This window comes from Lissotriton helveticus, chromosome 10 (genome assembly GCF_964261635.1).
Source record: "Lissotriton helveticus chromosome 10, aLisHel1.1, whole genome shotgun sequence".
NCBI lineage: Eukaryota > Metazoa > Chordata > Amphibia > Caudata > Salamandridae > Lissotriton > Lissotriton helveticus.
Genome location: NC_136071.1, coordinates 343,195,147 through 343,267,235, shown reverse-complemented (window position 1 = coordinate 343,267,235; position 72,089 = coordinate 343,195,147).

The window sequence follows — 72,089 nt, the reverse complement described above, 5'->3', positions numbered from 1 at the left end:
TCACTACAGCTGAATCATTTCAGCCCAAGGAATTTAACCCCCTCCTGTTCCCAGAAAGGGGACCTCGTTTCTTTTAAAATTACACAGGCAGAAGCACAACGTCCACAGGGCTAAAATGGCTTCAAGTTGGAAAAAGAAAACGCCATGGTGGTGTAAGGAGCCTAAAAATTGCTTGTCTTGACACTAAATACAGGTTATAGATAAAGAAGCTTGTATTCATTTGTAATGTGACTTTTCTGTCATTGTTCCCTTTAATTATCAGACAAGGATCATTCAGGCAGCCCTAGAACAAAATTAAAAGTGCTTTCTATTTATATTTGCTGTTCAAAGTATGCACAGATAAGTACTGAAAATACAGTTTAGGCGACTGCTTATTTGTGTACCGCCTGGGACATCAAAATAATGAGCTGGCAACCCTAATCATAAAACTGAAAGTTTGTTGCAAGATCAGCACATTATTTATTTCCACCACCCTCAATCCCTGGTTAATGCCATAATAGCAATAGTTTAACTTGAATCTGAAACCCTTCACCGCTATCAATAACATGCTGAGTTACCTCAAGTGTCTGGGAATGCACCCTGCATTCAGACAACTCTCTCCTCATTCTTGCCCTTCACTTTCATACTAACCCTGCACTCACAGCGATCACAATGCCCTCACATTGATTCCCATGCACTCACAGTATTCACCAGCTCAACCTGCACTCACAGTGATCACTCTGCACTCACAATGCACTTGCGCTGTTCGCCCTGTACCTCACCCCGCAGTCACACGAGCACACAGCTCAAGCTGCACTCATGTGACACTTCACTCACCTGTCACCCACACTGCTCAAGCACAAGTTACTTACCTTCGGTAACGACATATTTGTAAGAAACAGTAGTTAGTATTAGATTCCTTACCCTAGAATACCCCCAGGCGTCAGACTGGATCTGGAAACTTTTGCGTAGCAGTACCCTTGCGCGTCGGTAGGCGTCATCTGCGGCTCCGCGTCCGTCGTCGGCATCGTTGGCGCCGGGATGACGTCGCCGGAGTACTTAGACGTCGCCCTCGCGCTCTGACGTCCGTTCTTATACACAGCCAGAAAACGCAGAGCCATGATAAAAACCAACACTGGTGCCATAAAAACTAGGGCCCTGGAAGGGGATGACCTTAACCCTAGGTATCGGTTCACAGAACGGTGAGGATGGGTGGGGCGGTAAGGAATCTAATACTAACTACTGTTTCTTACAGATATATCGTTACCGAAAGGTAAGTAACTTGTTGTGACGGGGCGGGACTATACCCAGACACCCACAATGAAGAACTCGGTGTTGATAATGTTAAAGACTGGTGGTCAGCTGTTCCCCTTTCTATTTCCGACCAACAGCCGAACTCACCCTGGCCGGACAACTGGACTCGCGCAGGCTCAGAAGAGACGTGGGGAGCCGAAGGCGAAAAGGAACATGGCTCCTTTAACTCTGCCACTGAGGGAGACGAGACTCCACCCACCTGCAACATCGCAGAAGTAAAAGAAGGTGAAACCTGGAAAAGGGCGGACAGCGTTTCCCGAGGAGGAGAAGGCGTACGGAGTTGGAGACTGAGAGCGGAACCGGAGTACGACGGAGAAGAATCCCTGACGAGCCCAGCTGTGGACTACAAGCCAGGAGGCCAACGACCCGGTGACTCGCCCCGCCACGCTCCCGCGGGAGGAGCGTGGCTTGCAAAGGTACGTGGCAAAGTGGCGGGCTGGGTTATTCGTAATAGTTCTGTAAACAAGTGAAACGACTAGTGTATATAGCCTCCTTTACCCTTTTCCCTCACGAGCACTAAAGGCACAGGAACTTACGTATAATATACACTCATTCACTTGGTGTCCCTCACTCCCTGGTCCATTTCTTTCTACGAGGGTCGTCAAATTGACTCCTTGTTATCTTTCTTTCCACGCATGCCTGGAGTTGAGGACCTTGGGCCCCGAGGACCACGAATAACTTCCGGTCTGGAGACCTCTCGAATGCAGCGTGGTAGAAGCACCCTGGAACTTTCATCTTTCCCCAAAGGAGTCAGGACGGAGCCAGACGAGTTTGCTCGAATAAGACAGACTAGTAGAAGGCGAAAAGCTTATCTTAAAATAAAACCGTCTTTAAAAACTCTATTCAACGTGTCAGAGTCGCTCCATCCCACCTCTCCTGTTGCTGATCCCGTACACTTGTGCATCTGAAAGAAACAGGTTAGTATTAGATTCCTTACCTTAGAATAGATACCCCAGCAATACCAACCCCGGTGGTGGGTCTGCGAACCAACGATCACACCAGAAAGTCCTGGAGAACAGAACGGCCGAAAAAGCCATTTCTCCAGACTTGGCTGTCCAGGCAGTAGTGTCTTGCGAACGTGTGCAGCGAGGCCCACGTAGCTGCCTGACAGATGTCCTGCAAGAGGACTCCCCGGCCCAGGGCAGTAGTAGCTGCCGTGGCCCGTGTGGAATGGGCACGAAGCCCCAAAGGAGGCTCCTTTCAAGCCAAAGAGTAACAAGCCTTGATGCACAAGACGACCCATCGAGAAATGGTCCGTTTGTGCACCGCCCGTCCCTTCTTCGCGCCCACGTAACCAACAAAGAGTTGGTCATCCACCCGGAACTGGCGTGTGTGATCCAAATAGAATGAGAGCGCACGTTTTGGGTCCAGACGGTGGAGCCTCTCTTCCTCTTTCGAGGGATGAGGAGGCGGAAAGAAGGTGGGCAAAGTGATGGACTGCCCGATGTGGAAGGCTGTGACTACCTTGGGCAGGAAAGAGGGTCTCGTCCGCAACACAACTTTGTCCGGATGGACTGAAAGGAAAGGAGGCTTAGAGGAAAGGGCCTGGAGCTCACTCACTCTCCTGGCAGAGGTGATGGCAACCAGGAAAGCGGTCTTCAGAGTAAGAAGGTGAAGAGGACAGTTATGAAGTGGCTGAAAGGGAGCGCACATCAGAAAAGTGAGAACAAGGTTCAAGTCCCATTGAGGCATCACGAAAGGAACTGGAGGAAACATATGGGTGATGCCCTTCAAAAACCTATTTACAATGGGGGACTTGATCAAAGAGGGCTGATCAGGTGGCCTTAAGAAGGCGGAAATGGCCGAGTGGTAGCCCTTCAGAGTGCCCAGAGCAGAGCCCTGCTGTGCAAGAGAAAGAAGAAAGAGGAGAACCTCTGAAAGAGGGGCAGAAAGGGGATCCACAGCCTTTGATGTGCACCATGCCACAAACTTATTCCACCTGCAGGCGTATACCGATTTTGTGGAGGGACGCCTGGCTGCCAGAATGACATTACAGACTTCAGGAGGCAAGTCAAATGGCCTCAACTGCCGCCGCTCAATCACCACGCATGTAAGTGGAGACTGGACAGGTTCGGGTGGAGGACCGTCCCCTGCTGCTGCGACAGAAGGTCCTCCTGAAGAGGCAGACAAATCGGGGGATCGACAGACAGGCTGAGTAGCTCGGTCGCGCCGGATCTTCTTCAGCACTCTGGGCAGAAGTGGTATAGGCGGAAAGGCGTACAATAGACCGCAACTCCACTCGCGACGAAAAGAGTCTCCGAGCGAGTGCCGCCTTGGAAATTCCAACGTGCATACCTGATGACATTGCACGTTCCGTGGCGAATAGATCTAACCAAGGCTCTCCCCACTGCTGAAAGAGGCCTTGCGCCACGTCCGAGTTCAGACACCATTCGTGATCCATCATGCACCAACGGCTGAGTTTGTCCGGCCTGGCGTTCAGGGAACCTGCCAGGTGTTGCACCACCAGGGTCACGCCCTGATGTTCCAGCCACTGCCACAGGCGCAGAGCCTCCTGGCATAGGGTCCATGACCCCAACCCACCCTGTTTGTTGCAGTACCACATGGCGGTGGTGTTGTCCGTGAATACCTGCACTACACTCCGCCGGACAGAGGGGAGGAATGCCTTCAGTGCAAGTCGGATCGCCCGCAGCTCCAGAAGGTTGATATGGAGCTGGGACTCCGCCGGAGACCAGAGGCCTCTGATCTCCGCCTCTCCCATGTGGCCTTCCCAACCCTGGAGGGACGCATCCGTCACAACAACGTGCTCCGGTTGGGGTAGGGAGAGGGATCTGCCGCTGACCCAATCGCAGTTTGTGAGCCACCACTGCAACTGTCTTGCAGTGCCCTCCGAGATCAAGACATGGTCGGACAAGTTACCCTGATGCTGGGCCCACTGAAACCTCAGGATAAAGGCTGAAAGATCGGAATCAGAGCCTGAATATCCCGAACCTGCTGTTCGGGAGGATAAACCCGAAACTGCGGTGAGTCTAGAACCGCTCCGATGAAGAGGAGCTTCTGAGAGGGGCACAGGTGTGACTTCGGCATATTGATGGATCACCACAGCAGGTGCAGGAGGTCGGCCGTAGTCTGGAGGTGGCCGCGAACTGTCTGGGGCGAGCCCGCCTTCAACAACCAGTCGTCAAGGTAGGGGGAAGACTGAAATCCCTAACCTGCGCAGATGAGCTGCGACCACCGCCATCACTTTCGTGAACACCCGTGGGGCGCTGGTAAGGCCGAAGGGGAGCACGGTAAACAGAAAGTGCTCGTGGCCTACCGTGAACCGCAGGTAGCGCCGGTGGGCCGGCATACCGGGGATGTGGAAATAAGCGTCCTGCAAGTCCAATGCTACCATCCAGTCTCCTGGGTCCAGGGCAGCTAAGACCTGAGCCAGTGTCAGCATCTTGAACCTCTCCTTCCGGAGGAAGCCGTGAACGTTCCGCAGGTCCAAGATAGGGCGTAGGCCCACTTTGCCCTTCTTGGGAACCAGAAAGTAGTGGGAGTAACAACCACACCCTACTTCTGGCCCAGGAACGCGCTCGATAGCCCCCTTGGCCAAGAGGGCCGTAACTTCCTCTCGCAGAAGATTCAAGTGATCCCCGACATGCGGTGGTACTGCGGTGGCATGGCTGGAGGGACCGCCTTGAAGGGGAGGGAGTAGCCCCTTCGGATGATTTGCAGCACCCACCTGTCCGATGTGATGTCGCGCCAGTGGGAGAGGTGATGGTGAACCCTGCCCCCCACTGGCGTCTCGTGGGCCTGAAAGCTCGGACTAGGAAGGCTTTGAGGCGGATGCTGCGGGGGTGGATGTGGACTGGCCGCGCCGTTGTCCCCGGGCACCGCCATGGCGGTTACCACGTCCTCCACCGCGCTGGATGTTGGTCTGCGGCCTGTGGCTGGCAGGACGTGTGGGGGCGCCCCTTCCTTGGCCACGAAAGGGGCGAAAGGCAGCAGATTGCTGGCGCGGGGCCGACAGGCCCAAGGACTTGGCCGTAGCCCTGGATTCCTTAAAGCGCTCAAGCGCACTGTCTGCCTTGTCGCCAAAGAGGCGACGGCCATCAAACGGCATTTCCATAAGGGTGTTTTGGACATCAGCTGAAAAGTTGGTGGACCTCAGCCAGGCGTGGCGACGAATCGCCAGAGTCGTCGCCATCGCTCTACCTAGCGAGTCCGTGGTATCCAGTCCACATCTTATGGAGTACTGTGCCGCATCTCGACCCTTAGGCGAGTTTAGTCGGGCCTCCTTCGGACATTGTGGCAGCACGTCCGCGACAGTGTCCCACAGCGAGTGGGTATAACGGTCCAAGAGGCACGCGGTGTTAATTGACCGCAATCCCAAACTCAGGGAGGAGAACATCTTTTTGCCATATTGCTCGTACCTCTTGGATTCCCAATCGGGGGGAGCAGTCGGGAATGCAGTCTGGTAGTTAGAGACCTGGATAACCAGGCTCTCGGGGGTGGGTGGACAGGAAGCAAGGGTCGCCCGGAGCCGGGTGGTGGCGTCTGGCCACGTTCCTATCTACAGGGTGACCTGTAGCGGGCCTGGACCAGGTGCCCAGAAGAACGTCAGACAAGGCCTCATTAAACGGCAATAGAGGCTCCGAAGAGCTTGCCTGCGGTTTAAGGACCTCAGTGAGGAGGTTAGTCCTCACGGCCACGACGGGGAGCTCAAGGGATAAGGCCTTGGCGGTCCGCGTCAACACCACACTATAGGCTGCCCACTCCTCCGTAGCCACGGTAGGAGGGGAGACAAAGCCAGTGTCTGGCGAGGTTTCCAGACCACTGGCGTCCCCTAGCTCGCCTGTCCAGTCCTGATAAGGCTGACACTCACGTGCCAGAGGGTCCTCAGACACCTCCCAATCCGCCTCGCCACCCATCTCCTGGTATTCAGGGTCAAAAGATGGGGCCGGATCGTAGAAGTAAAAATCTCCCATCGGCGTCGAATGCGGCGTCGATAGACGCCGCTCCGGCGCCAGAACCGGACCGAGGGGGGAACTGGGGACGGCGTCGACCGTGTTCTGCGCCGGGGGCGACACCCTAGCAGCCGGCGCCGGCGAGGTCGTATGGTCGACCGGCGACGACCTGGATCCGGTGGAGTCCTGCGGCGTCAGGACCGAAGTCACCGATGGCGCCGGGGCCGAAGCACCCGACGGCGCCGGGGCCGAAGCACCCGGCCCGCTTGGGCTCCCAGTGGGGGCCGTGGGACCGGAAGGCGCCGCGGAACCCGACGGAGGAGTGAGCGACCTCATGGCCGAGAGGAAGGCGTCAATCTCCTCCGGCGTCGCGTTCTGCCCAGGGACCGGCGGGTATGGACCAGGCCACGATGCCTGCGGCTCCGACGGAGCCGCGTGGGTGGTGTCACCCGTACCCCCGGCCGCGTCGCGCAAGTGTTGGGGGGAGTCGGAAGAGCGATGTCACCTCTTCGACTTCTTGTGCCTCTTACCTGAGGACTTGGAGCTCGAGGAGTGGTGTCGATCCTCCGAGCCGTGATGACTCCGGCCCCGCGACCGGTCCCTCGACCTCCTCCCAGACCGGGACCTCAAACGGCGCAGGGCTGACTGCCGAAGCTCGAGGCGCTTGCGGGACCGCTCCCGCCTAGCCTTCGACGTCAAGGCCCGGCAGTCGGGGCACGACTTGTCATCGTGGTCAGGCCCCAGGCAATGAAGACACCGGTTGCAGTCGACACATGGTTTAAGCCCGGGCATCCCTCTCGGCATCGTCGGAGTCGTTCGACTTCGAAAAAGAAGATCATAAAGATTAAAGTTTAGTAAAAAAAATTACTAAAGGGTACCACTGTTCCTGGATCGGCGCTTGCTGGTGCGGAAAAAATAGGAACGGACGTCAGCGTGGCGCCAACGACGCCGACTACGGACGCGGAGCCGCAGACGAAGCCTACCGATGCGCAAGGGTACTGCTACGCAAAAGTTTCCAGATCCAATCTGACGCCTGGGGGTATTCTAAGGTAAGGAATCTAATACTAACCTGTTTCTTTCAGATCTGCAATTTCACTCAAGCAAGCCCATCACTAACCATACATTTATTCATCCCACTCTGCACTTACATCCGCACCCAAATTCACATGGTCACCTCACTCACCGTGAAGTCACTCCTCTCACCTCACTCTAACACTGATGCATCGCTCAATGTGCACTCACATGTTCACTCCTGCCACCCACACAGCACAGAGGGATAAGGTGCCTGCTACAAAGTCTGAGTAAACTATGAGTAGTGCTATAAAAAAATAAAAAGTTTGTCAGAAAGGTGCTATAGAGAATGAGGTGCACTGTTGGTGAGTGGTAGTGAGGGAAATCATGGAGAAGGAGGAAATGGGGGAGGGGTGCCAAAAATACTACTGCACTGTAAGCGACCAGTGCTATGGCCATCCCTGACTGAGAGTGTTAGCCCCCCCTGAAGTTTGGGTCTAGTTGTGCACCTGTACACAAGTAAGGGCATGTCGTGCCTCATCAAGTTTTCGTCCTAAAGTACCAAAGTACACATTTACATGCACTGCAATCCTGTCTTTCAGGTGGCTCCTTCATAGATACAGCTCTGTTGTTTTTACCCTGATGACCTGGATTAATTCCCAAGCAGATTCTTGTGAATACCGTTTTTATCATTTCTTTTGATTGTGATTGATGTGGGAGAGTCTATTACTATTTGCAGAGAAATGTGTGTTTCATGCAAGAGCCATAAAAACGCTTTTTTTATATCAAAATGGGGCCTCACAAGTGAGAAATTGGAAGATTTCACAGATATTATGTGCTGTAAATTTAGTGTATGTGGAACAGCCTGAGGATGGCAGTAGCACAAATCCATCCACAGATTGACCGTCTCTGTGGCGAAAAATAGGCACACCGTTCACCTTAATGTTGGGGGTGTTAATATCAATCTATGTCTTGTGTAAAATAAAGCTTCCTTGTAAAAGCAATTTGCACACATTTTATCTTGGAAAATAGTTTTTGAGCTGTGTAAAAAGCCTCTGTCATTTAACCACACCCACTCACAATCCTGCAGTTTACTAAACACTCTTATTGTGGGATATGCGGGTGGCAGTCGAATATGTAGCATACCAGGGTCCAGAAATTTCTGTCAGGTGGTGGGGGGGCCCCGACATCTAAACAAATTCAGCTTGGGGGGGGGGCTCAACCTACAAAAGTTTGAAGACCTCTGTCCTAAGGAAATGGGAGAAACTGCCCAATAAGCATGGGGTATTCACTGACCGCAATGCCAGGCCGGAGGAAGAAAACAACTTCTTTCAGAAAGAATCCAGCTTCTTGGATTCCCTATCCAGAGGGGCAGAAGGGAATGCGCTTTGGGACATAGAGGCCTGCACCAGCAAACTGTAGGGGGTGGGGTGTTGGCTGAGGAACTTACGGTTGCACGGTGCTGGGCGGTGGAAGCTGCAATTGTCCTATTCACAGGAGCCCCTGTGCTAGGTTTGGACCATCTTCTAGAAGGACATCTGTAAGTGCCTCATTAAAGGGCAACAAGGGTTTGGAAGTGGAAGCCCCAGGTTGAAGCACCTCAGTCAGGAGATTAGTTCTGACCTGCACCAAGGGAAGCTCCAGTCCACGGACCTCGGCTTCCCTCTTAACCACCATGGCATAGGATGCCCCCTCCTCCGTAGCCACTGTTGGCTGAGAGAGCATTCCAGTATATGGAGAAGTATCCAGTCCATTTGCCTTTCCACGTTCCCCATACAAGTCCAAATTCTCCTCAGACTTCCTGGGTTTCAAGAGGGTCCCCAGACCCCTTGCAATCCTCTCCTGAGCCTAGCACATCCTCAAAGTGCTCAGGTGACAACATAGAACCTCTGCATTCTGTTGACGCCAGAATCGGCGTCAATCAACGTCGTTCTGGTGATGTTCCGGCTCTGTGTCGTCGGGGATGAGGATGTGGCTTGTGCAACGGATGAGAATCGGTAACGTCGCAGGCACCGACTTCGGGCCAATACTGGGGAATGTCGCTGTAGGAGAGTGGGGTCTGCAGTCCTATGGTCACCCCAGATTTTTGCTTTTTGCTTAACTGGTTTACGACTTTCCCTGGCTGTGGGCCTGCTAATCAGACCCACAGCCTGGCTGTGGGCCTGCTAATCAGACCCACAGCCTAGCTGTTCTCTCTCTAAATTGACAACCATGTACTTTAGGTGCATTTACCAATTGGTACTGGGCCACCTTATCAGTCCCTGTACAGTGTACCTTAGGTATCCAGGGCATAGGTGTACCCAGGGCCTACAAGGGGCTGAAGCATGTATTATGCCACCCCTGGCTGGCCATCTAAAACTGACACAACTGGCTGCAAGACAGCTGGGGCAAGGTGGTGTAATCACCCTTTGCTATAGATATAGTATACCTATGTCTAACCCTAAAATGGACACATATATTCCTATCAGTCACTCCTATGGCAGGCCTTATCAATCCTGAAGGCAGAGTGCTTGGAATTATGTGAGATGGTGCTCTGGCATGAGCTGAGCCCGTCTGCAGCTTGCGGAACCAAGTCGTAATAGCTGTTCCATGATAACGCTATACCATATACTCTTAAGTGCATTATCAATCTCGCGGTTAAATGCTAAACTCTGGTATAACATTATCAAAACATGTCGAGTAAGATGTCATACGAATTGGAATACTACCCCCTCGCCAATTCTGGCGACGGGGGTAGCATTCCACCCTTCTAGAGGGGCACGACATGTATGTAACTGCGAACCCCGGTTTAAGTTAACTCGAGCCTTGGCATCACAAAATGGATGCTGCCACCACAGACACAAGTCTGACCTCCTGCTGCTGGGAGTCCTTCCAGCGAGGGAGGTTTGGACAAAGGGTTTCCTGCCTTGGGAGGTGCTAGCACCACCTCAGACAGGATTTTGTGTATTGGGTAGGACAGGCCTGAAAGGAATGAGACATGCCTGGGGCACACAAGGTGTGCTGTGCATACACCGGTTCAAACCAGTTGCTGGGGCATCCCTGCCCCAGCTCTGGCGCGAAACCGGACAAAGGATAGGGGTGTAGCCACCCCCCTTCCTGGTCCCACCCAGGGGAGGGACCTAGTCAGTAGTGCAGCCCCCTTTAGGAGAATAAAGGTAGGAGCTGGTCCCATTCCAAATTAGATTATCCTGAACAACTTTTACAAGAAGAAACTCTGGACTTCGACGTCCTGCTCCACAGAAGACTGAAGAATCTCCCTTGTGGGCAAGGAGTGTCCACCCTGCAACTGCAGGCACCATCAAGCGTCCAGCGGCTTCACTTTGTCGTCTTCCCTCGGGGATCCAGACTTCAGAGCCCGATGAGACCCGGATTCCCAGACCTCTCCGACCTCAACTCACATCTGCAGCACAGCTGAGACCTGTGGGTGCGACGAGACACGTGGGACCGGCCATCTTGAAAGAATCTGCACTTCGCTTCCAGCACAAATTCCGAGGTAAACTCGACCAAGTGCATTGGGGATTGAGAAGCCCCAGCCCCGAGTAGCTCCTGCACCGAAGATCAGCCCTCCAGCTTCCACGAGATCTGCGTGGGGCCCTTCTGCTTGTTTGCTGCTCGACGTGTTGTCTGGTCACTTGGCGGCTGGCTAGGGGCCTCCTAGACGAGGAACCTTGAAATCTTCACTGCTGGTCTGGTTGCTCCAGACTAGCTCTTGCTCCCTTCCAAAGAGGAGCACCCCGGACTCTCCTAGTCCGCATCAGACGCCTTTTCCACTCACCGCGTGGGTTGCCTTTGCCAAGGCCTCTTGACGCCGAATCCGGAACAGACACAGCCGACAGCAAGAGCCTGCTTGGGACAGCTCGTGCCTCCATCCTGGTCATCGAAGACACCTCCTGGTCCACGTGGCTGCAGAGTCAAGCGTCCACTCTTCACTTGATCGCGACGACGACATCTGGTTCCTTCCTGGTTCCACTCCAGTCACTGGCTAGTGACTGTGAACATTGTCCCCTCTGCTTTCAGGTCTTCAGCATCTCTGAGGGTATACTCAGAAGTGAGTCCCTTGCTCATTGCACCATCAGGATTCAAGCAAGCCGGGCCGAAGAAGGCTGTGATGACAGAAACCGGTCCCCGGAAGCTTGTTTCCTTCCCAGTATAAGAATTGGCTTGGTAGTTTGGTTTGCCCTGTTCCAGTCATGCACTGGGACAGGAACAGACTAATTTGCATATAGCCAGGTTCTGAGCTGGGATGGTGCAGTGAGCTAAAAAACGGTGATGGATTAAAACCATGATCTATTGACTTGGTAAGAGTATTCTGCATCATTCAGAAACTCTGTCCATCACCACCCCCCTTTTTCCAAAATTGGTTTTATCCACACTATGTGTGGGAGGGTATACTCAGACGTGAGTCCCTTGCTCATTGCACCATCAGGATTCAAGCAAGCCGGGCCGAAGAAGGCTGTGATGCCAGAAACCGGTCCCCGGAAGCTTGTTTCCTTCCCAGTATAAGAATTGGCTTGGTAGTTTGGTCTGCCCTGTTCCCATCATGCACTGGGACAGGAACAGACGAATTTGCATATAGCCAGGTTCTGAGCTGGGATGGTGCAGTGAGCTAAAAAACGGTGATGGATTAAAACCATGATCTATTGACTTGGTAAGAGTATTCTGCATCATTCAGAAACTCTGTCCATCACCACCCCCCTTTTTCCAAAATCGGTTTTATCCACACTATGTGTGGGAGGGTATACTCAGACGTGAGTCCCTTGCTCATTGCACCATCAGGATTCAAGCAAGCCGGGCCGAAGAAGGCTGTGATGCCAGAAACCGGTCCTCGGAAGCTTGTTTCCTTCCCAGTATAAGAATTGGCTTGGTAGTTTGGTTTGCCCTGTTCCCATCATGCACTGGGACAGGAACAGACTAATTTGCATATAGCCAGGTTCTGAGCTGGGATGGTGCAGTGAGCTAAAAAACGGTGATGGATTAAAACCATGATCTATTGACTTGGTAAGAGTATTCTGCATCATTCAGAAACTCTGTCCATCACCACCCCCCTTTTTCCAAAAACTTCAGCATCTCTGATCCACCCTTGGATCACACCGGACATCTTCCTCCTGGTCGCCTGCAGCATCTTTTCCTCCAGGCTCCATAGATTTCAACGCCGGAACCCGACACGACTTTGCACCTATGCACCCGCAGCCCGTGGGTGAGGTAACTAGAGCATTTCGGTGCTCAAGGGTAGATTGACTCTCCTAGTGTCCAGTTCCACAGTCGTTTTAGTCCTAACTAGTCAGGATTGCCCGTACTTACCTTTTTCTTGAACTGTACTGTCCATAGACGTTGTTACGCATCTCGCGTGTGAGTTCATACTCTGCACACGCGTTCCGTGGGCCTCCTATTACTTACCTAGAGTTAGGGTAGCGTGGTCCCAACGATCCTACAGCCTCTGGACAGCTCCATTCCTTCTATCGATTTCCTTATACCATTTACTTAGTATATGGTTTGCCCTGCCCCTAGGGCACCATTGTAATTTTGTGCAACTTATCGTATTTTTCCTAAGAGATTGTCATGTGCTTAGCCCTCTGACCTCATAAAGAGTTCAGAGGTGTTTGTTATTAATAAATATACTGTTTATTTTCATAACAACCTGTGTGGTGTCCTTTCATCTGGTATTCAAGGGGTTATATTGTGGTAAAACAGCTGGCTTCACATGCCAAAAGAGTTTAGACTAAGACTGCTTTGTCCATGCTACCATTAGGTCATGGTCTATAAGGTTGACTTACAACCAATCACCATAAGGGTTGTTTGGACTGAAACAAGGTGATCACTAGAACTAGTGAGCATCATATATCAGGCCAACTTCTCACATTGGTGTGCAGCGGTTGGGATTTGAGCTTGCTGTTGTTTTTACCAAATATAATCTTGAAATATCATTTGAAAGATCACATCAGGTACCATAGGTACATATAACAAGCTTAGAAATACTCTGAGTTCTACTGAACCAGCTGTTGTAGTAGAAAGGGCCTAGCACACCCCGACTACAACTCTTAGCAAGGGATCAGTAGGAAAACCCACAGTGTAGGTAGGTGCATCACTTACACCTCACTAGAAAGCATGTCTACCCTTGGAGAGACTTCAGAGACTCCCCTAGTGGTTAGTGACCCTCCACAGGTCCTTTCCAGATATGCAGCTCTCAGTTTCCAGGAGATGAGACAATTGTGTACCTCCAGGAAATTGAAACAGGGTTCTAACGCTACCACTCCTTTTCTGTTAGGTCTCTTAGAGACATATGATGCTAGAAGGGCTTCTAACACAGGCCCCTCTAATCCAGAAGGGAGCATGCCCCCCTTAGAAGGTACACCTGGTGACCCAGACTCTAACCTCCCTGAAGCAGAGAATGAAGCTAGGGAAGAAGGGGATGTATCTGAGGATGAGGCAGAAAATGGGCAACCTTTAGTCAGCAGACTTACAAGGGCCAACTTAGACCTACATAGGGAAGGAACTGGGGGACCCTCAGTGTCATCCACTAGCAGGCCTAACTTTGGGGTTAGGAGAGATAGATCTCCTTCTAGGGACTCCAATAGATCTGTGCACTCTCATGCATCTGCTCAGAGGAGAATGACTTCCCCCTCAGAGGAGAGAGCATGAACCAAAGATGAGGGAGGCTAATCTGAGGATCCAAAGGGAAGAACTTGCCCTTGCCAAAGAGAAGCTTGCCTTTGCTAAATAGCAACAGTTGAGTGGGTTAGCACCCACTGGTGGCAGCAATACCCCTAGGGATAAAGACAGGAGTTTTGATAACAGAAACCGGAGTAAAATAGTGCCCTCCTATAAGACAGGAGATGATATCCACAAGTGGATAACTGCTCTGGAGAGGGCCTGCAAAGTACAGCAGGTACCCCAGAGTCAGTGGGCAGCTATATTGTGGCTCTCCTTTGAAGGTAAAGGTAGAGATAAGCTCCTCACTGTTAGAGATGAGGATGCTAATGATTACCAAGTCTTGAAAACTGCACTGATTGATGGGTTTGGCTTAACAACTGAACAGTACAGGTTAATGTTCAGAGACACCCAGAAAACTCAGGCTCAAGATTGGACTGCCTTTGTTGATTGTGCCACTAAGGCTTTGGAAGGCTGGTTACTGGGAAGTAAAGTTAAGATTACACAGGATTGTATAATTTAATTATGAGAGAGCAAATCTTAAATAATTGTCAGAACCAGTTGTTGCATCAGCACTTGATTGACTCAGATCTGACCTCTCCCCAAGAATTGGGAAAAAAGGCAGACAGATGGGTCAGGAGAAGGGTCAAGCAGCAGAACCAGAACCAGGGTGGTGGCCAGAAGAAAGCAGACCAGAAGGGTAATAATGAGAATAAGCAAAATGACCAGAAGTCTTCAACAGGGCCCCAACAATCTAAGGAGGGTGGGTCCCAGAATTCCCAAAAGAAGAATAATGATGGTCCTAAGAAACCATGGTGCCAATACTGTAAAAGTAAGACTCACTGGTTTAGTGAGTGCACCAAGAAAGGTCAAACTCCTACCACTACTGTCCCTAAGACACCTGCACCCCCTGGTACAGTTAGTAGTGGTAGTGTACCTCCCAAGGCTATAGTTGGGTTAACCCTGGGAACAGAGGTGGATTCTGACTTAGTCAGAATACCTACTCAGGCAGTTCTTGTTTGTACTGGGGACATGGATATGACCCCTACTGTAAGTCCTAGTACTCTGGGCAAATACAGGCAAACGCCTTTAATCAATGGAAAAATGGCTCAGGCCTTCAGGGACACATGTGCCAGTGTCACCATGGTGACACCAACATTTGTGGACCCTGACCAGATCATGCTAGGTTCAAACTACCTAGTGACCAATGCTAGCAATGTCACTACCAATCACAGTACGGCAGTTGTTAATTTCTCCTGGGGAGGGGTAACTGGCCTCAAAAGGGTTGTAGTTAGTTCAGACCTCCCAGTAGATTGTCTTTTGGGCAATGATTTGGAATCCTCACTGTGGTCAGATGTGGAGTACAGGACTCATGTAGAAATGCTAGGTTTCTCCTCACATGTCCTTGCTGTGACCAGGTCACAGGCCAAGAAATGCCCAGCTGAACAAGTGCTGGATCCTGGAAGAATGGACCAGACACTACCCAAGAGGAAGAGCAGTAGGGGTAAGGCTGAGCCTTCCCCCTGCCTCAGGTTGAGGATGAGCCCTCTCAGGAGGCTGACCCAAAGACCCCAGAAGGAACTGTCCTAGAAGAGCTTGAACCTGAACAGGTTGAGTTTCTTGGGACAGGGGGACCTTCCAGGGCAGACTTGAGACAGGCACAGTTAGACTGTTCCTCCCTTGAACCCCTCAGACAGCAGGCTGCTGCTGAGGCTGCAGGGAATGCTACAGGTGCCCACAAAGTATACTGGGATGATGGACTCCTATACTCTGAGGCAAGAGACCACAAGCCTGGTGCTACCAGGAGGCTGGTCATCCCCTTGTCTCTTAGAGGTTTACTTCTCACCTTAGCCCATGAGATTCCCCTTGCAGGTCACTTAGGCCAGAACAAGACTTGGGACAGGCTTGCCCCACACTTTCAATGGCCTCACATGTCTGAAGATACCAAAGAGTTGTGTCGCTCATGTGTGGAAAAGTAAATTTTGCCATGTTCTGTGTCCCTACGTGTCCCCCATCTTATGTTATGAATGCATGATTAATATGCATATGTATCCCCCATGTTCGATTAAAGACGCAATTACAGTTGTGTCCATCCCTAGTATGCCAGTTTCCAGTTCTCGTGAAAGCTACGAGTATTAGGCCTATGTAAAGTTACGTTGCCACGTTTCTCAGTGTGCACGTTATTCCAGTAAAAGTCCCCGTTTCTAGGCCTCAAAAGGGCCCGGACACCAGATTCAGCTCCTGTCTCCTGAACCCTCGCTGAGGAGCGATACAGCCCCCACCTGTATCCTCGACCCTTCACTTACTTCCTGCCTCACAGTGCCCGGTTCAGCCTGGCTCTGCCTACGAGTCTGCCAAGAGTATGTTATGATTCTAGTTATCAGTCCAGCCCTCCTTCTCTGCATTCCTAAGCTACTGAATCGCATCAATAGTTTCCGTCATCGTCTAGCCTTTACGTCTCCATGTAAGAGAAATACTGTATTAATGGTCATTTAATATTCCTCAACACGCACTACATGTAGAATAATGCATGCTCCAGTCTTAGAGTCTGTTAGCCTCTCCTCTCCTGACTTTTAGTTTATATCAACATGTTCTCTAAACATTAGATACTAGATAGGGTTTAGGTACATGTCGCCCTGACTCTCCAGACTTCAGTCTCTACTCCTAGCACAGAGTTCATAGCCCCCAGCTTCTCCTAGTAACACGTCATTGTCAGTTTGCGCGCACCATTAGGTTAGAGGTCCCGGCTCCTTAGGTAGCCCCCTCCATGTTTCCGCCCCATTTATGACATACTCTGTTACGTTTACATCACATGTCTATGTATACGCCTCTTGTTACACCCACTTTCACCCTTATCTTTCGCGACTGCTATTGACCACACCCACTGCTCCGCCTACTGTAATTCACTGTAATGCAATTGTTTTAGTATATATACTTGTGCACTGTTATTAAAGTTGTGCTAGCTAGCCATCCCAGATCTTGTCCGTGCAGGTTGTCCTGTTCCTGTCCTTTATGCTGTATTAAACCTGCAAACTCCTACTACCTCGAATCTTGACTCTTATTTATTGAGCTATCTGTTATTCATATATTCATTCAAAAATAGAGGTATTATTTATTTATTTACCACATAATGGCGCCCGAACAGGGACTTGCCCTTTCCCCACGCGCCGGTGAAGCCACGCCGGCCCCCTGACCCTCTGCAGCCGTGACGGAACCATACCGTGCACGTGCAGATATTTCTGCTTCAAGTATCCCTCAGGCCCACGGAGGAGACGGAGGTGGCGGTCCAGCATCCAGACGAGGCGGTGGAGGAACGCGGCGAGTCCCGACCAGAGCCCAAGCCGAGACTCCAAGGTCCGAGGTATCCGGAGGCCCACCCGTAACAGAAGTCCGAAGTTCGTCCGTCCGGCGTCGAAGCAGTCCAGTCCAGTCCGAGGCCTTCCGTTCTTGCTGCCCGGTGAGTACCGTTGCTGGGGTAGTATCTAGACAGGGTCAATCTAATTGACTCTGGTCCGTGGGTTTTGGTGGTACACAGACCCAAAACGAAGTGTCCACTTCGGTGGATGCGGGTCCTGACGTGTCTCTTTATGAGACCGGTAAGTTTCGTACTGTTTTAGCAGTGCATCTAGTTTCTGTTCTAGTCAGTTCTGTTCTCGAGAAGATTCATGTATTCTGTTTTCAGTATTCCAGGTAGTATTCTGTTCGAACTGTTATTTTAAATGTTCTTCATGTATTTTAATGTCGTGGTATGAAAGTGGTGTAGTTATCGTGTTCATTGGGTATTGTATTGTGTCAGTCATGCCGTTATTTTCTAAATTACGTCAGTTGAAAACTAGAAAAGGTCTGTTAGAAGCAGCAGTTCCTGTCCCGCCTAGGGACAGTCCAGGTCATTTTATGTATCAGAAGCATGGCATAAGTGCCATATTATATCTAGATTTATGGGTAGAGTACACCAAAGAGTTAGAAGAAAAGTATAGATGGCCTGTATCAGGCACATGGGATGCCGAGTGCATCATGCGAGTAGAAGAAGCATTATGGAAAAAGAAAGCCAGACAGTCACAGAAAGATGCCATCGAGTTATGGCGCAAAGAATCCCATAAAAGAACCGAAAAAGAAATCAGAAAGTCAGAATTAAGTAGAGAATCCTTAGAACGAGCCCAAGAAAGGGAACTAATCGAGATAGGTGAACGAGTTAAAATCGAACAGTCAGACAGACAGAGGCATGCCCTCATTAAGGGTATGTATCCTCTTCTTGCCGAGGGCTTGCCAAAAGCGACCCCGGAGGCATCCAGTAATTTTCCGCCACCCTTAGTTCCGATCAAGCTACGTCACAAACCGACCGCAGCTGATATTTTTATTTCGTCCTATTTGGACGACACAGTCCCAGAATATGCAAATCCGCCAGCTCCTGTAAATAATGTAAATCCTGCTCCTCCAGTCACCGGAGTACCTGCTACGGTACCCCCGGTCCAGCCCACATTACAATTTCCCGCCGCGCCAGTACGAAGAGTATCAGTCGACGATTCCAGTTTAGGGGCCGCAGGAGGAGGTCCTCCTGGTACCCCGCCACCACACCAACGAGTAACGTTGGTCGAGTTACATGAATGTGCGTTACAGCGTACGCCCAAATACAAGTCCGTTGCAGATATCCGACGAGCCCTTACTGAATGCCGCTATGATCCAGTTGCAGGTGATGATAGTACAGTTATATATTCCATCCGTGTAAGACGGGTGACCGGGTATTTGGACACCCTACCGAATATGAAAGAAGATCTAGACAGAATATATCGTTTCATCCGTACAGGGGATGATCCAGAAAGTATTGGCGAAGCCATGTCTCAAAGGAAAGCTGAGATCCAGCTCATGTTATTAAAGTTTCTGATTAATTGTTTGATAAGAGAACAAGATTCTCCGACTAAAGATCCGGCCGAAATGAGAATCCTGACAAGGTGGAGTGATAATATAGCCGAGGGTAAGCACAGAACTATCAGTAGTATAGAGAGTACGTACAAGAGAATTCGTAAAGAAATAATAAGGTTACACGAGAAACGCAAAGAAGCACAAGTAAGCGAGAAGGAGAATGACTCTTCTACAGAAGAGGTAGAGGACGAGAATCCCACTAGAATAGCGTACGTAGGTAGAACTAGACTTTCCGACCGACATTCACGTCTAGACTACAAGAAAACTGTTCCTCATCCAGCACCAGAACAAGGTTCTCTAGAACAAGTATTTCAAGCTACCGATCACATTCTGAAATCACGAATCGGTTACAGTGAATTAAGTACTATGCATGAACAAGAACTAGCCCGATCAGCAGTCCGATGGACTACTGATTCTACCACTTTTCCAGATGAAATAGTGGCACAGATGTTTCTGAAACTGCCCCCAGCCGAGCAACGACTGGTGGGTATGTATATGATCCAGCACCTCATTACTCTGTATGAGGGTCAGCACTCTGATCCAGGTCCGTTACACGATGTCCTGAACGAGTTACTCCAGTATAGATGGAAAGGTCTAGGTACCGATTTAATTAGTGTTATTCTAGAACAGCGCCACAAATATAGAACGTTCCTGAACCCGCATTTTGTTCATGTCTCACCCCCAGAAAGTAAACCCTTTTACATAGACAGACAGAATCCGTTACGAGAAGTACACCCAGTTAGGACAACAGATGGTGAAATGCAAAGAGTATTTGTTTACACCCCAGTTACAAAGATGGAACTCTTAGAGATGAAGAAATTAATTCCCTGTCATGACAAAGATCCAGCAGGGTTCCACCGAGAATTAAAAGACATGCTCCGTATGGGAGAATACACGTATCCAGATATAATTAAAATGTTAAAAGTCCTGTTGCCCGCAGGGGTATATGAAAAACTCAAGGAAAAAGAATGGGAGGTGGGAGAGAAAAAGATCGATTGGGCAGTTCTAGAAGCTGAAGATAAGATACGAGTACCAGGTACCGGTCTAGGAGAGAAATGTAAAGAATTACCAGAACTGTTAATACAAGTTTTGCCAAGATTATTAGCCACTAAAAAGGAAAACTGGGATGCAATCTCAGCCTGTAAACAGAAACAAGACGAAGACACTAGTGATTTTTATTCTAGATTTGAGAAATGCTTTAGTATTAACAGTGGCCTCAAGACAAGTAGCGAGTCATACCCTCATCTTTTTGTTACTAAATTAGTCGAGAATTCAAGTCCACAAGTTAAGAATCGAGTTTTGAAAGTCGAAAGTACCTGGCAAGCTAGTACCCCGTCCCAAATGTTACAGATGCTTCAGTACCACCAGAATAGAATCAGAGAAGAGCAAGATCATGAAAGAAAACGTATGAAAGACACGAAAATGAAAGTACTAGTTGCACAATCTGTTCCTCAAGACAGTCAGAAGAGGGGTACGAATCAAGCCAGTCATCCTGCAGTTCCCGTTAAAGGGACCTGCAATTATTGTAAACAGCCAGGTCATTTTATAAACGAGTGTGCAGTTCTGAAACACAACATAGCTACCGGTAAGACTAAAGAAAGACCACGTCCGCCTAGACAAGAACAAGTTTCACAGACTTCTCAGCCACAGAATGCACAACAGACAGTTCCAGCACCGCAGCCTATTGCTGCAACACAGCATGTTACACAGCAGATGTACCAGTATGCTCAGTCCGAGTATCCAGAGTATCAGCCATACTCATGAAACAGCCTAGAGAGGGAGGTAGGCTTGCCTCTCATCGAGATACCTGTAGATCAAGAGGGTCCCTATGTTCACAGTCAAGTATTAGGGAAAGACAGAAAGTTTCTGATTGATACAGGGGCAAGTAGGACCACCATTAGTCACGCCGAAGTTCCAGGGGCTCCGCTCTCAGGCTCTAGAAATGTTTCCCTTGGATTTTCAGGAAAGCCTATTGTAAACGAGATATCTAAGCCAGTTACTCTAGAAGTAGGTCCATTGTCCCGCACTACTGATCTGTTACTTACGAAGTCATGTCCAGAAAATCTGTTAGGTATTAAAACACTGAAAGAATTAGGTGCAGTTATTTGCTGTTCCCCAGAGGGAATACGCTTGTTTCTACGTGACTTCAAGGGTCACTATGTATTACGAGATTTTGATCCGAGATTGTCCAATGTTCCGCAGCATCTATGGGCGCAAGGTCCAACTGATGTAGGTTATATGCAAATCACACCCCATCGTGTGACTCTCAAACCAGGTGTAGTGTTACCACGAATCAGACAGTACAGATTGCCACCTGAGGCTGTAACAGCCTTATCCAAAATTATTGACGAGCTCATGGCTCAAGGAGTAGTTGTAGAAACTGACTCCAATGTATGTAATTCTCCGATCATTCCAGTCATGAAACGTACTGATCCAAATGCACCCCCAGTATATCGATTAGTGATTGACCTTCGAGAACTCAATAAATGTATTATTCCCCAGTACCCAGTTGTCCCAGATATCTCTTCCCTATTGACAGCCATTGATTCCGAAGCCTCATTTTTTACAGTCATAGACCTCAAGAACGCGTTTTTCAGTGTCCCCATTCATCCAGACAGCCAGTTTCTTTTCGGATTTTGTTTAAATGGAAGGAGCTATATGTTCACACGAGCTCCTCAAGGTTTCACAGAAAGTCCTAGTATTTACAGTCAAGCACTTAAGAGACAACTAGACAACATTCACATGCCAACTGACACTGCCCTGCTCCAGTATGTCGATGATCTACTGATCACAGCCCGTTCTGAACGTGCTTGCGAGCGAGCATCCCTTACAGTCTTGTATTTCCTTGCCGAGATGGGGCACAAGGTGTCCCCTTCGAAGCTTCAATTCTGTGTACAGCAAGTGATCTACTTAGGCCACTTACTGTCCAAGAGGGGTAGGCAGTTGACACCAGACCGTATCCAGTTAATAGCGAGTCTTCCTCAGCCCAAGACCCAGAAGGAGGTACGTGCTTTTATCTGCCTTACTTCTTACTGCAGACAATGGATTCCTCAGTATGCATTTCTAGCCAAACCACTGATACAGTTAACGACACAGGAGGCAGACGTATCGACTGTCCTCCCTTGGACATCTGAACATACACTTAGTTTCAATGAGTTAAAGAAAGCTTTATGCCAAGCTCCAGTTCTAGCTACACCGAACTACAGTAAGCCTTTTACACTTTTCGTCACAGAACGTGAAGGTACAGCATTATCTGTTCTCACACAAGATCAAGCAGGACAATACAAGCCCTGTGCTTATTTTTCGAGCACACTAGATCCTGTAGCCCAGGCTCTGCCTGCGTGCCTCAAGTCAGTTGCAGCCACAGCACTAGCTATCAGACAAAGTGATTCCATAGTATTAGGACATTCCTTGACAGTACAAGTTCCACACTCCGTGGAAGTTCTTTTAAACCGAACACAGACTCAGCACTTGACAATTGCACGTTTAACAGGTTATGAATTGACACTGTTCCAGCCACACATAGAAATCAGACGCTGCAACGTTCTAAATCCTGCTACACTGTTACCATCAGTTATTTCGAATCCTGCCACACACGACTGTGTGGAAGTAGTTAACACTATGACTAAGCCAAGACAAGATCTGACAGATATTCCATTACCAGATCCCGACCTGACACTTTATGTGGATGGTTCATGTATGAGAACAAGTACAGGAGAACTAGTAGCCGCGTATGCAGTGACTACTGACACTGAAGTTATAGAAACACACCGTATTGACACCCTGTCTGCTCAAGCAGCAGAGCTAGTTGCTCTGACACAAGCCTGCATTCACGCCAAGAACCTGAAAGTTAATGTTTACACAGATTCACGTTACGCATTCGGAGTTGTACACGACTTCGGAGTGCTCTGGCAGGAGAGAGGTTTCATGACTTCTCATGGAACCAAGATTCAGCATGGTCTCCTTATTCAAGCTCTGTTGGATGCCATACACTTACCGACATCTATTGCTATCATGAAATGCAAAGCACATACGAAAGTTACTGACACTATTTCTCAAGGTAATGATCTAGCAGATCGCACAGCCAAGCTTACAGCACAGACTCCAGACATGCCAGTTAATCCGACACAGACACACACTCCAGATCTGACTACCTGTATGACAGTTAAGGACCCTACTCAAGATGTCATAGATATCCAGTTACATGCTACTCCCGATGAAATCAAGAAATGGTCCGAACAAGGAGGGGTCCAGACAGATCAGGGATGGGTAACGAAGGGAAAAGCCACATGGTTTCTCCCCGACTCTATGGTTCAAGTCATTATCAATACCGCACATAGTCCAGCACATTTAGGAGAAAAAGCTATGTTAGACAGTATCCAGAACATTTGGTTTAACAAGCATTTACGAGCTGCAGCCAAGCAGAAAGTCCGTACCTGTATGATATGTTGCCAGTTCAATCCAGGTAAAAGTGTCCCGGTGGAACAAGGTGGATTCCAGCCCCCTGACCACCCTTTTGAAGTCCTCCAGATGGATTATATTCAGATGGAGCGATGTCGAGGTTTCAAGTATGTCCTTGTAGTTGTATGCGCTTTGTCCAGATGGACAGAAGCATATCCAGTCCCAGATTACACAGCCACGACCACTGCCAAGCAGTTGGTTCGTGAATTCTTCCCCCGTTATGGACTCCCTAGGGTCGTATATTCTGACAACGGCCAGCCATTCTCATCTGAGCTTATGAAACATGTTTCCCTTTTGTTAGGGTACCAGTGGAAGTTCCATTGTGTACGCCATCCTGAAGCAGCCGGTCTCGTAGAGAGACATAATCAGACCCTGAAAATCCGCATCGCCAAAATATGTAAAGAGAAAGGTGTGGACTGGCTAGTAGCTCTGCCAGTCGCTTTGTTTTATATGCGCATGGTCGCACATTCCAGATCAGGTCTGTCCCCGTACGAGGTCGTATTCGGCCGCCCCCCTAATATGTGGGGTACACCTAGACCCCGAAGTATTACAGATGTTTCAAGTAATATGCTGACAGATTACCTAGCTTCCTTGATGTCTGCCCTACACTCTTGTCGTTCACAGGTTGCCGCCGCATTTCCAGACAATACCGAGGTGGCACCGCATGAAATCGTTCCCGGATGCATGGTTCTTGTCCGGAACTTTGATCGTTCAAGTCCGCTGGAGCCCCGCTGGAAGGAACCAAAACAGGTCCTCCTGGCCACCCGTACTGCCGTCAAGCTGGAAGGCAGGAAGGGCTGGGTCCACCTGTCTCATGTGAAAAGATTTTACGGACTAAAGACTGTTTCAAAGAACATTTCCGAGGATTTTAAGGATTGCCAAAGTACTATTCTTAAGGACTGTCCCGCAAAAGACAATGATACAGATTCCTCCCTGTTAGAGAAAACTCCGCAGCAGGAGTATAAGAAAAAATTAAGGTCTAGTAAAATAAGTCAGCCAGTTTGATTGTCTAAGTCCTCCCCTAGGTGAAACGGTTAGACCGGTTTCTGACATGTATATAATAGACCCCCACAGAGAGAGAGTTAGTGAGAACTCTAAAAATTGCACTATTATTTTATGTTTTCTGCTATATCTCAGCCTTATGATTACCTGCACATGTTATGCATTTTATTTGTATTTTCCAGTTTCTCATGTAAATAAGTCTGCTAATGTTACAGTAGAGCACATGTTTAGTGATCTGCCTCCTCATGAACTATCTTATCGTCTTGCTATGCGTAATAATTCCTTTATCCGCATGTTACATTATTCACACCAGACCAGCAATGCCACTAATTGTTGGGTGTGTGGTCGACTCCCCCCTTTCCAGACACCGAAGGGAGTTCTGCCACTCTTTCCTTATCCATTCTCACATAATGGTTCATGTGGAGCATGGTCCACGTTAATGTCATCCTCAACAGATATGTCTTTTCTTAACAGTACATGTTTTCCAGACAAGCAAGGTCTTCCCCACAGAACAGGGTTAGACCTAGAAAATGAAGTTTATAATTTAGGTAATTATTCTTCGAATTTCATGGTCCTGAATGTTCAGTCTGATTCTACTCCAGACTTACCTGATATATCAGTACTACCAGTAAAAGGTGAATTATGTGTCAGAAAGAATGGTTCCGTACATGTAGGCCATAGTGATTGTACTACTATTGTCAAGTATAGTAACAGTAGGAAATCTATTTTCAAAGCTTCACGTCATTCTTATTTTGTTTGTGGTCAGACCGCATATGTTCGTCTGCCCCTCGATTGGGAGGGAACCTGTTACATTGCCTTCCTACTGCCACCAGTTTTCCTAGCCCCACCTGACTATCATAGGAATTCCCACCTAGTACATACTAGACACAAGAGAGACCTTCCGATTGTCGATTATACTGAAACTGCTCTAGAACAATACATAGATATCAATAAAGGTGTCTTCCCCTATTTAGGTACTGTTGTAAATAGTAAACTGATACGTAGATTAACGAGAACCCTTGAAGCAGTAGTGATTGAGACTACTTCTGCTCTAAGTAACTTAACCGAAGAGCAATCCTTTATGAGAATTGTCGTGCTCCAGAATCGTCTCGTCCTTGACGTCATACTGGCCGATAGGGGCGGGGCATGTAGAGTCATCGGATCTAGTTGCTGCATTTTCATTCCTAATAACGCACCGTCTGTTTATTCAGCTATTACCAGACTCCATAATATTGCCCATATGTTACACCAAGATCCAGGCACCTGGACATGGTCCGGTTGGTTCTGGAATATAATTTCCGCCTGGGGATGGAAAGTATTGTCATTTCTGGGTATTGCAGTAGCGATCATATTCAGTTGCTGCCTCTGTATACAATGTGGCCCTGCGATTTGCGGCATTTGTGCTACCTCTCGTATTCCTAGTCCCAAGTCCCGTTCCAAATCCAGTTCCAAGAAAATTCGAGACGAGCAAATGATACTGTATGAAATAATAGATGGTATCATGAATATTGATGTTTCCTGATGGAAACGTAGTGACAAGGAGGAAATGTGGAAAAGTAAATTTTGCCATGTTCTGTGTCCCTACGTGTCCCCCATCTTATGTTATGAATGCATGATTAATATGCATATGTATCCCCCATGTTCGATTAAAGACGCAATTACAGTTGTGTCCATCCCTAGTATGCCAGTTTCCAGTTCTCGTGAAAGCTACGAGTATTAGGCCTATGTAAAGTTACGTTGCCACGTTTCTCAGTGTGCACGTTATTCCAGTAAAAGTCCCCGTTTCTAGGCCTCAAAAGGGCCCGGACACCAGATTCAGCTCCTGTCTCCTGAACCCTCGCTGAGGAGCGATACAGCCCCCACCTGTATCCTCGACCCTTCACTTACTTCCTGCCTCACAGTGCCCGGTTCAGCCTGGCTCTGCCTACGAGTCTGCCAAGAGTATGTTATGATTCTAGTTATCAGTCCAGCCCTCCTTCTCTGCATTCCTAAGCTACTGAATCGCATCAATAGTTTCCGTCATCGTCTAGCCTTTACGTCTCCATGTAAGAGAAATACTGTATTAATGGTCATTTAATATTCCTCAACACGCACTACATGTAGAATAATGCATGCTCCAGTCTTAGAGTCTGTTAGCCTCTCCTCTCCTGACTTTTAGTTTATATCAACATGTTCTCTAAACATTAGATACTAGATAGGGTTTAGGTACATGTCGCCCTGACTCTCCAGACTTCAGTCTCTACTCCTAGCACAGAGTTCATAGCCCCCAGCTTCTCCTAGTAACACGTCATTGTCAGTTTGCGCGCACCATTAGGTTAGAGGTCCCGGCTCCTTAGGTAGCCCCCTCCATGTTTCCGCCCCATTTATGACATACTCTGTTACGTTTACATCACATGTCTATGTATACGCCTCTTGTTACACCCACTTTCACCCTTATCTTTCGCGACTGCTATTGACCACACCCACTGCTCCGCCTACTGTAATTCACTGTAATGCAATTGTTTTAGTATATATACTTGTGCACTGTTATTAAAGTTGTGCTAGCTAGCCATCCCAGATCTTGTCCGTGCAGGTTGTCCTGTTCCTGTCCTTTATGCTGTATTAAACCTGCAAACTCCTACTACCTCGAATCTTGACTCTTATTTATTGAGCTATCTGTTATTCATATATTCATTCAAAAATAGAGGTATTATTTATTTATTTACCACACATGTGTCACCTGTCAAGCCAGTGGCAAATCAGGCGGCACAACAAAGGCCCCCCTTATACCACTACCTGTGGTGGGGGTACCCTTTGAGAGAGTGGGGATAGACATTGTTGGACCAATGGACCCCCCAACAGCATCTGGGCACAGATTTATACTGGTGGTAGTGGATCATGCCACCAGGTATCCAGAAGCTATACCCCTTAGGACCACTACAGCTCATGTTGTGGCCAGGGCCCTGCTTGGAGTTTTCTCCAGAGTGGGGTTTCCTAAGGAGGTTGTCTCTGACAGAGGTGCAAACTTCATGTCAGGATACTTGACTGCTATGTGGAAGGAGTGTGGTGTCAATTATAAATTCACCACACCCTATCACCCACAATGCAATGGGCTTGTTGAGAGATTCAACAAGACCCTCACAGGGATGATAAAAGGGTTACCTGAAAAGCTCAGGCGAAGATGGGACATCCTTTTACCCTGCCTCCTGTTTGCTTACAGAGAGGTCCCACAGAAGGGGGTTGGTTACAGCCCTTTTGAACTTCTGTTTGGGCATCCTGTAAGAGGACCCCTATGTCTTGTGAAGGAAGGATGGGAGTTCTTTCAAACAGCCTAAGCTTGACATAGTGGACTATGTAGTTGGTCTCGGCTCCAGGATGGCAGAGTACATGGAGAAGGCATCCAAAAACCTTGAGGCCAGCCAAGAACTTCAAAAAGCTTGGCATGACCAAAAGGCTGTCCTAACTGTTTATCATGCAGGACAGAAGGTGTGGGTGTTGGAGCCAGTGGCCCCAGCAGCTCTCCAAGACAAGTGGTCTGGACCCCATACCATCATTGAGCAAAAGGGAGAAGTCACCTACCTGGTGGACATGGGAACTCCCAGGAGCCCCCACAGGGTGCTTCATGTAAACAGGCTCAAGGCATTTGTCAACAGGGAGGACATGGGCTTGCTCATGGCCACAGATGAGGGGCAGGAGGAAGAGAGTGACCCTCTCCCAGACCTGCTCACTCAGAACCCTGATGATCGGTCAGTAGATGGTGTAGTCTTTTCTGACAGCCTCTCTGAACATCAACAAGAGGATTGCAAACAGGTTCTTCAATCCTTTAGACAAATGTTCTCACTGACCCCCAGTCAGACAAACTGGTGCACCCATGAGGTGGACACTGGTGACAGTCTGCCTGTCAAGAGTAAAATCTACAGGCAACCTGACCACGTCAGGGACTGCATTAAGAAAGAAGTTCAAAAGATGTTGGAATTGGGAGTCATTGAACCCTCAGAGAGCCCTTGGGCTAGTCCTGTAGTTCTAGTGCCAAAACCTCACACCCAGGATGGTAAGAGAGAGATGAGGTTTTGTGTAGACTACAGGGGTCTCAATGCTGTCACTAAGACAGATGCCCACCCAATACCTAGGGCAGATGAACTGATAGACAAGTTGGCTTCTGCAACTTTCTTAAGTACATTTGACCTAACAGCTGGTTATTGGCAGATCAGGTTAGCTGAGGATGCCAAGGCCAAAACAGCATTTTCTACCCCAGGAGATCATTACCAATTTGTGGTGATGCCCTTTGGTTTGAAAAATGCACCTGCCACTTTTCAAAGGTTGGTGAACCAAGCTCTCACTCGGTTGGATGACTTTTGTGCAGCATATCTAGATGATATTGCTGTCTTTAGCTCCACCTGGGAGGATCACCTGATCCACCTGAGGAAAGTTTTGGAGGCCCTGCAAAAGGCAGGCCTCACTATCAAGGCCCCCAAGTGCCAGATAGGGCAGAGTCAGGTTGTGTACCTATGCCACCTTGTAGGTGGAGGCCAGGTTCAACCCTTGGAGAGCAAGATACAGGCCATAAAGGACTGGGCTCCTCCAACCGCCCAGACACAGGTCAGAGCTTTCTTGGGCCTGTCTGGTTACTATAGGAAGTTTGTCAAAAATGATGGGTCCATTGTGACACCACTTAATGACCTGACAAGCAAGAAAATGCCAAAGAAAGTTCAGTGGACAGTTAGCTGTCAGAAGGCATTCGATGACCTAAAGCAGGCCATGTGTACTGCACCTATTCTCAAGAGTCCTGACTACTCCAAAACCTTCATTGTCCAAACAGATGCATCTGAGTTGGGTGTGGGAGCTGTTCTATCTCAACTGAATATTGATGGTCATGACCAGCCCATTGCTTTTATAAGCAGAAGGCTGACCCCTAGAGAGAAACGTTGGTCAGCTATTGAGAGGGAGGCCTTTGCTGTGGTTTGGGCCCTGAAGAAGTTGAGGCCATACTTGTTTGGAACTCATTTCAAGATTCAGACCGACCATAAGCCCCTCTTATGGCTAAATCAGATTAAGGGTGAAAACCCCAAACTTCTTAGGTGGTCCATTTCCCTACAGGGGATGGACTTTACAGTGGAGCACAGACCAGGGACTGACCATGGCAATGCAGATGGTCTCCAGGTATTTCCACTTAGAACAGGAAGACTCACCTGGTCAAGGTTAGTTTAATGTCCCTAAGGTTGGGGGGGGGTTATGTAGGAGAGTGGGGTCTGCAATCCTATGGTCACCCCAGATTTTTGCTTTTTGCTTCACTGGTTTACGACTTTCCCTGGCTGTGGGCCTGCTAATCAGACCCACAGCCTAGCTGTTCTCTCTCTAGATTGACAACCATGTACTTTAGGTGCATTTACCAATTGGTACTGGGCCACCTTATCAGTCCCTGTACAGTGTACCTTAGGTATCCAGGGCATAGGTGTACCCAGGGCCTACCAGGAGCTGAAGCATGTATTATGCCACCCCTGGCTGGCCATCTAAAACAGACACAACTGGCTGCAAGACAGCTGGGGCAAGGTGGTGTAATCACCCTTTGCTATAGATATAGTATACCTATGTCTAACCCTAAAATGGACACATATATTCCTATCAGTCACTCCTATGGCAGGCCATATCAATCCTGAAGGCAGAGTGCTTGGAATTATGTGAAATGGTGCTCTGGCATGAGCTGAGCCCGTCTGCAGCTTGCAGAACCAAGTCCTAATAGCTGTTCCATGATAACGCTATACCATATACTCTTAAGTGCATTATCAACCAAGCGGTTAAATGCTAAACTCTGGTATAACATTATCAAAACATGTCGAGTAAGGTGTCATACGAATTGGAATACTACCCCCTCGCCAATTCTGGCGACGGGGGTAGCATTCCACCCTTCTAGAGGGGCACGACATGTATGTAACTGCGAACCCCGGTTAAAGTTAACTCGAGCCTTGGAATCACAAAATGGATGCTGCCACCACAGACACAAGTCTGACCTCCTGCTGCTGGGAGTCCTTCCAGTGAGGGAGGCTTGGACAAGGGTTTCCTGCCTTGGGAGGTGCTAGCACCACCCCAGACAGGATTTTGTGTATTGGGTAGGACAGGCCTGAAAGGAATGAGACATGCCTGGGGCACACAAGGTGTCCTGTGCATACACCGGTTCAAACCAGTTGCTGGGGCATCCCTGCCCCAGCTCTGGCGCGAAACCGGACAAAGGATAGGGGGTGTGGCCACCCCCCTTCCTGGTCCCACCCAGGGGAGGGACCTAGTCAGTAGTGCAGCCCCCTTTAGGTGAATAAAGGTAGGAGCTGGTCCCATTCCTAATTAGATTATCCTGAACAACTTTTACAAGAAGAAACTCTGGACTTCGATGTTCTGCTCCACAGAAGACTGAAGAATCTCCCTTGTGGGCAAGGAGTGTCCACCCTGCAACTACAGGCACCATCAAGCGTCCAGCGGCTTCACTTTGTCGTCTTCCCTCGAGGATCCAGACTTCAGAGCCCGACGATACCCGGATTTCCAGACCTCTCCGACCTCAACTCACACCTGCAGCACAGCTGAGACCCGTGGGTGCGACGAGACACGTGGGACCGGCCATCTTGAAAGAACCTGCACTTCGCTTCCAGCACAACTTCCGAGGTAAACTCGACCAAGTGCTTTGGGGATTGAGAAGCCCCAGCCCCGAGCAGCTACTGCATCGAAGATCAGCCCTCCAGCTTCCACGAGATCTGCGTGGGGCCCTTCTGCTTGTTTGCTGCTCGACGCGTTGTCTGGTCACTTGCCGGCTGGCTAGTGGCCTCCTAGAAGAGGAACCTTGAAATCTTCACTGCTGGTCTGGTTGCTCCAGACTGGCCCTTGCTCCCTTCCAAAAGAGGAGCACCCCGGACTCTCCTAGTCCGCATCAGACGCCTTTTCCACTCACCGCGTGGGTTGCCTTTGCCAAGGCCTGTTGACGCCGAATACGGAACAGACACCGCTGACAGTGAGAGCCTGCGTGGGACAGCTCGTGCCTCCATCCTGGTCGTCGAAGACACCTCCTGGTCCACGTGGCTGCAGAGTCAAGCGTCCACTCTTCACTTGATCGCGACGACGACATCTGGTTCCTTCCTGGTTTCACTCCAGTCACTGGCTAGTGACTGTGAACATTGTCCCCTCTGCTTTCAGGTCTTCAGCATCTCTGATCCACCCTTGGATCACACCGGACATCTTCCTCCTGGTCGCCTGCAGCATCTTTTCCTCCAGGCTCCATAGACTTCAACGCCGGAACCCGACACGACTTTGCACCTATGCACCCGCAGCCCGTGTGTGAGGTAACAAGAGCATTTTGGTGCTCAAGGGTAGATTGACTCTCCTAGTTTTCAGTTCCACAGTCGTTTTAGTCCTAACTAGTCAGGATTGTCCGTACTTACCTTTTTCTTGAACTGTACTGTCCATAGACGTTGTTACGCATCTCGCGTGTGAGTTCACACTCTGCACACGCGTTCCGTGGGCCTCCTATTACTTACCTAGAGTTAGGGGAGCGTGGTCCCAACGATCCTACAGCCTCTGGACAGCTCCATTCCTTCTATCGATTTCCTTATACCATTTACTTAGTATATGGTTTGCCGTGCCCCTAGGGCACCATTGTAATTTCGTGCAACTTATCGTATTTTTCCATTTGTCATGTGCTTAGCCCTCTGACCTCATAAAGAGTTCAGAGGTGTTTGTTATTAATAAATATACTGTTTATTTTCATAACAACCTGTGTGGTGTCCTTTCACCTGGTATTCAAGGGGTTATATTGTGGTAAAACAGCTGGCTTCACATGCCAGAAGAGTTTAGCCTAAGACTGCTTTGTCCATGCTACCATTAGGATAGCTGGTCTATAGGGTTGACTTACAACCAATCACCATAAGGGTTGTTTGGACTGATACAAGGTGATCACTAGAACTAGTGAGCATCATATATCAGGCCAACTTCTCACAGTCGCAATGGCACGACCGGCATCTAACCAGATCTGGGATCGGATCCCTCAAGCCGCACCGACATCGTGGCCGGAGCAGACGGCGTTGAACTCAATGGGGCCCTTTCTGATCCCGCGGGGCCCGAAGGCTCACCAGCAGGGTCATTCTACTCAAATACATGGTGCATGGCCTTGTAAAACTCTTTTCTGAACGGGAGTCTCTCCAGCTCCCGGAAAGGGGGGAGGCGCGAAGTAGACTCAGGCTCCGGTGGATGATGAACAGCCGACTGAAACTGAACTCAGACAAGACGGAAGTCCTCATCCTTGGATCATCACCCTCTGCCTGGGATGACTCCTGGTGGCCCCCCGCCCTGGGCAGCGCACCCAAACCTACGGACCACGCACGCAACCTGGGCTTCATCCTGGACTCCTCCCTCTCGATGACCAGACAAGTCAACGCCGTCTCATCATCATGTTTCAACATCCTAAGCATGCTCCGAAAGATCTTCCGATGTATCCCCACCGAAACCAGAAAGACGGTCACCCAGGCTCTCGTCACCAGCCGACTGGACTACGGAAACACCCTCTGCGCCGGAACCACAGCCAAACTACAGAAAAGACTCCAACGCATCCAGAACGCCTCCGCACAACTCATCCTTGACATACCCTGACACAGTCACATCTCCGGACACCTGAGAGACCTGCACTGGCTCCCCGTCAGCAAGAGAATCACGTTCAGACTCCTCACCCACGCACACAAGGCCCTCCACGACCTGGGCCCCAGATACCTCAACAACCGCCTGACCTTCTACACTCCCACCCGCCAGCTACGATCGATCAGCCATGCCCTCGCCGCCGTTCCACGCATCCGAAGAGCCACCAAGGGAGGAAGATCCTTCTCCTACCTGGCAGCCAAGACTTGGAACTCTCTCCCCATCCACCTCCGCCTGACCCAAGACCACCTCTCCTTCAGTAAGCAACTCAAGACCTGGCTGTTCGAGCAGTAGCGGACCCCCCCCAGCGCCTTGAGACCCTCCGGGTGACTAGCGCGCTATACAAATGCCTTGATTGATTGATTGGCTCCGCGGAACCGTGCCTAGAGCATCAGTGCTCCTTACCTCTCTCAACGACGGACGCCAGTTGAGGTGAAGACGAAATCCGCTTGGACTTTTTCTTCTTCTTACACCTCTTCCCCAAGTGTCCCAGGGCCCTTGAATGGGAGGAAGAGGACTTAGGGCTCCGGGAGCGGTGCTACGACCTCCTCCTCTTTGATTGGCACCGTGACCGTCTCGGAGTCTCGCTGGATGGTGTCTACTGTCGGGCCGCGAGTAACTTTATAACCCGCTCCCTCAAGGTCTTAGAAGCCTTCGCCCAACAGTCTGAACATGACTTCGTATCATGGTCACACTCGAGACACCAAAGACTTACGCGGTGTGGATCAGTGACCGTCATTATGGGGGGGGGGGGGAAGTCCTGTATGGCTTGAAACCTGTCTTCCTCGACAACATCCCTTGAAGTAGGTAAAAGTCCAAAATTTCGACAAAAGCTTGAGAAAAAGCCTGCCAAAAAGAGGCAGAGGGGTAGCTCTTCCCCATCGGTGCTTAACTGGCACGGCAAGAAAAGAACTTACATCCCACAGCCATGGTGGCGCCTATATAGGCACCACAACATCATAACGTACACTAATCAGGCCATCATGCGGAGCCGAATAGAGCCACACGACGTCGTGCGCAAGGGGTATTGCTCAGCAAAAGTTTCCGGATCAAGCCTGATGCTGGAAAATTCAAAGGTAAGGAATCTGCAGCTAGAAGTCTCTATCAGATATGTTTGATACCAAACATGAACAGGTTTGGTGCAGCCATTATATAGTTGGACAGCTTGTAATGACTAATGTCCACTATAAATCTTAAAATGGGTGACCACACTTAGAAACCCTGGAGAATCTACTCATGCAGGGGGCACCCTCAATTATAATCAAGCACTTTGCCCTCAGGACTGAAGGGCCTACCATAGGGGTGACTTATAGGTTTTAAATGCAGTGATCTCAGACGTAAGGAAACTTATGCCTTTTGTGAGGGGTACAATCACCATCTCACACAGGCTGCAATGACAGGCCTTGGGTCAGAGTTTAAATGGACTACCATGGGTGGCCCAATATGTGCTGCAGCCCATAAGAGACCCCTGATGTACCTAGACTTCATGTTCTGGACAATACATACTCATTCCCCTTTTTTTCCTCACTTACTGATTTTACTTCCTCCAACCAGACCCGATGTTAATGTGCATCACAAAAAGTTGTACTTTCCAAATCCTTACATTAAACACAACCTTAAAGACAGCAGGACCCATGAAGACTGCAGGCGAGGCAGGAAGATACCACCATTTGCTGTTCTGAAGGCTTGGATATAAAATCTGTTGCAGGTGCTGGACATTTTAGATAATTTTTCCATGGTTGCCAGCTAAAAGGCTACCACCACAAAGCCAGAGACTATCATACTGAACTGAGCATTTGATATGGACATCTATCTGCAAGGTTCTTAACTTTTGAATTCTACCGAGGCGACCAAATAGATCCGTACATTTTTCAGCAGTATCTTTGCGTGCCGGGAACAGCATCATATGACTCCATGATGATGTTGACTCCGTTTATGACGGCAGTGGAGTCATACAAGTCCCCTCCGGCGAGCAGACGTCAGATTCTTCTTTCCCGTGCTGTAATGCAGACCTGGAGAAGCGGTTTCTCGGGCCGTTTTCTAAGGCCTACTTCGATAGTTTGTCGGTTGGAAACAGTGTGCTTGTTCTCATGTCTTCAGGCTTTAAGCCTTGTGGGTCTTGTACTTGACAAATTTCGGTCACAGACCCGCATTCCATTTGTACGTGGGGTTTAGGAGAACCCATCCCAAAAAATTGGGGACCAGGAGGGCATAAGGGTCCAGCCTATATGCTCCCCTGTTAATTCTCAGAAGAATAAGGAATGCGTTTCCTGAAGAAACAAAGGGGAGGAGGCCAGAGAAAAAGGAGCCACTACAAGGGGAGTAGTTTCTTTTTGGAAATGGAGCCCTCACACACCCTTCCGGGTGTCATGCTTCATCGTCGGGCTTGCTCATCGTCAGGCCGGTGCTGCAATGCCAGACGGGCACCCTCAAGGGGGCCCTTTATCTGAGATCTTTTTCCAAAGTGTTGGACAGGCCTCGTAGCCGGGCCGTCACCCCCTACGCACAACAGGGCCCGGACCCCGAATCTCCCTGAATCCCCAGCAAGAGCCACCCCGGCAACCCCCCGAGGTAATCCACAACCCGGCCACGCCGGGACTCCAGCTCCTGAACCCTCCCGTACCGGCTGGCCGGGTCCCCGTCAGCCCCATGGCCCCGGCCCGGCAGCCATCTTTGGACACTACAACACGAGGCCACGTGGCCTCGACTCGACCCCAACCCTGGGCCTGGCCCGACCCCGACATCGAGGCACCAACCTCCACACAGGAGGTAAAGAGACCACTTGGCAGGTCAATGAAAGAAGAAGGCGTCAACGGCTCTCCTCCGCCGGGTGTCGATCACCCCCGGCCTCCCTGGGCGCTGGCTCCAACCCCCTGCTGGGTGTCGGGCCCCCTCATTCCGGACCTCCCGACCTCAAGGCGCGAGGGTCCGGACATCAAAGGGATCCAGACCTATAACTGGGGAAGCCCCAGACCAGGAGGGCAGTTGTATCCTGGAGTCGAGAGACACCGAGAAGAACTCATCCTTGGCGGACTGCTGGCGCTGCCGCAGCCCTGCTCTGTGAACCCTTCGTCTTGGCCTGCTGGCGCTGACGCGGCCCTCTGCAACGTGAGCCATCATCTTGGCCTGCTGGCGCTGCCGCGGCCCTCTGCAACGTGAACCACCACCTTGGCCTGCTGGCGCTGCCGCGGCCCTCTGTAACTTGAACCCTCATCTTGGCCTGCCGGCGCTGCCGCGGCCCTACGCCAATTGAACCATCGCCTCGGCCTGCTGGCGCTGCCGCGGCCCGACCCCGCAGATTCCTAAGCTCGAGGATTGTGAGCTTCCCTCCTGCCACCTCCTGTACCGATCCGGTACCAAGACTGTCCCGCTACCCCCTTTCCCTACAGAGACTAGAATTGAGAGGACCCTCGAGTCCTAAATCTCCTGTACCGCTGATAACCTTGCCGCAAGAACCCTATATAAAGAGTGTTGATCTCATCCTTGTGTGGTGTCTATCTGTGGGGAGGGAAGTGACTTGCCTGTACGATCGCCGGAGACGGCCCTCATCGGAGGCCTCTCCCCCAGTATTCGGCCGACCCTCTGGGTCCCCGTCTAACATTGGTGGGCAGCGGCGCGATCCGAACCTACGCATAATCGTACAGAGGGTCACTCGCCCCACGACACACAACCACCATGACAACAAAAGAGAGCGGAGCAACAGAAAAATTCCAGATGGAAAAGCTGGAAGAATACAACCACAGAGAACTGAAACAATTTTGCATAGAATTAGGCATTTCAACCACAGGACTGAGCACGAAAGAGGACTTCAAACGAGCCCTGGAATCTTGGGCGGAGACGGGTACGACCGTACCCCAAACACGAAGCCACGAGACACCCGAAACAAGCCCCACGCCGACGGAAGAAAGAAGGTCGGGTCTCTCCCCAGAAGAGGTCCGGGAACGGGAAAAAAGCAGGCTCCATGAATTAGAACTGGCACGACTGCGCTTAGATGGAGAGCTCAAATTGGCGGAACAAAAAATAACGTTGGAACACTTACGGCTCCGAGAGGAGCGAGAAGAGAAACAAAGGCAGAGAGAGCTAGAAGAGAAGAAGCTAACCTACGAACATGAGCGCAACCTCAAAGAACTAGAGATTCGGAAGCAGAACAAGGAACTCGGGGTCCCCGAGCGCACGAACACTCCTGCCCCTACAGACCCCAAGGTCCACATACCCAAAGATGTCGTCAGAGAGTACTACAAGAACGATGACATCCAGCAATGGTTCAAAGCGTACGAGGTAGCCATGACCTCCCACCGGATTCCCCGGAGTGACTGGGGAGCCGGGTTATGGGGGAGGTTTGTCAACGAAGGGCGAGACGCCCTGCTGCAACTCCCGGACCATCTGATGACATCCTACGACCACATGAAAGCCGCCCTCCTCACTCGATACGGACTCACACCCGAGATGTACCGCCAGCGGTTCCGCGACTGCAAACGGATCCCGGGTACAACTTGGGTGGAGTACGTGAACTTCTTTAGCCGGGCCTTCGAGGGGTGGATCAAGGGCAGCAACGTGACCACCTACGAACAGCTCTTTGACCTTGTTGTGTGGGAGCACCTTTCTAACAACTGCTTCATCGAACTCAGGCAGCACCTCCTGGACAGTAAACTAACGGAACCTCGGCAACTCGCCGCCGAAGCTGACCGATGGGAAAGCACCCGAGTTGGCCGAAACGGACCCAGCGAAGCGCACAGAACTGCCCAAGGGCCCCATCGCCCCCGTGGGGGAGGAGGCCAGGGTCGGGGTAGGGACACCGGCCCGGTGACTCCCGCCAGCAACACCCCGCCCGGCCGGGGAAACCCCCCGATGCGACCCGGCTTCCGAGCCAACATCACTTGCCACCGATGCCAGCGACCCGGCCACTACGCAAATGATCCCAATTGCCCAAAGAACCCGAACCCTTTACCCCGCCAGGTCGCTGCTGCAGCCCTGGGGGAAGAGCAACCCCCAGAAGACCAAGAAGAGTACGAAACCGACCAGCCTGAGTGGGAACCGGCCGCCATGTCCCTGGTTTGCTTAGGGGAACGAGACCTGATCCCTCGGGCCCCCCTTCCCGCTAACACGCAGAAGTACAGCCAGTGGGTGAACATTAATGGCCGCCGGGCTGAAGCCCTCAGCGATACCGGGGCCAGTGTGACCGCGGTCCGCTGTCATCTGGTGGCCCCGGACCAGATCTTGCCGAATATTCTTTGCCCTGTCCGGTCGGCCGACAACTCAGAAAGTCTATGTCAAATGGCCTACGTCCCCTTCGAATGGGGCGGAGTATCAGGGATGCTGAAAGTGACTGTCCGCGATGATGCCCCCGTGGATTGCCTCCTGGGGAACGATCTCGAAAGCTCTCCCTGGGCAGCAGTCGAACGGAGAGAGCACCTGGGGATGCTGGGCCTCCTCGAATGGGTCTGTGCCACGACCCGGTCCATGACCGCCCGTGCCGTCCCCAGTCCAGAAGAACCCGAGTGGCCGGAGCCTCCTCCCGCGATTGTCCCAGAGGAGGCCACCCCAGAAGCAAGTCCCCCGGCCCAAACCAAAGAAGGACCCGGTCGGCTCCCGGACCTCCCCGACCTGGCCCAGTGGCGTCAAGAGGGGGGTCCCACCCAGGAACAGTTCCAACAAGAACAAAGAACCTGTCCCTCCCTCGAGGGACTCCGGCAGCAAGCCCTTGCCCAGAGCGCAGGGGACACCTCGGGGGCCCACTGGATCTACTGGGACAATGACCTGCTCTACAGTGAGCAAAGGATTGCAGAACTGGGGGCCAGTCGGGTGCTGGTGGTGCCCCTCCGCTTCAGAGATTTCCTCTTGAACTTAGCCCACGATATACCCCTTGCTGGACACCTGGGACAGGACAAAACGTACGACCGCCTGGTGACCCACTTTTACTGGCCCCGCATGCGAAAAGATGTCACCAACCACTGCAAGGCCTGCCCCACCTGCCAGGCCAGCGGAAAAAGTGGCCGAAAAACCAAAGCACCCTTGCAGCCTTTTCCCGTCGTCACCACCCCGTTCGAACGGGTGGGAATAGACATTTTGGGGCCCCTGGACCCCCGAACCGCCCAAGGACACCGGTTCATCCTGGTCCTGGTAGACCACGCCACCCGCTATCCCGAGGCTATCCCTGTTCGAACCGTGACGGCGCCTGTGGTAGGCCGAGCCCTGATGGGGATCTTCTCCCGGGTGGGCTTTCCCCGGGAGGTCGTCAGCGACAGGGGCACGAACTTCATCTCGAAATACATGAAGTCTCTCTGGCAACAGTGCGGGGTCACCTACAAATTCACGACCCCCTATCACCCACAAGGAAATGGATTGGTCGAGCGGTTTAACCGCACTCTCAAAGGAATGATCATGGGCCTAGAAGAGCCCCTCCGTCGCCAGTGGGACGTGCTACTCCCGTGCCTCCTGTTCGCCTACCGAGAGGTCCCTCAAAAGTCCCTAGGCTTCAGCCCATTTGAACTCCTGTACGGGCACCCCGTCCGGGGTCCCCTCAGCCTAGTCAAAGAAGGTTGGGAGCGGCCCCCCCAGAAAACTCCCCCGGATGTATACAAATACCTCTTGGCCCTTCGCAACCAGACCCGGCGATTCAGGGAGATCGCCAAAGTCAACCTTGAAGCCAGTCAGGAAGACATGAAGAAATGGTATGATCAGCACGCCTCCTCCCTCGAGTTCGAGTCGGGACAGCAGGTCTGGGTGATGTCCCCGGTTGAACCCTGTGCCCTACAGGACAAATGGTCCGGACCCTTCAAGGTGATCGAACGCAAGGGGCCCGTCACCTACTTAATCGACATGGAAACTTCCCGGAACCCCCTACGGGTCCTCCACGCCAACAGACTCAAGCCCCATTTTGTACGCTCAGAACTCAGTCTCCTGATGGCTACCGATAATGGGACGGAAGAAGACTCCGAGCCCCTTCCAGACCTGCTGAGGACCCTCGAGCAGGATGGCTCCGTGGAAGGGGTCCGACTCTCCGAGGCCCCGTCCCCGGAGCAACGCCAAGACTGCCAAGCTCTCCTGACACGATTCGCATCCTTGTTCTCTCTCACCCCTGGGGTCACCCCCTGGTGCCTTCACGATGTGGACACCGGGGACAGCCCCCCTATTCGCCACAGGGCGTACCGCGTACCAGATCGGGTGCGCGCCTGCATCCAGACCGAGGTGTCCAAGATGCTGACACTGGGAGTGATCGAACCCTCGGACAGCCCCTGGGCCAGCCCCGTCGTCCTGGTCCCCAAGGCCGCCGCCCCGGGCGTTGCCCCTGAGCTCCGGTTCTGTGTGGACTACCGGGGACTGAATGCCGTTACCAGGACCGACGCTCACCCTATCCCCCGGGCAGATGAGCTAATTGACCGTATGGGGGCCGCCCGCTACCTGAGCATCTTCGATTTAACAGCGGGCTACTGGCAAATCGGCCTCACCCCCAGGGCCCAAGAACGATCCGCCTTCTCTACCCCGGACGGTCACTACCACTTCAGGGTGATGCCATTCGGCATGAAAAACGATCCGGCAACATTTCAACGACTCGTGAACCAGGTACTGGCGGGCCTCGAAGGATTCAGCGCCGCCTACCTGGACGACATCGCTGTGTACAGTCACCACGGGACCGACCACCTCCACCACCTGCGGGAAGTTCTACACGCCCTCCAGCAGGCCGGGCTCACCCTCAAGGCCAGCAAATGTCAGGTGGGTCAAGGGTCCGTGACCTACCTAGGACACCAAGTGGGAAGCGGTCTGGTGGCCCCCTCCAGCTCAAGATCGCTGCCATCCAGGCCTGGCAACCCCCTACAACCCAAACCGAGGTCCGGGCCTTCCTGGGGCTCACCGGGTACTACCAGCGGTTAGTGAAGGACTATGGCAGCATCGTGGGGCCCCTCACGGAGCTCACATCCAAGAAGAGCCCCAAAACGATCAACTGGACTCCGGACTGCCAATCGGCCTTCGAGAAACTGAAGGCCGCCATGTGCACTGCCCCCGTGCTCCAGGCTCCCGACTACGGCCGGGAATTCATCGTACAGACGGACGCCTCCGATCATGGTGTGGGGGCCGTCCTCTCCCAACTCAACACCGAGGGAGTCGATCAGCCAGTGGCATTCATCAGCCGACGCCTGCTGGCCCGGGAACAGCGCTGGAGCACCATCGAGAGGGAGGCCTTCGCCGTAGTGTGGGTCCTCAAGAAGCTCCGGCCCTACCTCTTCGGCACCCCCTTTCGGTGCAGACAGACCACCGACCCCTGCAATGGCTGATGCAGATGCGGGGGGAGAACCCGAAACTGTTGCGCTGGTCCATCTCCTTACAGGGGATGGACTTCACTGTGGAGCATCGTCCAGGCCAGGACCACGCCAACGCAGACGGCCTGTCACGCTTTTTCCGCCTCGGCGAGGAGAGTCCCCAAGAGGATGGCTGACTCTCCCTGCCTTCAGCTGGGGGGGACGCATGTTGGACAGGCCTCGTAGCCGGGCCGTCACCCCCTACGCACAACAGGGCCCGGACCCCGACTCTCCCTGAATCCCCAGCACGAGCCACCCCGGCAACCCCCCGAGGTAATCCACAACCCGGCCACGCCGGGACTCCAGCTCCTGAACCCTCCCGTACCGGCTGGCCGGGTCCCCGTCAGCCCCATGGCCCCGGCCCGGCAGCCATCTTTGGACACTACAACACGAGGCCACGTGGCCTCGACTCGACCCCAACCCTGGGCCTGGCCCGACCCCGACATCGAGGCACCAACCTCCACACAGGAGGTAAAGAGACCACTTGGCAGGTCAATGAAAGAAGAAGGCGTCAACGGCTCTCCTCCGCCGGGTGTCGATCACCCCCGGCCTCCCTGGGCGCTGGCTCCAACCCCCTGCTGGGTGTCGGGGCCCCCTCATTCCGGACCTCCCGACCTCAAGGCGCGAGGGTCCGGACATCAAAGGGATCCAGACCTATAACTGGGGAAGCCCCAGACCAGGAGGGCAGTTGTATCCTGGAGTCGAGAGACACCGAGAAGAACTCATCCTTGGCGGACTGCTGGCGCTGCCGCAGCCCTGCTCTGTAAACCCTTCGTCTTGGCCTGCTGGCGCTGCCGCGGCCCTCTGCAACGTGAACCATCATCTCGGCCTGCTGGCGCTGCCGCGGCCCTCTGCAACGTGAACCATCATCTCGGCCTGCTGGCGCTGCCGCGGCCCTCTGCAACGTGAGCCATCATCTCGGCCTGCTGGCGCTGCCGCGGCCCTCTGCAACGTGAGCCATCATCTTGGCCTGCTGGCGCTGCCGCGGCCCTCTGCAACGTGAACCACCACCTTGGCCTGCTGGCGCTGCCGCGGCCCTCTGTAACTTGAACCCTCATCTTGGCCTGCCGGCGCTGCCGCGGCCCTACGCCAATTGAACCATCGCCTCGGCCTGCTGGCGCTGCCGCGGCCCGACCCCGCAGACTCCTAAGCTCGAGGATTGTGAGCTTCCCTCCTGCCACCTCCTGTACCGATCCGGTACCAAGACTGTCCCGCTACCCCCTTTCCCTACAGAGACTAGAATTGAGAGGACCCTCGAGTCCTAAATCTCCTGTACCGCTGATAACCTTGCCGCAAGAACCCTATATAAAGAGTGTTGATCTCATCCTTGTGTGGTGTCTATCTGTGGGGAGGGAAGTGACTTGCCTGTACGATCGCCGGAGACGGCCCTCATCGGAGGCCTCTCCCCCAGTATTCGGCCGACCCTCTGGGTCCCCGTCTAACACAAAGCTGTAATGGGAAGGGCAAGTTAAGGGCCCTTTGTGTAGATTGAGGAAGTGTAGGTGTTGATGAAGTGACTTCAAAATGGCTAGGCAAGTCTCAAATTAAATTTTAATCCAAGAGTATGCCTGACTTATTATAAATGTGATGTCACCAGTAGGTACAATCATCCCTGGTGACTTATGTCAACATGTTTCATGCCGTCTGTTGGAAAGTAGGATCTGCTTTTATGGCTACCCCCACTTTTTGCTTGATGTAATGCTGTTTCTTACTAATCTGACTGGGATCCTGCTGATCAGGACCCTAGTCTCTGTGCCTTCTCCCCTAAATTGGTTTGCTAAGTACTTGGGTACATCCCAGATTGGACACTGGTGTAACCTTATCAGTCCCTAGTATATGGTATTAAGGTACCCAGGGGATAGGTACACCAAGAGTCCACCATGGGCTGAAGCATGTATTATGCCACCCATGGGAGACCACTGCATTTGCAACTACACGCCTGCCCTTGGAGCCTGCGTAAGCTGGTGCTAGCACCACTTACGAAAGATATAGGTTTACCTATATCTGAGGTCACTGCACTTAAAACCTGTAAGTCACCCCTAGAGCAGGCCTTTCAATCCTGAAGGCAGGGTGCTCGGTTCTAAGTGTGAGGGTGACCCTGCATGAGCAGGCCACCCCTACAACCTACAGTTGTACAGAAGTCCATTCTCCCAGGTTGTGAGACAGCCATGTAACATATTGAGGGGCACCGCCTCATTACGCTATGACCATCTCAAAACTGCCTTTAACGAATGCTATCATGTTTGGCATCTAACATGTTGTATCACACCCCCATACTGTAAACGGTGTGGGAGGTAGGATTACATGCACCGTAAAGCTCCTTTGAGAGGCCCTTGTTTCTCCCGGTACCAGCCTTCCAGACCCCAGACAGCAAGCTAGGGCTGCTGCCGGCTAGAGACACGTTTCTGCCCTCCTGCTGCTGGGCCAAGCTCAGGCAGGGGAAGGCAGAATAATTGGAATCCTGTGACAGGGAGGTGTGACCACTGCCCAGACAGGGTTTAGTGTTTTGGGTCAGGGTTGGGGCGCTTGCCAGCTCCACATAGTCTGCCTACAAGGCACACTTGGTGCCCTCCATGCATAGTCAAGTCCAAACCAGTTCAGAGGAGCTGTTGCGCACCCCCCCCCCCCCTTTGGTGCAAAAGTGGACAAAGGACAGGGAAGTATCCTCCCCCTTGTCCAGTACCTCCTTAGGGAGGGGCTCCTGAATTGTCCCAACCCTTTCCTTAGGGAACTTAAGGGCTTACCTGTGGGTGGGTCCCCAGATTCGTGCTGGGACAAGATTTATTTCAGACACCACTTCTTCGACCGTCTGGGCACTCTGGACTTCGCCCTGGGTATCAAGGCTGCAACCAGGAAGACTCCTGCTGCTCCTAATTTAGTCGCTCTGCTTGTCTGCTGTCATGTCCATACAGGATCCTTCCAAGGTCTGTGGGCATCCATGACACCTGAATGAATCTCCCTTGAAATGAATGAGTCATTTCCCTGCAACTGAAGGCACCACAACTAAGCTGACCGGTCTGCAGTATACCTTGTCAGAGCCGCAGAAACCGTGTGTGAGAAGTTGGCCTGGTATATGGTGTTCACTATTCTAGTGAGCACCTTGCACCAGTCCAAACAGCCCTTATGGTGATGGATGTAATGTCAACCTTATAGACCAGCTATCCTAGTGGTAGCATGGACAAAGCAGTCTTAGGCTAACACTTCAGAGAGCATGTGAAGCCAATTGTTTTACCAATTATAATCCCTTGAATACCAAATGAAAGGACACCACACAAGGTATATATCAAATATATATGTATTTATTACTAACACAACCCCTCTGCACTCTTTATGAGGTCAGAGTTCGAGATAACGCACAAGTTACTGTGTCGTCCCGAAGGTGCTACGGGTTAATCCTCGGGAATGCCGCCTTGTTAATAACCGTACCCCTCAAAATGACGCTCACTAGGAAGTGGTCAGAGAGACCCCGGGCCAGTATATGGGGTTCCAAGTAGTCTCCTAACTGGTCGGTACACGCCAGCAGGTGATCCAATCTAGAGAAGGACCCATGTCTGGCCGAGTAGAACGTATGCTGTCTATGTGAGGTGTGGTGCACACACCCCAAGTCTCACAGTCCCAAGGCCTCTATGAATCCCTGTAACCCATTCTATACCTTAAACTCCTGCCCCCCACCCGATCGATCCAAATCAGCATTCATGACAGCATTCAGGTCTCCCCCCACCAGAAGCGTCCCCAGGGGGAGGTCGGCCGGAAAGGAGCCCAGTCGTGCGAAGGTCGTAGAGTGAAGGCCAGACGGGACAGAACATGAGCTCAGCACAACTGTCCGCCCCCCACCTACCAGCCACTGCCACCATGCATCCCGAGTTATCAGTCCACACGCCAGAGACCAACATGGGGAGGGACTTTGAATCAAAATCTCAAGGCCCCTAGGCCCGGATGTAAACCCAGAGTGGGCAACTCTTTTATACCCAAAGCGGTCAAGTGCTTGACATCTGTTGCCTCGCAGGTTTGTCTCCTGCAGGAGAACCACATTAGGGGAGTGCCGCTTCAGGTGTTACAACACTAAAGTACATTTAATTTTGTTGCCCGAATCATTGACATTCGATGTCCATACTTTAACCTGTGTCTGAGTATCCATTCTGGATTTGGGACCCCCCTCCACGAATGAACCACACTGCTGTGTGGTTTGCCACGACCAACCTCACATGCAAAAGAACGGATATGAAGATGACCAAGATAGAACTTTCCTCAGATACCACCCCCCCATACCCCCCTCCCACAAATTACCCCCAACTCCCCCGCTCCCTTCTGCGCTGCCTGGTGAGCCTCCAACCAACCACGGAGAAAACTTGCAGAGTGCCTGTCGCCCCAATACCACAACTAGAACCATTCAGAAGGAAATGAGGGTCTCCGGGCCTAAGGAAGATGCATACAACTAGTGGCGAATCATGCACCCCCTTTGCTATTCAACCCAGAGCATCCCGCATACTATGGTATACCCCCCCCGATCAGGCCCACCGTCCAACACAGAACCAGGGCTATGTGCGTCCCGATCAATGTCTCTAACCAGGGGCGGGCAAAAAGTCACAGCCATGTTCTCCCCACCTCCGGGGAGCCAAACCAACTGGCCACCCACCCCTCCAGCCCAGAGTCAAAGTTCAATCAGGGCCTTTAACCTGGCACAGCAGTGCCATCGTCATACCAGAGTCACTCCGCCGTCTGTCGTCCGCCGTCACTGGGAACTCGCTCGGCCTCTGGAACCACCTCCCGGCCTCCTCGGTTAATCTGCACGTCTTGCCGTCTCCACTGCCAACCAACCAGTCACCGGCATCCGCCGGCGTGTTGAAGAAGTGGGCCTTCTTTTCCATCCAGGACTTTGAGTCGTGCCGGGAATAACATCATGTACTTCGCACCTTTGTCTCAAAGTGCCTTCTTCACCCCGTCGAAGGAGCGCTGCTGTCGCTGTACCTGTAACGTAAAGTTCCGGAAGAAGCGGATGATGGCGTTGTCCCGATGAAGGTCCCTATGGGTACGTGCCACTTGCAATATGGCATCCCGGTCTCTGAAATTTAGGATACGGGCGATGATCGTGCGTGGGGGGGGGCCCTGTGAGGAAAATGATTATTTATCGTACAGTTATGTCCCATCATACACCCTCTTCCGTCACGTCCCCGAGCCCATCACACGAAAACACGAGTACACGAGAACACGAGCACGAACCGACCAAGCGCTGATCATGCGCCTCATGTAGTCCCACACGCGCTCTCCTTCCCCAAAAAGTCAAACGCTTATCCTTATGGTCAAAGCGATTCCGAGAACCAACTGCCTCACTCAAACCATTTCCCTATAATCAGGCCAATTCCGAGAAATGGGCCCCATTCTGTTAAACCACGACAACCAATTCCGAGAAGAAGAGCCCCCGAATGCTGAAACACGACAAACAGACATCCTGTCACGACCACCTCTCCCTTATCTAAGGAACCAGCCTAGTGTTATTTCTCCACACCTTCGCCTCTCTTGTGCTTCCTCATTCTAAATCATGACGCAGCCTTATCTCCTCTACCATGTCTTCACTCTTTCATGACGCTACCTCCTTTTATGGTCATGACTTCTGTTCTATTGCAACATATGATCCGGGCCTACATGACTTCTGTTTTATGTTAACGTATGATCCGGGCATGCATTGAAGGGAAGCTCCTTCCTCTTTTTCTGTTATAAATACTGTGTGTTCAGATAATAAAGTTAGAGATTCTTCCGATCCTCCTCGGGTGACGGAGCTCTCCCTTAACTCGAGTTACTGAATAAAGACCCTAAATTCGAACCACCACGGACTCTGCTCTTCATACTTTGAACTTATTGATATTGTCTAGAAATTCAGATCAAGGTAAATTACTAAAATATTTACCACAGCAAATTGGCGCCTGAATAGGGACTTTCCTTTCTCCCCACACGCCGGTGATGCGGACCTAGACCGGTCTCTTCAAGACATCGACGGACTTCTCTACGTGCACGCTGCAGGGTGTTCCTGCATGAACTACTTTGTGGCGAAGAGGGGCCAAGCCACGGCCTAGCCATCCATACGAGGCGGTGAGGACGACAGCGGAAGTTCCGACCCAGAGCCCGAAACCTGTGAAGATTGCCGAGTCCGAGGTCGTCTGAAACCCGATCAGTCCCTGTCCACGAGCGCTGCGTAATCAAGTGTCCAGATCTTCAAGGTCTTCAAGTTCTCTGCACCTCGGTGAGTACTGCTGGGAGTGTATAAAGACGGGTTCTGAGTTATTCAGAGCACGGTAAAGATGGGTTCTGAGTTATTCAGAGCACGGTAAAGACGGGTTCTGAGTTATTCAGAGCACGGTAAAGACGGGTTCTGAGTTATTCAGAGCACGGTAAAGACGGGTTCTGAGTTATTCAGAGCACGGTAAAGACGGGCTCTGAGTTATTCAGAGCACGGTAAAGACGGGTTCTAGGTTTCTAGAAAACGGTATGTTTGTATTCTGATACTCAGAATATATCGAGTTTTTCAAGTGTAAAGTTTTATCTGTATCTGATACAATGCCTTTGTTCTCTAAGCTGTGTAAACTGGGTACCCGGAAGGGGTTACTGGAACAGTCTGTACCAGTCCCCCCGAAGAATACTCCTGGTTATTTTATGTACACAAAGAATGGGATTGGTGCCATCTTGTATTTGGATCTTTGGGAAAGCTATACTAAAGATTTAGACATCGCGATCAGATGGCCAAAGAGTGGTACATGGGATTTGAATTGTATCATGGCGGTTGAGAAAAGATGTTGGGAAAAGAAAGCGAGACCTTCAATGTTAGAGAGTGTTGATATATGGCGAAAAGAAGCACATCGAAGGGAACAGAAAGAGCAAGGGAAAGTTGAGAAAGCAAAAAGAATGTCGGAAGAAAGTAAGATGAAAAAGTTACAGGAACAGGATGATGATATTTGTTCTGAACAAAAGAAAAGGGAGGTATCAGCCTCAGTAACGGGTATATATCCTGTCCTCTCACCAAAAACAGGGTCCGAGATTAATTCAGATTCTAGTACCCCTACGGCACCTCCACGCCCTAAGGTTCCTTCTGTACCGACAATTTTATTACTACTTACTTGATGGAGCCTCCTCCTGCTTATACGAATCAGGTAACAGCCAGACGAGTAGTTACTCAGACGGAACCCATCCCTGACACTTCGGGTGGTGTTCTACCTCTGTTAGAATGTGATTACGATCCGACCCCAGGGGAACGTTCACAAGCAGATATTTCCCTTCGCTTACGAGAAGCTCTAGAAGGTATACGAGAGGTACCGAATATCACAAATTGCCTAAACAAAATTTATGAAGCGCCTAGAACAGGAGAAAATTTAGAAACACTACAGGAGGCTATAAAAAATAGATCCATAGCACATAGAAAATGCCTCTCACGATTCATGATCACTTGTTTTATTAGAATGATAGCTAGTGCAGGAAAAAGAGTTCCTGATGATTTACTACAACTAGACCAAGCAGTAGTCGCAGGAAATTACAATAAAATAAAGGAAATAGATCTTTTTATTCCACTCTTCATAATCAAGGTTTCCGATTCCCATCGAAAAGATGCCCCTACCCAGGGAACTGAGAATGAGAGTACGAGCGAGGATAGAGACAAAGGAACTGTTTTTCAGGGTGCAGTACGTTCCCGTATCCCTCGTTCTCAGAATAACGGACAATTCAAACTTAGAACTAAGAAATTGTCAGCCCCCACAGATAGGTTGTTCCAACGAACACAAGAAGCTCTAGATGATTGGATGGACGACGAGCCTCCACTCACCACACAAGAAAAAGAACTCGCTAGATCAAGCACCCATTGGGTATCTCAATACTCCATATATGGCTCTGATATAGTTGCTCAAATGTTTTTATCTATCCCTCTAGCCTCTCAAAGGCTAGCTAGCATCTATATGGTTCAACACCTCATTACAATGTACGAAGATACTGGTTGCCCACCAAAAAGATCACATCCTCTCTTACGAGACTGTTTAGAAGGGAGGTGGGTGGCTAGGGGACAAGAATTCCTTAACATCTTCCTTGAACTACGACAGCGATATATCCAATGTTTTACAGACAGTTATGATACAAATCCCCATCCCTATGACAAAGGACAGTTCCCCCTCCGAGAAGTACACCCCGTTACAGATTCCGCTGGAAAGTTGCAACAAACATTTGTGTACACTCCTTTGACAAAACTAGAAATACTCGAGATGAAGAAAATGGTCCCTTCCCACGAAAAAGACCCTTCGGGTTTCCATAGGGAACTCAAGGACATTCTTCAAATGGGTTCCTTTACTTATAAAGACATTAATATCCTCCTTAAAGTCCTGTTACCTCAAGGAACGTACAACAAGCTAAAGGGAAAAGATTGGGAGATTGAAGGGAAAAAGGTAACATGGGCAGACTTAGAGAAAGAAGATGCCACTCGTAATCCCGGACAAGGTTTGGGACCTCTAGTTCAGGAACTCCCTCGCTGTCTCCCTAAAATACTGTCCCAGTTGCTGACCACTAAGAAAGAAGATTGGGATGCTATCTCTGCATGTAAACAGAAACCAGATGAGGATATAGGGGACTATTATTCCAGGTTAGAGAAATGCTTCCTCATCAACAGCGGCCTCTCCTCCAGTGGAGATGCCTATAGTCGATTATTTGTTTCCAAACTTGTAGAAAATGCCCTGCCCACGATCAAAAATAGAGTACTGAAGGTAGAAAGCACTTGGCAAGCAAGCTCCCCCTCACAAGCACTTCAGATGCTCCAATATCACCAAAATAGAATTAGGGACGAACAAAAACAAGAAAAGAAGAGAACAAAAGATACTAAAATGAAGGTATTAGTAGCACAAACTAATACGATCCAACAGACCCCTAAACAACCCCAAGTATCACAAGAAAAAGTTACTTGTAATTACCGTAAAAAGCCAGGACATTTCGTGCGTGACTGTCCAGTATTACAACATAATATTGCCACTGGGAAGACACAATCTCGTAACTATCCCCCTCGTCCTTCTGCTCCTCCAACTGATGCTAAACTTACCACCCAACTCTATCAGTACCCAGTGTCATCCTATCCTGAATTCCCCACGATCTCATGAAACAGCTGGGAGGAACACGATAATCGTCCACTAATACCGGTCCCGGTTGACCAAGAGGGTCCCTATGTACATGCTAAACTCCTAGGTAAGGAAGCAAAATTTCTGATTGACACCGGGGCTAGTAGGACGACAGTGCAGCACAACGAAGTTCCCAAGGTACCCCTCTCTGGCTCAAATAGTATTTCCTTGGGTTTTTCTGGTACACCTGTCATCAACAAAGTTTCTGAACCAATTTCACTTAAAGTTGGTCCTCTTACAACTTCCACCGATTTAGTGCTTACAAAGTCCTGTCCCGAAAATCTCCTTGGCATCCAGACACTAAAACAACTAGGTGCTATAATATGTTGTTCCCCAGAAGGAGTCCGACTATTCCTCCGAGATTTTAAAGGTCATTTCACCACACGAGAACTAGATGTCAGACTAAGAGACATTCCTGTTACACTATGGGCTACTGATCCAACAGATGTAGGATTCATGGATATTACACCACACTTAGTGACACTGAAAGAAGGCGTTGTCCTACCTCGTATCCGTCAATACAAATTACCTCCAGATGCAGAACAAGCCCTTATTCATATTATCGATGATTTGATAACAAAAGGAGTAGTCAGAGAAGTACCTTCCAACACATGTAACTCACCAGTCCTGCCAGTCAGAAAGAAAACTGATGATGGTGCGCCGCCAGTCTACAGACTCGTGGTTGACTTACGTGAACTCAATAAATGTGTAGTACCACAATACCCTGTGGTCTCGGATATCAGTACTCTGTTAACAGCCATAGATCCTGAGGCTACACATTTCACTGTAATAGACCTGAAGAATGCTTTCTTCAGTGTACCCATCCACCAAGACAGTCAGTACCTATTCTGATTTTCCCTACGAGGTCGTAGCTTCTGTTTCACAAGAGCTCCCCAAGGATATACAGAAAGTCCCAGTATCTACAGTCAGGCACTTAAAAGACAGCTAGATGACATTGTTCTGCCCGCCAACACGACATTGTTACAATATGTCGATGACTTACTGGTCACCGCACGCTCCGAACCAGAATGTGAACAAGCTTCACCGATTGTCCTAATGTTCCTTGCACAACATTGCCACAAGGTGTCACCCTCGAAATTACAATTATGTTTACAGCAGGTGGCCTACCTAGGACACCTGCTGTCAAAGGAGGGTAGGGCACTCACACCTGAAAGAATTCAACTCATTTTTAACATTCCTGTCCCCAAGACACAGAAAGAAGTCCGTGCTTTTATTGGTCTCACGTCTTACTGTAGACAGTGGATTCCCCAGTTTGCATACTTGGCCAAACCCCTGATACAGCTAACAAGCACAACCTCTTCCCCATTGCCATGGACACCTGAGCACACTTTTGCTTTTGACACCCTCAAACAGGCATTATGCTCTGCACCTGTCCTAGCTACACCTGATTATGCCGAACCTTTTGTCCTCTTTGTCACAGAACGGGAAGGTACAGCCTTGTCAGTACTCACACAAACACAAGCTAACAAACACCGTCCCTGTGCTTATTTTTCTAGCACTCTTGACCCTGTTGCACAAGGTTTGCCGGCCTGCCTGAAATCTGTTGCAGCTACAGCTCTAGCAATACGACAAAGTGATTCCATAGTACTAGGACACTCCCTTGAAGTACAAGTTCCACATGCAGTAGAATTGCTTTTGAATAGGACACAGACACAACACCTAACCATAGCTCGCCTCACAGGTTACGAAGTCACTCTGTTCCAACCCCATATTATCATCAAAAGGTGCAATATCCTCAACCCAGCTACGCTACTGCCTACTGTTCCAGTTGACAACCAGGTTCATGACTGCTTAGAGGTGGTCGAACTAGTCACAAAACCCCGGTCTGATCTTACAGATGTCCCTCTAAGTACGCCAGAACACACGCTGTTTGTAGACGGTTCCTGTATGCGTCTCCAATCAGGCGAACTCTCAGCAGCCTATGCTGTCACTACAGAAAACACCGTCCTTCTAGCAGCCAGAATACCCGTACATTCTGCACAAGCAGCAGAACTAATAGCTCTCACCCAAGCATGTGAATGGTCCAAAGGAAAGCGAGTCAACATCTACACCGACTCACAATATGCATTCGGGGTAGTTCATAATTTCGGCATCCTTTGGAAAGAGAGGTTTCCTGACCTCTCATGGAACCAAGATCCAACATGGAGACCTTGTCCTCCAGCTACTAGAGTCAATACACAAACCCACAGAAATAGCCATACTAAAATGTAAAGCACACACCAAAGTTGTAGACTATCACCAGAGGCAATGCTCTGGCTGACGCCACAGCTAAACATGCTGCTCAGACAGAAACACTAAACACCGAAACCACCATTAGTACTATCTGTCCAGTTATCGATCCGACCAAGGATGTAGTAGACATCCAAAATCAAGCCACAGAAACCGAAAAGAGAAAATGGAAAGAGGAGGGAGGTTCACACACAGATCAAGGTTGGGTAACACAGGACAAGTCCAAATGGTTTCTCCATGACCTAATGGTTCCCATAATGATAGAAACTGCTCATGGTCCCGCACATCTAGGAGAGAAAGGAATGTTAGACTGTCTGAATCTGATATGGCACAACAAGCATCTGCGTGCAGCAGCCAAACAAAAAGTACGAACCTGTATGATTTGCTGTCAGTTCAATCCAGGGAAAAGTGTATCCGTTGAACAAGGAGGGTTCCATCCTCCAGATCACCCCTTCGAAGTCCTGCAAATGGACTACATACAGATGGAGAGATGTCGGGGATATAAGTATGTCCTCGTAGTAGTCTGTACCTTAACTCGATGGACTGAAGCATACCCCGTCCCAGACTATGGTGCCCAGATGACTGCCAAGCAATTGGTGAGGGAATTCTTCCCTCGCTACGGGTTGCCAAGAGTCATTTCATTTACTCTGACAACGGACAACCATTCTCCTCTAAATTGATGGAAGCTGTCTCCTTACTGCTAGGATACACCTGGAAGTTTCACTGTGTTAGGCATCCCCAAGCAGCAGGCCTAGTCGAACGACATAACAAGACATTAAAAACAAAATTAGCAAAAATATGCGCTGACAAACAAATAGATTGGGTTACAGCTCTTCCAGTTGCCCTCTTCTATATGAGAATGGTGGCACATTCCCGGACGGGTCTGTCCCCCTATGAAATTACATTTGGGAGGCCTCCGAATATCTGGGGTGTCCCATCTCCTAAAAAGCTAATTGACATTGATGCAAATGTACTGACAGATTACTTGGCTTCTTTGATGTCTACACTACACTCTTGCCGTTCACAGGTGGCTGCAGCCTTCCCAGACAAGACCGCGCCCGATGAGCACCCCCTTCAGCCTTGTCAATGGGTGCTCGTCAGAAATTTTGATCGAACCAGCCCTCTGGAGAAAAGGTGGACGTCCCCCAAGCTGGTGCTGCTGACGACGAGGACCGCCATCAAGGTCGAGGGACGGAAAGGGTGGTTGCACGTGTCGCACTGCAAACCCTTCTACGGACCAACTCCGGACACTGTTGCTGATCCTGAGACCAGAGACACTGAAAAAACAGACTTTAAAGACACTGAAACGACAGACTTTATTTCACCCCTCCCAGAACTTTTACCCCAAGAAGAGTACAAATCGCGGCTGCGATCCTACCCCAAACAGACTTGAGACATTTGCATCTGAATCCGGCCTGCCAGTGGCTATTTAAGCCCAAGACGGACGCTTGGTGAAGCGGTTGCTGGGAAGAGTCTGGTTACTGGTGCATTTTTTTCCTCTCAAAGATTAAGCAGCCGAGATTATGAAGATAAAGACTCATTGTGCAAAACTGTTACATGACAAAGTCCCCCTTTTCCTTTCTATCATGATTCTTATTTTCAGCATCATGGCTTGTCTAGGTTGGTTCCTTCATCTAGCTTTCCCACCGTCTTCCCCAGCGCCCTTGAACAATACTGCTATGCATTCACACGTAGATCTTCCTCCACATCTCATGAACAGAAGAAAAGAGTTCTTCAATAACACATTCATCTCCACACTCCACCAACATCAATTGGTGATTAACAAAACAAATTGTTGGGTCTGTGGTTTAATGCCACATTCTGTGCACGGAGGAATGCCTTTTATTCCTCTCCCTTTTGGCTATGCTGGATCTACCTATGCACTCTCTATGATATTTTCCGCCTCTGTTAGGAACATTCCTGAGACCCCGATCAAAAGCGCTAGTACCTGGAATGAGATAAAAGCAAAAACAGTAAGAGCTGTCGCAAGGATGGTAACTTTCACAGCAACATGGGGACGAGCAGACATTATTGAAAACACCAGTTACTCCCTCTTTAATGACACCACCTCCTTTAGGGAGACATTTTCAGTCCAGAAAAGACAGACAGACCAGGGAGGATGGGCCGTGCCCCACCAGGGCCTATTCTGCGTAAGAGGAAAGGGCAAGGGTCAGAAAATGGGAGATAGTGAATGTAACAAGACCTACACCCTACCTGATCCAAATTTCCCAACGATGGCCACTGCCCCCAACACCTACTTTATCTGTGGACCTCACGCGCGCACTTGGTTACCTCAAGGCTGGTCTGGAAAATGCTACATTGCATTTCTCCTCCCCCCTACCTACACCGCCCCAGCAGATTATCATCTCAGTGACCCCCCGACCGTAATTAATAGACGGCGAAGGGGGGCCATAGATGCTGAAGATACAGCGGGCCAAGAGGCTGGTGATTTCTTTAAAGGAGTCATCCCATTCTGGGGGCCTATGATCAACAGCCGCCACATAAGACAACTGACTCGTGTAGTCCAGGGAGCCATTAACGAAACAGCCGGTGCATTAAGTAACATCACCTCTGAGATGGCTGCCGACAGACTCATGACGTTACAAAACCGTATGGTCCTAGACATCATATTGGCTGACCGTGGTGGTGTATGTGAACTGATCGGGTCCAGCTGCTGTATATTTATCCCAGATAATGCACCCTCGGTGTATGCCGCTATTTCCCGCCTTCATATACTTTCCAGAAAACTAGATGCAGACACTGGTGCCTGGTCCCTGACGGGTTGGCTCTGGAGCCTCCTGTCCTCATGGGGATGGAAGGTGCTTACAGTCCTAGGTCTTGCTCTAGCTATTCTCTTCACTTGCTGCCTCTGTATTCAGTGCGGTCCAGCACTCTGTAGTTTCTGTATCACTACCTGCATTCCCAAAACCCGGACCAGAAAGAAAGAAAGAGAAAGAATCATGTTACAGGAACAAGTAAACGACCTAATGAGTATAGAGGTGGACTAGAAAAAGCAAAGAATTTTAGAAGGGTATATTATGGGACAAGGAGGGAATGAGGAAAATGATTATTTATCGTACAGTTATGTCCCATCATACACCCTCTTCCGTCACGTCCCCGAGCCCATCACACGAAAACACGAGCACACGAGAACACGAGCACGAACCGACCAAGCGCTGATCATGCGCCTCATGTAGTCCCACACGCGCTCTCCTTCCCCAAAAAGTCAAACGCTTATCCTTATGGTCAAAGCGATTCCGAGAACCAACTGCCTCACTCAAACCATTTCCCTATAATCAGGCCAATTCCGAGAAATAGGCCCCATTCTGTTAAACCACGACAACCAATTCCGAGAAGAGCCCCCGAATGCTGAAACACGACAAACAGACATCCTGTCACGACCACCTCTCCCTTATCTAAGGAACCAGCCTAGTGTTATTTCTCCACACCTTCGCCTCTCTTGTGCTTCCTCATTCTAAATCATGACGCAGCCTTATCTCCTCTACCATGTCTTCACTCTTTCATGACGCTACCTCCTTTTATGGTCATGACTTCTGTTCTATTGCAACATATGATCCGGGCCTACATGACTTCTGTTTTATGTTAACGTATGATCCGGGCATGCATTGAAGGGAAGCTCCTTCCTCTTTTTCTGTTATAAATACTGTGTGTTCAGATAATAAAGTTAGAGATTCTTCCGATCCTCCTCAGGTGACGGAGCTCTCCCTTAACTCGAGTTACTGAATAAAGACCCTGAACTCGAACCACCACGGACTCTGCTATTCATACTTTGAACTTATTGATATTGTCTTGAAATTCAGATCAAGGTAAATTACTAAAATATTTACCACAGCAAATTGGCGCCCGAATAGGGACTTTCCTTTCTCCCCACACGCCCGTGATGCGGACCTAGACCGGTCTCTTCAAGACATCGACGGACTTCTCTACGTGCACGCTGCAGGGTGTTCCTGCATGAACTCCTTTGTGTCAAAGAGGGGCCGAGCCACGGCCTAGCCATCCATACGAGGCGGTGAGGACGACAGCGGAAGTTCCGACCCAGAACCCGAAACCTGTAAAGATTGCCGAGTCCGAGGTCGTCTGAAACCCGATCAGTCCCTGTCCACGAGCGCTGCGTAATCAAGTGTCCAGATCTTCAAGGTCTTCAAGTTCTCTGCACCTCGGTGAGTACTGCTGGGAGTGTATAAAGACGGGTTCTGAGTTATTCAGAGCACGGTAAAGACGGGTTCTGAGTTATTCAGAGCACGGTAAAGACGGGTTCTGAGTTATTCAGAGCACGGTAAAGACGGGTTCTGAGTTATTCAGAGCACGGTAAAGACGGGTTCTGAGTTATTCAGAGCACGGTAAAGACGGGCTCTGAGTTATTCAGAGCACGGTAAAGACGGGTTCTAGGTTTCTAGAAAACGGTATGTTTGTATTCTGATACTCCGAATATATCGAGTTTTTCAAGTGTAAAGTTTTATCTGTATCTGATACAATGCCTTTGTTCTCTAAGCTGTGAAAACTGGGTACCCGGAAGGGGTTACTGGAACAGTCTGTACCAGTCCCCCCGAAGAATACTCCTGGTCATTTTATGTACACAAAGAATGGGATTGGTGCCATCTTGTATTTGGATCTTTGGGAAAGCTATACTAAAGATTTAGACATCGCGATCAGATGGCCAAAGAGTGGTACATGGGATTTGAATTGTATCATGGCGGTTGAGCACCATTTTGCAGCATGGATAGAGCGGTACAGAAGGCGCAAGGGGTGAGGCATGTTAACCTAGATAAGAACCCTCGCCATGCAAAGAACAAAGCTAGGGCTCTCTGTAAATGATTGATTATATGTGTTTGCCCTTAACTAGCTAGCACCATTTTTCAGTCAGCACCATTTTTCAGTCTGTATACAGCCTGGTATAGGGCGCGAGAGGCGAGGCACGAGGCGTATTCCCTTTGCAAACCCAGAATATTTTGCTTGTACTAACAACAACAACTTCTAAGCGTTTAAAGAGACAAGTGGTTGTAAGCTCTGCAATAATATCGTGTTGGGATGCAACATTGCTTTTACGCTCTTGGCAAGACTGGGCACGCTGACTACATGGATCTGCAGGGTTGGGCAATCGGATCATGGTGGTTGTCACCGAGTGTATGGTACGGCCATAAGGATAACGAGAGTATCATGGTCCATGTGCCATAAGGTTACAAGTTCTGTCATCATAAAAGAGATCTCTGCTCCATTGTCTGAATGTATGTGACCATTTTGAGGGCAAAAATTGCTTCGTTCAATAAGGCTAAAGATTATAAGGGTACTTAAGACATATATGTGCCCAATGTGGTGAAGTAACATTTACCCGGAGGGGTATTCACCCTGAATGAGTGGGTTAGTGAAGTCGGTCTCTAACCGACATGTCCGTGTAACTTTCTCTTTTTTGTATTTTCCTTACTAGAGCGGTGCTCTATTTTACCTGCGCCACAGCCAGGTGAGGTGGAGCTTTTCTCTCCTGCCAATTAGGTAAGCGTGAGATATGAACCCAAATGAGGTATTAGTGTACATGTAGTTGACACTGGGGATGCACAAAAGAGTTTCAAATCCCACATTTGGTTAAAATAAAGAGAGACTCTCATCCAAATGCTAATGTATGTCTTGTTTGTACTCTGTTTGCTTTTCTATGTACCTGACTTTGATCCTTCTGCTATTCCTGATTTGTGGACTACCAGCAAGGAGAATGACTACACCTAGGATACCCAGGTGATATCTTTTATACACCATTTTTTTATTCACCACTTTTATGAGCAGTAGCGACATCTGGTCCTGATGAAAGCAGCTGACACCTACTATGGTCTATTAGTCTGCAGAAACATGTTGACCTGTTAAAACACATAGTAGCTATTTGTTTAAACTACTATATCGCACTGGTTTTTATTGGTTTGGAAGTAGAGAGGTACCAATTAAACTATTTTTCATCTTTTCTCTCCAATTTTAGTCTTTTCTGGCACTTTATTCCTTTTTTTCACTTAAATTCACGCACTGCTTAACAGTTGTCACACCACGCCCATATACTTTCCAATTCACTGGGACACACACATTGTTCAAATCAAAGAAAATCCTCTTTTGAAATGGTTGTAACATCTACCCTTCTTGGTGTGAAGGATCCCAGATGATGACAAGGGCGGTTCCGGTCGAGAACTGATGGGTATTTTTTCACACATAGAAAGTACCCTTTTGTCACAATTTTTTCACGTATATTTTCTAAATATGTGTTTATATCCAACATTCTCTTTATGTCTTGCACATAGTTAAACAACAGTTTGTCTCTTCGTGACCCACAGCTACTCTGTGTCTTGCTAAATTGTCTTGTTTGGGGGATGTAGCTGTGCTAGGTCGGTAAATATCCCCTTGGACCCTCCTATCACCGTCTTGTTCATGATGCTACATGAAGGACAAAGGTTTCTGTAGCAGATATTAGAGCGACCTCCTTTTGAGACAATAGCGCTATTATACGACTCATTTGGTTGACTCTGCTTTCAAGGTCGAAATAGACAGCCAGATGGAAACATCGAGCTTCCCATGCAGAGGAGTTAACACAACTTTTTTTAATCAAACCACACGCTCCGTTACGGTAATCATGTAAGCGATGCCTGCCAACATTGCACAACAATCTCCATTATTTCAAAGTAAATAACTCCCGTTTCCAGTAAACTGAACATTGTTATGATAGCAGGTGTCGGACTACCTTTCAAAACTCAGTCCAAATTAGGCGCATCTTGTTTACAAGAGCCATGCAATTGTATGTGTCTACAAATTAAGGAGTGATCTGGTGCTATTGTGAAATCCTCGCCATTCACATAGACTTCTTTTCCCTCCCTCAGGCACCTATATGTAAATGGTAATAACCAAGATTCATGGAGATAAGCGCTGCATAAATATCCAAATCTGGCCTATAGCACAGTATTTCATGCAAACCTCAAACTTAAACAGGTTAAAAATTAACGTTATGATACTGTGGATAAGCCATACACCTGAATTGGATCTCCAATGAGTGACCACTTCTAACCATTCTCATAGCGCGCCCTGTGCTCTGATTTGACAGTGAGAGAGTGATCGCACCATAGTTTGTACTGCTAATCATTCTCAGCATACGCTACGAATACGCTTTGACGTTACGCGTCGTATCAAAGCTTCCGTGTGACGTCATGTACGGCGTGCCCCGTACGCGAATGTTTTTAATGGTTTAAAAACATATATTCATGTATTTAATGAACATACTAACAGAAGACAGTCTAGGATAATTATGAAATCATTTTTTTTTACTTTTAAAAATCCTATATTACTTCTATATTGTATGAGTGGAGCTGTGTGGCCCTCCGCCTGGTGCCCTAGACTCCCCCACGCCCAGACCCGGTTCATAAGCACGCGTGATCGTCACTACAAAACCATTAGCACGCATATCGCTTTACCACACATGCTTTTACAACTAGTATGCATTTACCATGCATGATAAACGCATAATCTTAATAATGTTTTTTGTTGACGAACACGCGTTGTAATGGCTTTGGCTTACGTCCTTCAAATTAGTTTCTAGGTATACGTGTGAGCAAGTCTGATAAGATCGGAGGCCAAGGACAAACACCGTGGTGTCTGTGGCAGGAAATCTCAAAGATCACAGAGAAAATATGCGCAGGGTAAAATAAAAGTAACAGGTATAATAAAAATAATGGAGGAAAACTACTAAAAAGGCGGTTGGACCGATTATGTAATCAACGTTTAGCGCCTCAACACTACATTTCAAATAAATATACATACAATATGTTTATTAATATATTACAAAAGTATAGCACCGGATGACAAACACGACCCGGGAAAAGAAAGCGGCAAATTTAATACCTAAAATCAGGAGAAGTTTGCTTGGCGAACTTGAAGAAAAAAAAAAAAGTGCACTTGCAAACAAGGCTGCGCATGCGTAGAGAGTACAACTGATGCAGGTAAAAAAAACGGAAAATTTTACATAATGTCATAGAAATATAGCTCTAAAAATTGCCCCCGGAATTTGCCCCCCGAGACCTAATGAATAAAACGGACTTCTAGTTTTTTCCCCTTTTCCACCGCGTACGCGTACCATACGCCGCGATTTTTTATTAAAAAAAATAAAAACTGACCCTAAAAATCCATGTACGACCCCCTAAACAAGCCTAGAGAGTCAGGATATTTCTACCCTGCCCCCTTTCCTTATTTCTCAACTTTGTTTTACTGTTTTCTTGTGACTCGCTTCTAGCGACGAACAAAATGGCTGCCAACACTTCCTGGTTTGCAGTGTTCACAGACAGTTGACATCCAATCAGCATGCAGCTCGTGCTCGTAATTGTACGGTTTTCGGTACGCGAGTCGGACTCAGTCTCTAGATATCGCTATGATTTTACTTCGGCGAACTGAACTCTACCTCTCTGCCAAATTTGCTATAATTTCGTTCAGCCGTTCGGGCTGTAGCCCTGGCTAAAGGTCCCTATGGAAAATTGCATGGGGAAAACACGTTTTAGGACCCCCTTTTTTCTCAGCCCCCACTTGACGAATCACCCCCAAACTTTCAGGGAAGGAGTGGAACCGAGCAGGCCATTTTCTTGGAGAAATTCACGAAGATTTGTCCACCGACGCCAAAGTTATTCCAAATAGAATGTTGTGGATTTCCTATGGAAAGTAGGTCCTAACTATAACTACCTACTGGCGACCGTCAGTAGGATAGAGATATATATATATATATATATATATATATATATATATATATATCTCTATATACATATATATATATATAGCAAAGGGGGCGAGCCACGACCACGCAACTACGGGTGCCATAGGAGGAACCCACCTAGTGCACCCATGGCAGGAAGTTGCCGCATTTTGAAGCGTGTTAAAATACAGTGAAAACCTCCAAAGGAGGAGAATGAGGCACATATGCAAGGCCCAAGAAAAACGACCCATGGCGTATAGGAGATAGCACCAAAAGACACAACATTGAACATCATGCAACGGTAAGATAATGGCGTCAGTGGATGTAGAGCGCCCAAAGGGAACTCCATGCCCGCCGGCCGCATAGCAGAGCTGTACAATAACATACAAGTACCCCACTTGGAGTAAGGCAGACCCCCAAAAACACCAGGGAAACACATCTTAGGGAAAACCACAGTCAGAGGACAGAACACAACAACCTGTGGAACACCACCACAGTAGGCTTACTGCCAGCCTAAAAACGCATAGAGCAACTGGTGGATGCTAAATAAAAGGGTAACCACCCCAGAACATGTCAAATGGAGACCTGCGAAATACAGACCTATGGGGGAGGGCAAAAGCCCGCAAGGAGGAGCTGAACAGCCGAATCGGCGTGGGCATCAAACAAAAGGACCCCATCAAAAGGTAGGTCAACCAGTCGCTCCCGGATATTCTCCGGGAAGACGCCATCCCACAACGAAGCATGGCGCCCTAGGGCAACCTAGTTAGCCATAGCTCGGCCTAAGGAATCCGCAGTATCCAAGGCCGAGCGGATTGTAAATTCTGCCAAATCACGGTCATCACAGAGAAGATGAAGGAGGTCAATACGAGCGCCCTCAGAGGTGGCTGATAGAAGAGACTCAGCAGAGTCCCAAAGGGCAGAGGTAGCCCGAGCCAAGACACACACTGTATTTAGTGAGCGAAGTGCTGCGCTGGTGGAGGCGAAAATGTTACGACTCCACGACTCAAGCCGTCTGGACTCCCGGAAGGGACTAAGCATCAGCTGAGGCAAGGAAGGGTAAGCAGTTTGCAGAACAAACCCCTTAACGTCTGGGTGAACAAATAAGCAAACTGGATCATGTGGAGCAGGACGGTGGCGGTGCAAGATATAACAAGCCACCGGATCACGGAAGCTGGCCGAGCCTAGGTGCCCAAAAGGGCATCATAAAGAGAAGCTTTGAAGGGCAGAAGCGGCTCTACATTCCCCGAATCGTGGCCGAGGACATCCAGCAGATGGGTCAACAGGCAGGGGACCGAAGGGGGCTGCATACACAGAACACAAGCGGCCAAGGAGAGAACTCTAATGAACGCCGCACCGGCCTCGGTAGCCCTCTGAGGAGGGGACAGCAACTCATTCGTGGGGTGAGGGCTGTAAACTAAGTCGCCCACCCCAAATAGGTTGTCCAATAAACGGAGGATGCGACCAATGACCAAAAGAAGGAAGCCCCATTGAAGAATGAGGGTCTTGTTGGGGCTCCTGAGGAGGCGGGGATTCCGCCGGGGCCACAAATTCCAAGTGGGGGAGAGACAAGGACAGATCCGGCTTAGCCGGACGTTGAGGAGACGCCACACTTCACCCGGAAGTATGCGGAGAGGAGTCAATAATCCAGTGTCGGGCGGCACCAGGACGACTTTGTTTGGCGCCGACCCTGCCTCTGCCCGATCCGGCGTGGACTCTGCCTCGTCCGGCGCCGACTCCACGTCAACCACAATGAGCTCCGCTTCCGAAGAAGGGAACGGTGGTGGACCGGCGCCGACTCAGCCTCAACCACAACAGGCTCTGACTCCCAAGTATGGAATGTAGTCGGAGCCGGGGAGGCAAGTCTTCGGCGCCGGACCGGTGCCAACCCTGCCTCCGGACAGGCAACCGCCTGTCCGGAAGGCCAAGGTGGGCTTGAATCAAAGCTTATAGCACCCACAACCACAAGCGACGCCACAGGGAGCCCCACTAGACTATGTGGCGAGGCAGTGGTGCTATGGGTCGGAGTGGGGGACCCAGCCGTGCCGTGCCCTGAGGATGCCATATCTCCATCATCCCTAGAGGGCAGGGGCTCATTCGGCGCCGGGGGCGAACCCGTAGGCGAGTCCGTCAGAGACCCCTTTGTAGCGGAGGCACTGAGGACGGCCCAGGGAGAGGAGAGGATTCAAGGGAGGCCTGCAGAGTTGCGGCATAAGCCTCCATCTGTCCGAGTCGCCCCATGCCAGGATAAGCGGATAGGGGAGGGGCAACTCCCGGGGGCGCACGTCCGAAGATTCCGGGAACTAGTGCCGACAACAGAAGAAAGTGAGGTCTAGGACCTCAGTGGCATGCGCCGTGACTTACCAGAGTGAGGCGAACAACGCATCTGGGAACCAGATCGCGTCCGACGGCGCAAATGGAATCCACTGCCCGAGGGACCTGCTGCCGAGGAGGTCAGGGGCCGAAACGACTCAAACGGGACAGGTGAGCCAAAAGCAGCTCATCCTGCGCCCCCACCGGGACTTTGGCTTGAGGTGTTGGCAGGCGTCGCAATCCGTAGAGTCGTGGTGTTCGCCCAGACACCACATACAGATAAGGTGTGGGTCCATTGCAGGCATTTGCAGCAAACAGGAGGTACACGTTTTAAAGCCCGAAGGAATAGCACACTGTTCCAGAAGCGAAGCATCAAAAAGGGGCCTGAAAACAGGCCAGAGGAACCGCTTACTACAGATCCGCGTTGCACGCAGAAAAGAAGTAAACTGACATCAGCGCCGGGAGGGACTAATATGACCTCGCTGACGTCATGTACGTGGACGTCAGGGCGGGGTCGTGTGGTGCCGTCCCGAGACGCTTAGAGGTGCTGCTGCTGCAAAAAATTCTGGATCCAATCTGACCCCTTGGGATATTCTAAGTTAAGGAATCTGCGGCTAGATGTCTCTATAAGATACAGAGTGCGATATCAGCTTCCAAAACTTTCTAAAGTGAGACCTCAAACTGATCATATTAGATGTAAGTTCACCTATCAACCGGATATAGTTCATAAGTTTGGAACGTAGGATGTTTGTTATATGCCACTTTCACGGACAATTAATTAAGGTCTTCAATATTACATTAGAGTTACTATCTAGTCTGCTCATTTTTCCTCTATGTAACATTTGGCATCACATTCCTATTTTTCTCTACTTGTAGGTGGAGCATAACCAATAGTTCCATAAAATAAACCTCTTAACTTGACCAGAATTTATTTGATCAAGGGTCCTTACAGACAGATGGTTACTGCGAATAAGGAGTTATTGGATTCCAGTACCATTTTACTACAAGGTGCCTATACTGGCTAAAATAGGTTTCTGGTCTATAAGTACACAGAATAGATATAGGTTAATATAATTCTGTTTCTCATGTTTTCTTTGTATGTTGAAGGTCTCCTGACTTTCTCGCCGAAATGTTCACAGTCCGCTCAACGTGGACAGATCTCCTAAACTTGGAGTATTCTCTCTCAGCTTAAGGTAGACATATTCATGTGGAATAGAATTCTGAGGGACTATTGATCCTCTTAACTGGGGACATCATGGTATCCTCCACTACAATTTCTTGCATGGCTCCAAAGTTTTTATGATCTTTGTCGATCTAAATGCATCAAAGCCACTAAGACATATTGTTCGGTTTCATATTGGACTGTCGGGTCCTTTTCCTACATTATCTGTTTCACATCGGACTATCTGGCTCTTTCTTGCACATAATTTCATAGATTAATTTATAGTATTGGATAAGTAATTCACGTTCAAATTCTTTTTGAGAGTTGGTGAAGGTCTTCTATTCTGGGGTCACCTTTTTAGTCACATACTGCACCATTTGTTGAAATTTGACATCCTATTTTTGACTTTGACTGTATGTGATGTTTTTTATTCCGTTACATCAATTGCAGCCTTGAGAAAGTTACAGAAAGTAACGAAACACGTGTCGGCTGCCATCATCTGTTACTAACTAGGAGGCTTTAAGAACGGGACCTCCAAACATCAACCATTCTTCTGCTGTGTAAAAAATAATGAACAGGACAGTATTAGCTTTATTTGTATTACTGTTTTAGATATTGGTATCCTAAACATGATTGTAGATTTCTAGTGGAACACAGATCATCTAAGGTTATTTAATATTAAACCTGATCTCTTTTGAATACATGCTTCCTGACTAGTGTTTCGTGTGAGTTGTCACATTTAGTTTTCTATGTATCCTTTAGGCTTACAGCCATAAGCAAATGTTAATTTTAACTTGGAGTGCCGAGGTACAATCTTTTGTATTAAAGGGCCCAAAACCGATTGAGGCGACATCAAAATTACCCTTCACAAAACAACCTGGTTTGGCAAGGGGGGGGGTTCCATGAGTTTTTAGCCCCGGGCTCGTCGGCCATCTAGGAAAACCTACCGAACCCAAACATTTCTGAAAACTAGACACCCGGGGGAGTCCAGGAAGGTATGGCTTGCGTGGATCCCCAATGTTTCCCTACCCAGAATCCCCTACAAACATCAAATTTTGCTGAGAAAAAATCAAATTTTCACACATTTCTGTGTGGGAAAGTTGTAGGATCAGAGGGCAGACACAAATGTCCTACCACCCAGCGTTCCCCCAGGTCTCCAGATACAAATGGTACCTCACTTGTGTGGGTTGGCATAGTGGCTGGAACAGGAAATGGCCAAAATCGTACTGTGGCGACTTCAAATTTACCTATAACAAAACTACCATTTTGGCGGGTGGGGGGAACCTGGGTTTTTGGTCCCGGGCTCGCCACCATCTAGGGAAACCTACTTAACCCACATATTTCTGAAAACTAGACAGCCTGCGGAGTCCAATGTGGTACGACTTGTGTGGATCCCCTACCTTCTCCCTACCCAGAATCCCCTCCAAACCTCAAATTTAGCAGAAGAATCACTTTTTCCTTACATTTTTCCGTAGGATCACCTTGCCCGCACAAATATCCTACCCCACAGCGTTCCCCTTAGTTTCCCGAGTAAAATGATTTATAGGTTTGCTAGGTTTCCCTAGGTGCCGCCAGAGCTAGGGTTTAAAATCTACAGCTAGGCACTTTGCAAAAAAAGGATCAGTTTTCACTGTGAAAATGTAGTGTGTCCACGTTGCATTTTGGGCTGTTTCCCGCCACGGGCACTGGGCCTACCAACACAAGTGAGGTACCATTTTTATCGGTGAGACTTAGGGTAACACAGAATTGTTGAGCAACTGTTTTACCTATTGACTCCTTTTTTACACATTGTCTTTCATTTAGAAGGCATTTCTGCCTTCCAAATGAAAGACAATGTGTAAACAAGCATTTACAATGCAATGGTTTCGCCTTTGGAAAACTTAGAGTTATTGGCATTGTAAATAACAAAATTTGTATTTATGTGCTGGTTTTGAAAACAGATAAATAAATGGCATTGTCATTTACATTGCCATTAGCTTAATCTCTGCAGTCACTCTGCACTCTCTAGCACTCCCTACTCACTCTGCACTCTCTAGCACTCCTTAGCACTCCCTACTCACTCTGCACTCTCTAGCACTCCCTACTCACTCTGCACTCTCTAGCACTCCCTAGCACTCCCTACTCACTCTGCACTCTCTAGCACTCCCTACTCACTCTGCACTCTCTAGCACTCCCTAGCACTCCCTACTCACTCTGCACTCTCTAGCACTCCCTACTCACTCTGCACTACCTCTGCAGTCTGCAATCCCTCTGCACTACCTCTGCAGTCTGCACTACCTCTGCAATCCCTCTGCACTCCCTATGCACTCTGCACTCCCTATGCACTCTGCACTCCCTATGCACTCTCCACTCTCCACTCCCTATGCACTCTCCACTCTGCACTCCCTATGCACTCTCCACTCCCTATGCACTCTCCACTCCCTATGCACTCTCCACTCCCTATGCACTCTCCACTCCCTATGCACTCTCCACTCCCTATGCACTCTCCACTCCCTATGCACTCTCCACTCCCTATGCACTCTCCACTCTCCACTCCCTATGCACTCTCCACTCTCCACTCCCTATGCACTCTCCACTCTCCACTCCCTATGCACTCTCCACTCCCTATGCACTCTCCACTCCCTATGCACTCTCCACTCCCTATGCACTCCCTATGCACTCTGCACTCCCTATGCACTCTGCACTCCCTATGCACTCTCCACTCCCTATGCACTTTCCACTCCCTATGCACTCCCTATGCACTCTACACTCTGCACTCCCTATGCACTCTGCACTCCATATGCACTCTGCACTCCATATGCACTCTCCACTCCCTATGCACTCTCCACTCCCTATGCACTCTCCACCCCCTATGCACTCTCCACTCCCTATGCACTCTCCACTCTGCACTCTCTATGCACTCTGCACTCCCTATGCACTCTCCACTCCCTATGCACTCTCCACTCCCTATGCACTCTCCACTCTCCACTCCCTATGCACTCTCCACTCCCTCTGCACTCTCCACTCCCTATGCACTCTCCACTCCCTATGCACTCTCCACTCCCTATGCACTCTCCACTCTCCACTCCCTATGCACTCTGCACTCCCTATGCACTCTCCACTCTCCACTCCCTATGCACTCTCCACTCCCTATGCACTCTCCATTCCCTATGCACTCTCCATTCCCTATGCACTCTCCACTCCCTATGCACTCTCCACTCCCTCTGCACTCTCCACTCCCTCTGCACTCTCCACTCTATGCACTCTCCACTCTCCACTCCCTATGCACTCTCCACTCCCTATGCACTCCCTATGCACTTTCCACTCTCCACTCCCTATGCACTCTGCACTCCCTATGCACTCTGCACTCTCCACTCCCTATGCACTCTCCACTCCCTATGCACTCTCCACTCCCTATGCACTCTCCACTCCCTATGCACTCTCCACACCCTATGCACTCTCCACTCTCCACTCCCTATGCACTCTCCACACCCTATGCACTCTCCACTCTCCACTCCCTATGCACTCTCCACTCCCTATGCACTCTCCACTCCCTATGCACTCTCCACTCCCTCTGCACTCTCCACTCTCCACTCCCTATGCACTCTCCACTCCCTCTGCACTCTCCACTCTCCACTCCCTATGCACTCTCCACTCCCTCTGCACTCTCCACTCTCCACTCCCTATGCACTCTCCACTCCCTCTGCACTCTCCACTCTCCACTCCCTATGCACTCTCCACTCCCTATGCACTTTCCACTCTGCACTCCCTATACACTCTGCACTCCCTATGCACTCTCCACTCCCTATGCACTCTCCACTCCCTATGCACTCTCCACTCCCTATGCACTCTCCACTCCCTCTGCACTCTCCACTCTCCACTCCCTCTGCACTCTCCACTCTCCACTCCCTCTGCACTCTCCACTCTCCACTCCCTCTGCACTCTCCACTCTCCACTCCCTCTGCACTCTCCACTCTCCACTCCCTCTGCACTCTCCACTCTCCACTCCCTCTGCACTCTCCACTCTCCACTCCCTATGCACTCTCCACTCCCTATGCACTCTCCACTCCCTATGCACTCTCCACTCCCTATGCACTCTCCACTCCCTATGCACTCTCCACTCCCTCTGCACTCTCCACTCCCTCTGCACTCTCCACTCCCTCTGCACTCTCCACTCCCTCTGCACTCTCCACTCCCTCTGCACTCTCCACTCCCTCTGCACTCTCCACTCCCTCTGCACTCTCCACTCCCTCTGCACTCTCCACTCCCTCTGCACTCTCCACTCTCCACTCCCTCTGCACTCTCCACTCTCCACTCCCTCTGCACTCTCCACTCTCCACTCCCTCTGCACTCTCCACTCTCCACTCCCTCTGCACTCTCCACTCTCCACTCCCTCTGCACTCTCCACTCTCCACTCCCTCTGCACTCTCCACTCTCCACTCCCTCTGCACTCTCCACTCTCCACTCTCCACTCTCCACTCTCCACTCTCCACTCTCCACTCCCTCTGCACTCTCCACTCTCCACTCCCTCTGCACTCTCCACTCTCCACTCTCCACTCCCTCTGCACTCTCCACTCTCCACTCCCTCTGCACTCTTCACTCTCCACTCCCTCTGCACTCTCCACTCTCCACTCTGCACTCTCCACTCTCTCTGCACTCTCCACTCTCCACTCTCTCTGCACTCTCCACTCTCCACTCCCTATGCACTCTCCACTCTCCACTCCCTATGCACTTTCCACTCTGCACTCCCTATGCACTCTCCACTCCCTCTGCACTCTCCACTCTCCACTCCCTCTGCACTCTCCACTCTCCACTCCCTCTGCACTCTCCACTCTCCACTCCCTCTGCACTCTCCACTCTCTCTGCACTCTCCACTCTGCACTCCCTATGCACTCTGCACTCCCTCTGCACTCTCCACTCTCCACTCCCTATGCACTCTCCACTCCCTATGCACTCTCCACTCTGCACTCCCTATGCACTCTCCACTCCCTCTGCACTCTCCACTCTCCACTCCCTCTGCACTCTCCACTCTCCACTCCCTCTGCACTCTCCACTCTCCACTCCCTCTGCACTCTCCACTCTCTCTGCACTCTCCACTCTGCACTCCCTATGCACTCTGCACTCCCTATGCACTCTGCACTCCCTATGCACTCTGCACTCCCTATGCACTCTGCACTCCCTATGCACTCTGCACTCCCTATGCACACTGCACTCCCTATGCACTCTGCACTCCCTATGCACTCTGCACTCCCTATGCACTCTGCACTCTCCACTCCCTATGCACTCTGCACTCCCTATGCACTCTGCACTCCCTATGCACTCTGCACTCCCTATGCACTCTGCACTCCCTATGCACTCTGCACTCCCTATGCACTCTGCACTCTCTATGCACTCTGCACTCTCTATGCACTCTGCACTCTCTATGCACTCTCCACTCCCTATGCACTCTCCACTCCCTATGCACTCTCCACTCCCTATGCACTCTCCACTCCCTATGCACTCTCCACTCCCTCTGCACTCTCCACTCTCCACTCCCTCTGCACTCTCCACTCTCCACTCCCTCTGCACTCTCCACTCTCCACTCCCTCTGCACTCTCCACTCTCCACTCCCTATGCACTCTCCACTCCCTATGCACTCTCCACTCCCTATGCACTCTCCACTCCCTATGCACTCTCCACTCCCTATGCACTCTCCACTCCCTATGCACTCTCCACTCCCTATGCACTCTCCACTCCCTATGCACTCTCCACTCCCTATGCACTCTCCACTCCCTCTGCACTCTCCACTCCCTCTGCACTCTCCACTCCCCCTGCACTCTCCACTCCCTCTGCACTCTCCACTCCCTCTGCACTCTCCACTCCCTCTGCACTCTCCACTCCCTCTGCACTCTCCACTCCCTCTGCACTCTCCACTCCCTCTGCACTCTCCACTCCCTCTGCACTCTCCACTCCCTCTGCACTCTCCACTCCCCACTCCCTCTGCACTCTCCACTCCCTCTGCACTCTCCACTCCCTCTGCACTCTCCACTCCCTCTGCACTCTCCACTCCCTCTGCACTCTCCACTCCCTCTGCACTCTCCACTCCCTCTGCACTCTCCACTCCCTATCCACTCCCTCTGCACTCTCCACTCCCTCTGCACTCTCCACTCCCTATGCACTCTCCACTCCCTATGCACTCCCTACTCTCCACTCCCTATGCACTCTCCACTCCCTATGCACTCTCCACTCTCCACTCACTCTCCACTCCCTATGCACTCTCCACTCCCTATGCACTCTCCACTCCCTATGCACTCTCCACTCTCCACTCCCTCTGCACTCTCCACTCCCTATGCACTCTCCACTCCCTATGCACTCTCCACTCTCCACTCCCTCTGCACTCTCCACTCTCCACTCCCTCTGCACTCTCCACTCTCCACTCCCTATGCACTCTCCACTCCCTCTGCACTCTCCACTCTCCACTCCCTCTGCACTCTCCACTCTCCACTCCCTCTGCACTCTCCACTCTCCACTCCCTATGCACTCTCCACTCCCTATGCACTCTCCACTCCCTATGCACTCTCCACTCCCTATCCACTCCCTATGCACTCTCCACTCCCTATGCACTCTCCACTCCCTATGCACTCTCCACTCCCTATGCACTCCCTACTCTCCACTCCCTATGCACTCTCCACTCCCTATGCACTCTCCACTCACTCTCCACTCCCTATGCACTCTCCACTCCCTCTGCACTCTCCACTCTCCACTCCCTCTGCACTCTCCACTCTCCACTCCCTATGCACTCTCCACTCTCCACTCCCTATGCACTCTCCACTCCCTGTGCACTCTCCACTCCCTATGCACTCTCCACTCCCTATGCACTCTCCACTCCCTCTGCACTCTCCACTCCCTCTGCACTCTCCACTCCCTATGCACTCTCCACTCCCTCTGCACTCTCCACTCCCTCTGCACTCTCCACTCCCTCTGCACTCTCCACTCTCCACTCCCTCTGCACTCTCCACTCTCCACTCTCCACTCCCTCTGCACTCTCCACTCTCCACTCCCTCTGCACTCTCCACTCTCCACTCCCTCTGCACTCTCCACTCTCCACTCCCTCTGCACTCTCCACTCTCCACTCCCTCTGCACTCTCCACTCTCCACTCCCTCTGCACTCTCCACTCCCTCTGCACTCTCCACTCTCCACTCTCCACTCCCTCTGCACTCTCCACTCTCCACTCCCTCTGCACTCTCCACTCTCCACTCTCCACTCCCTCTGCACTCTCCACTCTCTCTGCACTCTCCACTCTCCACTCCCTATGCACTTTCCACTCTCCACTCCCTATGCACTTTCCACTCTGCACTCCC